Source organism: Staurois parvus, unplaced genomic scaffold, assembly GCF_062004578.1.
Source record: "Staurois parvus isolate SC_StPar_1 unplaced genomic scaffold, SC_StPar_1.0 ptg000426l, whole genome shotgun sequence".
Classification (NCBI taxonomy): Eukaryota; Metazoa; Chordata; class Amphibia; order Anura; family Ranidae; genus Staurois; species Staurois parvus.
The window spans coordinates 5,532,343-5,594,689 of NW_028318222.1; the positions used below are offsets into that span (position 1 = coordinate 5,532,343).

Here is a 62,347-nt window from a genome sequence, read left to right on the forward strand (position 1 = left end):
AACTTCCAGCTATCAGTGACAACCAAAATCCAACACTCAAACCAGCTCCTGGGTTTTGATCTTGCTGCACTGTAACACTCCATAGGAACATTTGTAGCAGATCTATGAAAACACAATGCTTCTGCACTGTGTTTACATCAGTAATGTAGTGATGTCTAGAGTGACATCAAGGCACTTCATTTAAAGTGTTACTAAAATCAGTCTGTATATGCAGTAAAGCATGCTTGTTATACTCACTGTGGAACCTAAGGGGCTGATCCTCTGCATTGTGAAAAAGGGCTGTTTGATCCTTTCTTCTCTTGCTGAAATGACCACCTGATACAGACTGAATCTGTACTCACATGCACATGCTCTGTTTGGTGTGTATTGCTAGAGAGGTTTTTTTTTCTTGGTGGAGTGCATGTGATCAGCACAGGGCCAATCAGCACTGTCCAGACAGAGGGCCAGGACTTTCACATCCTCCTAGTGCAGAAAGAAAACTCATCCTACAAGCTTTAACCAGTACTCTGCTTAAGTCACAAGACTGCTCTAACTGCTGATGAGAAAAAGTATTTATCGGTTTATATTTACTAAAATAATTGCATTTCCTCGTTGTGTGTACTGTGGGAGACCAGATATAGTGAATGCAGGGTCCTAGGAGTACAGATATAGTGAATGCAGGTCCTGGGAGACCAGATATAGTGAATGCAGGGTCCTAGGAGTACAGATATAGTGAATGCAGGTCCTGGGAGACCAGATATAGTGAATGCAGGGTCCTGGGTTTAGTAACACTTTAAGTATAGAGGATGTAATAGAGTCTTTACAGCTGTGTCCAGTGTCTCCCCTCAGTAATACATTACTGCTATAGTGATCTATTGCTGGCTTATTGAACCAGCAGTAGATCACTATTAGAAGTGATCTATTGCTGCACGTTTGTATGTAGGGGTCTGGATCTAATCTCCACTGATCAGATCCAGAACCCCTAGATAAAAAAAAATTAAAAATGTTGGGGAGTGTCTATTCTTATTTCTATTAAAGCTTCATGCTGATGGAGCTAAGTGATGGATAGCCCACCCACATGACTAAGGGACATTCTTAACCACTTCCAGTCTGGACACTTTCACCCCCTTCCTGTCCAGGTCAATTTTCAGCTTTCAGCACTGTCACACTTTGAATGACAATTGCGCGGTCATGCAATACTGTACCCATATGAATTTTTTAGAGACAGATAAAACTTTATTTTGGTGGTATTTATTCACCACTGGGATTTTTATTTTTTTTGCTATAAAAACTAAAAAGTCCACAAATTTTGAAAAAAAGTGTTTTTCTTATAAAATTTTGCAAATAAATAATCTTTCTTCATAAATCTTAGACAAAATGTATTTAGTTATCTTTTTAGTAAAAAAAATAACCCAAATTAGTTTATAACCAAAAATTATAATTTTAAAAAAATGTTTTTTACTCTTTTATTTTTTTAATATTATTATTTATGGGGGTTTTTTTTAACATACTGTCACCCTAGCAGTACAGTGTCACCATAGTGACACTGTACTACTTGTGGGGGGTGATGAAGATTTTTTTTTCTTACACTGATTGCTTTTACATCTCCTCTCTGGCTGCATTCTTGCAGCCATTGAGAACTACTGTGTGAGCTGTGATTGGTCACAGCTTGTCACATGGTACAAGGCTGTTGTGAATAGCCTTGTACCATGTGACCTCTGTGATCATTCACAGATTTCACATGTAGTAAGCAATGATGTCAGAAGTGACATCTTGCTTACACCTATTCATGTGGTCACTGATTGGCCAATCAGTGACCACATGATCGGGACCTCACATAGAGGTCTCGTACAGCGATCGGTGTACCGGACACACCAGGCACCAGATCGCAGTGCCTACGCTTTTCCTTTTCTACATGGGGGCTAATTGTGGTTACTGTGTGATTCGCTTTCGTTCTACATCTGTAATTAGAGTCCTCAGGTACTGATCTGCTTATACTAAAAATTTGCTGCGCAATCTTTTGCCTTTGTCTGTTGACTTAAAAACGTCTAGTAAATATTCAATTGCCTTACTACAACTTGGTGTCATTGCAAGTGTGATCCTGTGTGAACCATGTCTGACCCCAGGATGTCAGAGGTGTCGGTACGTTTGCAAGACCAGGGCAACCTTTGGGGACTGTCATCTTCCAGCGGCCCCAACGGGAGTGGCGCTACACTTTTTTCTATGACATAGTAAATGGGCATTTATTTGTAGTCATAGTTAACAATTCACTGGGTCAAAGTGGCACTCCTGCCTGCCTTCTAAGGAACCCCATGACTCCACTGGGCACAGGGTTATGGAAAAGGACAGTACCCTTACGTTTAGTATTAGTATTTTAGAAGGGCGCAGCATAATGCCCACAAGTTACATAGGAAGCCTGAGGCTTGTACATGAGGCCAAAGCCTGCATTCACAACTGAGCAGAGAGTATTCCTAGTGATTTTAAGGCCTTTTTTGGGGGGGGGGGGGGGGGGGGAGTATTGTTACATTTGTGTGCTTTTTTGAATTTAGGTCCTAGATCGTAGGGCTACTGAGTGTACATGTACTTTCTGAGATGGGAATGAGGGACATTTATTAGCAAAATTATGTAGGCATATGACACACATATGACGTCATACATCAGTGACATCATGGCTGGCCGCATCCACCGGGTCTAAGCACCTAGTTCCGGGTGTAACATGAGGAGTCACAGCAACTTTCCAGTGCAGACCACTGACGGATGGCGCACCTCTCTGGAGGCAGGGCTCTGCCTATAGGGGTCCCGATACGGCGGCTGCCATGTGGACCCCCCTCAAGAAACTGTTGATGCCTGGAAGGCTGATCTTGTCTTCAACTAGCCAAGCAGGTGGTGATTTGTTACACTCCACCCATACCTGAACAACACGGCACTTTCATTGAGGATACACTACACCAATTATCTACTGGTCCCACGAGGATTTCTTAGCCATCGTCACTGCATGACTTGCATCAAAGTCATTCATACTTATTTCAGCAACTTGCTGAGCAGGTGATGTTTTATCCAGGTTGATGTCAGTTCCTTTACTCTGTTGCCACTTCTACATACATCTTTGAATACTGACTCTGCTTTCCTTGATTGATTATCAGAAACTGCTCTACCAAATGACTTATCCCATATCTGTCCCTGTGATTATTCACATATTGTGATAGATTTGGATTTATATCTGTTCCAGCATATTTTCATCATATATTCAGTTGGTCTGTTTGCACTGATTTGCATTCCATCTGGTTCAAATTATCCCGGTGGTGCACCCTGATGTGTTTGCTATTTTGGCAGAAGACATTCAGTCGTTGCCAGGAGCGGACTGACAACTCATGGGGCCCCAGGGCAATAGAGGATCATTGGGCCCCTGTGTCCTTGCCCAAACTCAAAAAAGCCTATGAAAAAGGTACCGGGGGCATCTCATGGGGCCCCCTACTGACCCCGGGCTCTCGGGCAGTGCCCGGGTTTCCAAATGGTCAGTCCGCCCCTGGTCGTTGCCCATTCAGCATACTATGTACTTTGGCCTAGCCATGATGTCTCTTTTTTATTTTTTATTTTAGGTTGTATTGTGTACACTGTCTATAGGTGAGGTGATGGCTTTTGTGCAGTCTTCATTAAACTATTTGATACTGCAATTTTGCTAATAAAAGCAGTACATGATTATGTGTATGTGTACCGCCTTGTCCTTTATGTAAACGCTCTTTTTTGTGAACACTCTGTTCACATTGCTCTTTTTTCATAACATCTTTTATGGTTACTGGACAGTACCTACTTCATTTAGTGGTACCCACGAACATTTATGCCTCCATTCAGCTTGTTTTCTATATGACACACACCCTGCAATGCCCCTTTAAAGGAGAATTGTACCAAACAATTTTGGTTAAACCCACAAGTGCTTTTTTACCACTACTATTCCTTTATATTATTAGCTTTTGGAATTTACATATGCAGCAATTTAGAAACTGGATGAAAGATTTAGGACAGTAAAACACTTTTTTGATAGATAAATGGTGCATGTTATATACAACTATATAGATCAGCCTAAAATGAGGGACAAATGAGGAAGAAAGAGGGACAGAGGGACTTTGTTCCAAACGAGGGACAGTCAGTCGGGAGCTTTGACAACATCTCACTTTGAGATCCATGCAAGATTCAACACTCTCCACCGCTGCAAATCCAATTGGGATTAGAAAGAATGAGACTGCATATTGAGCATAGTCAGGTGTAAGGAAACAAGCTGAAAAACATTCAAGTGTGAATGGAGGCTAAGGGCTGTTAGAGTTCCGACTAGGCTTACATTTTTGAGAGTAGAAAATAAAATCTAAAAAAGTTACCCATGTCCAGGCTTTTGTGAATGGATGGATCTGGGCAAAAGCTAATTCTTTTACATCAATACTTTTAATTGCTGTCCTACATAAACCCTTTTTTAACCATTTCCCGACCGCCCTATAGCAGATATATTGCTACAGGGTGTCACGGGTGTACAAAATTACGTATATATACGTGGTTTTGCATTTCCGGGTCCCTACCCGCGCCGCCGGTCACCCGGTGATTCATGAACATCTCCGACGGGGAGGAGAGCTGTGTGTAAACAATACAGTTCTCTCTGTCAGCTTGTGCACACTGCTCTGGATGGCTGTGCACAGCACAACCATCCAAAGCAGTGTGCTTACAGTGAAGCACACGGACACAGCACAGAGTAAAACAGCACACAGTTAATCCTTTGATTGCTCCACCCCCTCCCCTTAACCCCTTCCTGCCCAGTGCCATTAGTACAGTGTCAGTGCTTTTTTTTTAGCACTGATCACTGTATTGGTGCCACTGGGGATGTCAGTGACACCAAGTCAGTTCCCCCCAGTGTCAGAATGCCCGCCACAGCCCCACTATAATTCGCTGATCGCCGCCATTACTAGTAAAATAAAAATCCCAGTATATATTCTGCCATTTGTAAACGCTGTAACTTTCATGTAAACCAATTAATTTACACGTATTGGGATTTTTTTTAGCAAAGACATGTGGCAGAATACATTTTGGCATAAATTTATGACGAAATTTGATTTTTTTTTTTAATTTACTGGACATGTTTAATAGCAAAAAGTCAAAAATATTGTTTTTTTTTTCTCAAAATTGTCGGTCTTTTTTTTATAGCGCAAAAAATAAAAAATGCACAGGAGATCAAATACCACTGAAAGAAAGCTCTTTGTGGGAGAAATTTGTGGGGGAAAAAAAGGACATAAATTTCATTTGAGTGCAGCGTTGCATGACTGCGCAATTGTCAGTTAAAATAACACAGCACCGTAACCTAAAAAATGGCCTGGTCATGAAGGTGGGTAAATCCTCAGGAGGGCAAGTGGTTAACAAAAAAAAAAATCTCCAGAATAGCCATCAGAGGGCAGCAGATAGCAGCAATACAATGGGCAGGAAGAATTCAGGAATTCTGAAATGTTGGATACGTTTCTATCATTTATTAGAAAACATGTAAATTATTCTTGCAGTCAGGTAGATATGTAAGCCAAATACAAAAAATATATGTAGATGTGGGACTTTAATTATACTACTGGTGAGCACAAATGATAGAAAACTAAAAAATAATATACTATATAGATAACCGTATAGCTTTATTGTTGTTTTATTATTGTTATTGTTTTAAAGCAAACATATATTAAAGCTATATGGGTTTATATATATTATTTTTGGTTTTCTATCATTTGTGCTCACCAGTAGTATAATTAAAGTCCCACATCTACATTGATTTTTGGGTATTATATATACACTGCTCAAAAAAATTAAAGGAACACTTTGAAAACAAATCAGATCTCAATGGGGAAACATTTCATGCTGGATATCTATACTGATGTGGACTGGGCAATGCGTTAGATACCTAAGGATGCTCCATCGTTTGATGGAAATGAAAGTGATCAACCTACAGAGGACTGAATTCATAGACACCCCGAAAATCAAAGTGAAAAAATGATGCAGCAGGCTAGTCCATTCTGCTGAAATTTCATTGCAGCAACTCAAAATGGTCCTAAGTAGTCTGTATGGCTCCCACGTGCTTGTATGCATGCCTGACAATGTCGGGGCATACTCCTAATGAGATAACAGATGGGGTCCTGGGGTATTTCCTCCCAGATCTGGACCAGGGTATCACTGAGCTCCTGGACAGTCTGAGGTGCAATCTGGTGGCGTCGGATGGACTGAAACATGATATCCCAGAGGTGTTCTATTGGACTTAGGACAGACGAGCGTGGGGGCCATTCCATGGTATCAATTCCTCCATCCTCCAGGAACAGCCTGCATACTCTCGCCACATGAGGCCGGGCATTGTCGGCTCCAGGAGGAACCCAGGACCCACTGCACCAGGAGGAGCCCAGGACCCACTGCACCAGGAGGAGCCCAGGACCCACTGCACTGCACTCCTAAGAGGAGGGGCTCTGAGATCATGACGCTTAAAGGAGGCAACACACAGCAACTATACAGCAGGATTATAAATGCACACCGTAGATTACAGTGGTTAGAAGTGATTGTAACTTTAATTACATGTGAGTGCACTACTATTTGTTTAATAAATGTTTTTTAAAAAAAAATAAGGCACTATGTTTTTCATTACTCTTTATGGTACATACACCTGTGGAGGAAGAGTCCTAAGGACGTGAGGGGATTCCTCACTTTGAAGAGTGATATTCCCATCCAACTCTAAGTTCCATTAAAGGGACACAAGCCTTATATGACCTCACTTAACGGTTTGGTCATATATACCAGGTGAGAGCACATCCGTTGAAGGTGCACATTTGATTGATATCACAACTTACTATTGGTGGATTACACACAAATCATTTCTGTAACATCACCAGAAGGAGTGTGAAGTCACGGATTGAATAAGGACATTTTTTGTTGCAATAGTGTTATTGTAATTTTACACAGAATTTGTTTTGGATTATACTTTGGGTTTGATATCACATATTTTGATTGTCAGTGGAGCGCGACACTACTATATATTTTTGTATATATATATATATATATATATATATATATATATATATACACACACTATATTGCCAAAATTATTGGTCGGCCTGCCTTTACATGCACATGAACTTTAATAGCATCCCAGTCTTTGTCCGTAGGGTTCAATATTGAGTTGGCCCACCCTTTGTAGCTATAACAGCTTCAACTCTTCTGGGAAGGCTGTCCACAAGGTTTAGGAGTGTATCTATGGGAATGTTTGACCATTCTTCCAGAAGTGCATTTGTGAGGTCAGTGTCAAGGTCCTACCTTTCTTCAGAGCTTGTGCATCTCCATGAGCTGGCATCCATCTTGGTTTTCTGCAAAGCATGGTGGGAACCTTTATGCCTTCAGGCTTCTGCGGCTCCTCCTCAGAAGGGTGTGGTTGAGCACATTTAAACCTGCTGTCTGCAAGTGTGCTCTGCACTTGTGTCCTGTATGTTGCCCTGTTGCAAGCTCTTGTGTTGTTCCCATTGCTCTCCTGGTAACCGACCCGGCTTTGACAAGACTATTCTCTGTGTTACCCCTTTACCTGACCTCCCGTTGCTGAACCCGGCCCGTGACCTGAGTATTCTTTGCCTACTGTCTAGTACTGTCTGCTCCGTTGTTATTGACCCGGCTTGTCTGACTACTCTACTCGTGTTCCCATCTAGCTCTCACCAGCTGTACGCCACTGGCGGCAGTCGTTATCGCAGCTGGGGTCACTCGGGGGCCGCGACCTGGTCTCAGGCTGCGTCAAGTCCATCCCCACCATCAGGGGCCCTGGTGAAGGGTAGCCTGGGGCTTAGACTCCGCGCCCTGAGGGACTCCGGTCTGTGGGTAGTGGCTATCGTCAGTCGCAGCGTGACCGTACCATAGGCCTGCCTGCCCGTTCCAGCGTTCCTGCCCTGACATTCAGGCACTGATGTCGGACGAGAAGGCCTGGCTCGCAGTCTCCACTCTAATTTATCCCAAAGATGTTCTATCGGGCTGATCCAGACTCTGTGCAGGCCAGTCAAGTTCCTCCACTCCAAACTCGCTCCTCCATATCTTTATGGACCTTGCTTTGTGCACTGGTGCGCAGTCATGTTGGAACAGGAAGGGGCCATCCCCAAACTGTTCCCACAAAGTTGGGAGCATGAAATTGTCCAAAATGTCTTGGTATGCTGACGCTTTAAGAGTTCCCTTCACTGGAACTAAAGAGCCAAGCCCAACCTCTGAAAAACAACCCCACACTATAATCCCCCCTCCACCAATCTTTACCCTTGGCACAATGCAGCAAATACCGTTCTCCTGGCAACCACTAAACCAAGACACGTCCATAGGATTGCCAGGCAAAAAGAAGCGTGTTTTGTCACTCCAGAGAACACGTCTCCATTGCTTTAGAGTACAGTGGCAGTGTGCTTTACACCACTGCATCCAACGCATTGCATTTGGCAATGTTAGGTTTGGATGCAGCTGTTCAGCTATGGAAACCCATTCCATGAAGCTCTCTACGCACTGTTGTTGTGCTAATCTGAAGGCCACATGAAGTTTAGAGGTCTTTAACTATTGACTCTGCAGACAGTTAGTGACTTCTGTGCACTGTGCGCTTCAGCATGCGCTGACCATGCTCTGTAATTTTACATGGCCTACCACTTGGTGGCTGAGTTTCTGTTGTTCCCAGCTGCTTCCACTTTGTTATAGTTTAGTAGCAAGGGAATTTCACGGATGGACTTATTGCACAGGTGGCAACCTATCCTGGTACCACACTTGAATTCACTGAGCTCCTGAGAGCGATCCATTATTTCACAAATGTTTGTAGAAGCAGTCTGCATGCCTAGATGCTTGATTTTATACACCTGTGGCCATGGAGGTGATTGGAGCACCTGAATCCAATGATTTTGAAGGGTGGTCCAATACTTTTGGTTATATATATTGTGGCAGTGCGGTGTCCTGCCACGATCAAAATAAAGCTGAAAACCCTGGATTCTCAACCAGGCAGGTTGAGGGGCTCCAGAGAGTTTATGTATTGCAGAGGAAACTGACTTTTCGGTTTCCTCATTTATTCATTAAGTTTGTTTTGGGATCTGGAGCCTGGAGATTTCAAAGAGATCTGGGAGGGATGAAATCTCCAATCCGGGGTCCGTGTTTTGAGAACCCCCAGCACACTGATTGCACAGGTGTGTGCAGGCCTTTTTGTAGATGCCTAACCATGGTTCTGGGCTCCACCCCGGCAGATAGGAGTCAGGAGGGCTCCACCCCGGCAGACGGGAGGTCTCTGCCTTGAAGTCAGGTGGAAGCCAGACTAGCTGTGTGCTAGTGGCCATAATTTGGGAAGAGTCTGCAGGAGACAGACAGTGAACTGTGTACAAGCCAGGAGGCTGAATCTTTGTTGGTATTGCTTGATGGTGGATACCCCTGCGTGGGAAGCATTTTTGTTTATGGAACTTTTTTTTCTTTTAAATAAAAGTGGGCAAAAAGGCCCTTAAAGAAGCGAGTTGCTGTGTGCTTTAACAAGAAGAGCTCTACCATTTGAAGCAAGTTCCCACATATGGTGGAGGATGTGGGCAGAACTAGAGATCCCAGCAAGGAAGTAAGTTCATGTGTTGAACTGTGTTTGGTGTATGACTCTGCACCATCAGTGTGTGCAGGTGAGGAGATCCTGCAGAGAAAAGGAACTTTCCTTAAAGAGACAGTGCTCCATTGTGTTGCTGGACTGTGCAAAAGTGTTGTGGAGTGACTGCAAAGATGGGGCGGTCAAAACTCAAAAAAGAAGCAAGATTTTCTGAAATGAGAGACAGAGCCCTGTGGCTGGAGGGGTTGTTATCACCAGAACAAGCCCCCTACATGGCTGCACAGAGTTTGCCACAGTGGGAAGTGCATACTGTTGTCCCTGGCAACGCTGGTGAAGGGAAACCAGTTTTCTGTGTGCAGAGTACTAAGCCTGAAAGAGGATGCAGTGTTGGAAGTTCGGGCAAGATACTGCCGCAAGAGCGCTGTTTGCGGTTCAGTGAATGGGGGCACACTGTCTCCAAGTGCCCATTATCCCAGCTTCCAGTGCAAGGTGACACAACCAGACAAAGGTCTGAGTATGCAATTGGGAAGCTGGCTTGGAGTTCCAGGAAGGAGCAGCAGGCTGCCCAAAAGTTTCAGAAGAATGTGGTTGCCCATAGCAACACATGTGACTTCAGGCCTGTGGACCCTGTGAGAGAAGTGTTGTCTGCAGAGGATTGTGGCAACGCAGAGATGAGAGTTCAGCACATCTGGAGGAACCCACAAAGTTTAGCTGAGAGAGTGCCATCTCCCATAGCAACAGGAGAAAGCCTGCCAACCAGGAGAAGGGGCTACAAGGGAGATGTGGTTCCGTATCCCAAGAATGTTATCGGTGGAACCATACCCTGCCTGGAATGTGGTCAGTTTGGGCATGGTATCTTTACCTGCCCCAGATTATGGAATACCACTGATGAGGGTGCTACTGGGCAAAAGTCTTCATCTGCAAGCCCAGATTCATGTTTAAAAATGTTGGCAGCCACCTCTAGCAACAGTGAAGTACCTGTTGTGCCTGAAGGGGGTGCCAAGGAGTCAGAAGTGCCTGCCACAGTATCATCCTATAGCTGCATGGATGAACTGGCTGGCCAAAGCCAAGCAGAGGAGATGACAGAAAGGATCCAGATCCCACGCACTCAAGTGAAGAAGGTGAAGCCTGTTACAGTGGTGGGTAAGACTGGTACTTTTGAGAGAAATGTGAGAGATACTAATGCACTGATTGAGACTGACTTTGAGACTCTCTGCTATAAATTTGGGATACTCCCAGTTGGGAAACCCACTGCTGGTGATTGTGAGAGAGACTTGCCTCTGTATAATGCTTTTAGTGGGGAGGCAACGGTTAAAAATGTCAATGTGAAGAGTACTGATATTGGGGTTGCACCAATGTCATCTAAAGAGAATGCTGAATTAAATGTAGTAGGGGTGACCACTAAGCAGGATGTGTTATCTCCCCTAGCAACGGTGGGTAAGGTAACCCAGGATAACTATGATGTTGCTCTGGTGGACCAGAGTGTATCTGAATTGAGTGTTGAGAATTTGTTAGTTCAGTCTGGCAATGGTGAATCTAAAAGGTATGAATGTATTCATAATGATGATGGGTTAATGCAATCCACTAATGCAAAAGTTTTTGTAGTGAATGACACGCCACTAGGTCACGGTGGTGAGAGTAGGAAATTGCAACCTGCTGTGCCTAGAAAAGGAGTCTCCCATTGTGATATGGATAATGAAGATATAGGTAATGGGTCTGATACAGAGCCACTCTGTCCCTCTGTGTCTCCTTCAGCGGTTGGAGTGGTACTGCGTAGTACCTCTGATGGGATCACAGGGACGATGGACTGGGACAGATGGGCAACAAGCTTGTTGGCATTAATAAAAGATACCTCTGTTGCCAACAATGAAGTGGACACAACTTCTGCTGTGCTGAAAAGAGGGACTGTCACGGTGTAAGGTCAGGTTCAGAGACCAGTTGCTATAGCAGTAAAAGGCTTACCTGGAACCAGCAGGATAGGTACACCAGCGGATCCCCCTGGGGTGCGGGGTCTAAGTATTAACCGGTATTCACCAGAGCTCCTAATGGTGGAGATGGATTGGGCTGCGTGTTAATACCAGGTCGCAGATCTCAGGATCACCCCACCAGGGAATGAGCAGACTGGGAACCAATAGCGGATCAACCGGTTAGGGATCAGACGAAAGCAGAGTCGGTCACAAGCCAAGTGTCGGTCACAAATGGTAGCAGATCAATCGTAGTATGTTAGGATGAGACGAAATCGTGGTCAGGAACAAGCCAAAGATCAGTAGCGGAGGTGTAGACAGCAGCAGGAACAGTAGCGGGATATTGGCTGGAAAGGCACAATAATCTGGCAAGGAGGAAGTCAAAGGACATGGCTTATATAGGAAGTTCATGGGAGGAGCAAGGAGTTCAAGGTTCAAGAGCAAACAAGGCACAAGGCAGGATTATCCAATAGAAGAAGCAGAGTGTTGTCCAGCATCCTAGGTAGCTCAGTGAGAAGAGTTACTGCCTGACACAGTAGAAGTCCCAGGTTCAAGTCCAGGCCCTGACAGGGACTGTGGAGCAGCTATTAGTTCAAAATAACCCACCGCTGGTAAAAGGCACCGTTAAGGATAAACGCTCATCAGACGTTTTGCCCACAGCCCATAAAGGAGTTAATGGTGTAGTATACCAAACTGATATCCATCGAGAAGCCGTGGAAGAGCTCATTGACACTGAGCCTCAGAGTATTTGGGTGAATCCCACACCTGGTTACGCTTTGGGAGAGCCCCAGGTTATTGTATTGGGTACCTCCAGCCGAGAGGAAGCCTCTTTAAGAAGCATCACCTCTGAGGCATCAGTAAATGAGTGTCTCCATGTCTCCAGGAAGGTCTTATGTGTGGAATCAGGCTGTCTTTTTATAACAGACCTGCTGAAGGAAATGTTGGCCTTCTGGAGTGTACAGCCGGTGTATACCTTGCTGTCTCTTCCATGTTCGGGAGAGCTGGTACAGTGGAGTCCCGCTAATTGGAGCTGGGTATTACAGGCTATACAAAACAAAGATGGTCAATATAGGAATTCTGTGATACCATCCTTGTTGGTAATGGTGAAAATTGTCTTTCAGTGCATTGCTGGGTTGCTTCATAGCAGTAATTGGTATGAGAGGCACACCAGAGTACTGTTGGACAGGACAGAGGTTTGGGCAGAAGTGCCGAAAGACACATGTAAATGTGATGTGGTTGGGGTTGTCTACCCAAATGCAGAATTATGTAAGGATGGTTTGGCATCAGGACAGTTGCTGGCAGAGTCTTTTGTGACAGCAAAGTGAATGGGTAGTGACGTTTCCATGGGAGACACCCACTCCGCTGTGTGTAATTCCTCTCCAGAAACTGCCCTGCCAACTACTAGTGAATTGAGTTCTGACAAGAGTATTTTGGCTAATGATAAAAAGGGAAATGTGTTGATGAATTTGGATTGTCTGATTACTATGTGTGATAACAAAAAGAATGGTAGACCTGGTGGTCAAGTTGACATGGTAGCTGGTCATCCTGAAAAAGGTAATGAGTGCTTAATAGACACAAGAGAGGTTAAGAGTATAGTAATAGGCCCCCTACAGGTTCAGGAAGGTCACTCTGGAAAAGTTTTCCAAAGGTCCAGTAAACGCCCAAGTTGTAAGAATGAAAGGTCTAAGGGAACTGGCCCAAAGCTTAACAAGGGGATGTTAAAAGAATTTGATGCCACAATAAAAGAGCCCATGTCTGTTACTAAAGGGTTTAAAAATATATCCCCTGTAAAAGTAAATGAAGCAAAAAGGGATGGTCTAGAGGTATTTGAGGGAGCACGTTGTAATATTACAGGTACCAGGCACTTAAAGCTTAGGCGTCAACCCCAGGTTACAAAGGGTACTGAGACTTGTAAAACCCCTACTAGTAAAAGAACTAGTATAGTCTCAAGGAAATTAGGAAGACAGCGCTTTTGGAAGCGCACTCGTAAAAAGGCACGGGGATGTCATAGAGCCCAAGTAAGGGTAGCAAGAGGAGACAAGGGAAGTCATCTCTTGCGGCAGGGAGTAGCGTCTCCCTTTGATGAAAATGAAGTCAGACAGGATTGGACCTTTACAGGTGATAGCCCGCACAGAAGGTCTAAAGCAAGGGTTTTAGGTTTGTGTGTTCTGCCCCCTACGGGGTCAAAACAAAGGGGGGGGGATATGTGGCAGTGCGGTGTCCTGCCACGGTCAAAATAAAGCTGAAAACCCTGGATTCTCAACCAGGCAGGTTGAGGGGCTCCAGAGAGTTTATGTATTGCAGAGGAAACTGACTTTTCGGTTTCCTCATTTATTCATTAAGTTTGTTTTGGGATCTGGAGCCTGGAGATTTCAAAGAGATCTGGGAGGGATGAAATCTCCAATCCGGGGTCCGTGTTTTGAGAACCCCCAGCACACTGATTGCACAGGTGTGTGCAGGCCTTTTTGTAGAGGCCTAACCATGGTTCTGGGCTCCACGCCGGCAGATAGGAGTCAGGAGGGCTCCACCCCGGCAGATAGGAGTCAGGAGGGCTCCACCCCGGCAGATAGGAGTCAGGAGGGCTCCACCCCGGCAGACGGGAGGTCTCTGCCTTGAAGTCAGGTGGAAGCCAGACTAGCTATGTGCTAGTGGCCATAATTTGGGAAGAGTCTGCAGGAGACAGACAGTGAACTGTGTACAAGCCAGGAGGCTGAATCTTTGTTGGTATTGCTTGATGGTGGATACCCCTGCGTGGGAAGCATTTTTGTTTATGGAACTTTTTTTTCTTTTAAATAAAAGTGGGCAAAAAGGCCCTTAAAGAAGCAAGTTGCTGTGTGCTTTAACAAGAAGAGCTCTACCATTTGAAGCAAGTTCCCACAATATACAGTCAGGTCCATAAATATTGGGACATCAACACAATTCTAACATTTTTGGCTCTATACACCACCACAATGGATTTGAAATGAAACAAACAAGATGTGCTTTAACTGCAGACTGTCAGCTTTAATTTGAGGGTATTTACATCCAAATCAGGTGAACGGTGTAGGAATTACAACAGTTTGCATATGTGCCTCCCACTTCTTAAGGGACCAAAAGTAATGGGACAATTGGCTTCTCAGCTGTTCCATGGCCAGGTGTGTGTTATTCCTTCATTATCCCAATTACAATGAGCAGATAAAAGGTCCAGAGTTCATTTCAAGTGTGCTATTTGCATTTGGAATCTGTTGCTGTCAACTCTGAAGATGAGATCCAAAGAGCTGTCACTATCAGTGAAGCAAGCCATCATTAGGCTGAAGAAACAAATCAAACCCATCAGAGAGATAGCAAAAACTTTAGGCGTGGCCAAAACAACTGTTTGGAACATTCTTAAAAAGAAGGAACGCACCGGTGAGCTCAGCAACACCAAAAGACCCGGAAGACCACAGGAAAACAACTGTGGTGGATGACCGAAGAATTCTTTCCCTGGTAAAGAAAACACCCTTCACAACAGTTGGCCAGATCAAGAACACTCTCCAGGAGGTAGGTGTATGTGTGTCAAAGTCAACAATCAAGAGAAGACTTCACCAGAGTGAATACAGAGGGTTCACCACAAGATGGAAACCATTGGTGAGCCTCAAAAACAGGAAGGCCAGATTAGAGTTTGCCAAACGACATCTAAAACAGCCTTCACAGTTCTGGAACAACATCCTATGGACAGATGAGACCAAGATCAACTTGTACCAGAGTGATGGGAAGAGAAGAGTATGGAGAAGGAAAGGAACTGCTTATGATCCTAAGCATACCACCTCATCAGTGAAGCATGGTGGTGGTAGTGTCATGGCGTGGGCATGTATGGCTGCCAATGGAACTGGTTCTCTTGTATTTATTGATGATGTGACTGCTGACAAAAGCAGCAGGATGAATTCTGAAGTGTTTCAGGCAATATTATCTGCTCCTATTCAGCCAAATGCTTCAGAACTCATTGGACGCCGCTTCACAGTGCAGATGGACAATGACCCAAAGCATACTGCAAAAGCAACCAAAGAGTTTTTTAAGGGAAAGAACTGGAATGTTATGCAATGGCCAAGTCAATCACCTGACCTGAATCCGATTGAGCATGCATTTCACTTGCTGAAGACAAAACTGAAGGGAAAATGCCCCAAGAACAAGCAGGAACTGAAGACAGTTGCAGTAGAGGCCTGGCAGAGCATCTCCAGGGATGAAACCCAGCGTCTGGTGATGTCTATGCGTTCCAGACTTCAGGCTGTAATTGACTGCAAAGGATTTGCAACAAAGTATTAAAAAGTGAAAGTTTGATTTAGGATTATTATTCTGTCCCATTAATTTGGGTCCCTTAAGAAGTGGGAGGCACATATGCAAACTGTTGTAATTCCTACACCATTCACCTGATTTGGATGTAAATACCCTCAAATTAAAGCTGACAGTCTGCAGTTAAAGCACATCTTGTTTGTTTCATTTCAAATCCATTGTGGTGGTGTATAGAGCCAAAAATGTTAGAATTGTGTCGATGTCCCAATATTTATGGACCTGACTGTGTATATATATATATATATATATATATATATATATATATATATATATACACTCATCGGCCAAATTTGCTTCCAATAGGGTCAGAGTGGCTAACCAGGACATAGTTGTAGTAGTTGGGCAGACAAAGATGAAAGCTAAAAGGGTAAGAACAGAAAGCTTGGTGCGCCCACTCAGTTGGGCAATAGTGAAAGCCCTGGGAAGGGCTGAGATGAAGAGTCTGATGTACCATTTGGTCATAACCAGAGCTCATAGACGTGGAGATGGTACTCTGCAAACAATGCCCAGGTTGTGGACCTCAGCTTCACCCAAGCAGGCAACAACTGAGAGTAGGTGAAAAAAGGTCCTTGCAGCATTGGGGTGCTGGATTTACTGGGCAGTAGTTCACAGTCCCTATTAGCAGGAGTGCACAGGAACACAGAGAGGCACAGAGGGGAAACCCAGAGTCTGGGAAGTGCTGGCTGGAACTCACAGGGAGAGGCTGACTGGACATCCCAGGGAAACACACTGATGCAAACAAGCAGGTAAGTGGCTGGAGGGTAGAAGGAGAAGGGTGGTGACGAAAGACTGAATGCTTGCAGGAGTGCCTAGGCTGGATGCAGGCAGAAATCACTGAAGAAACTGAGGAACACTGTGATCACTGAGATCCACAGGAGTTTGGTACAGACTGGATGGACTGGGAACACTAGAGGTCATGAAGATGTAACACACTGCACTGTTACTGGTTGCAGGATGTTGATTAATCACAAGATGGAGGTGTTTCGCAATTAGCTATTACAGACTTATAGGTAGGTATTGTTGAATTTATATGCTGAAGGCAGGACTGTTGTGCCCACACAGGCTGAAAGACTACACTTCCCAGAAGCCTATAAGCCTATATAACCTTCCTGGGGGGAGGAGAGAGACTGTATGAGGGTGAGGACATGTGCTGGATGCTGATGCGGAACTCAGAGGGCCCAGGACAGATCAGGTTGCATCAGAGGGCCAGATGGAAGGACTACAGATCGCTGTCCCAAGTCAGTACTGCAGCCTACAGCTTCAGTGTCGTCCCCCCCCCCCCCCCCCATTGCTCTGAACACAGGACTATTCCTAGAGCACAGTGGTACTGTTAATACCTAATTTTCCAACATATTATAGCCATAAAGGAACTTGCTTCATCAAACCAATTCCCTATCTATTGGAATACAAATTCTATTGCAGTTTACACTAACCCTTTCCTCGTCTACTGTATATCAGTATTTCTCAACCTTTTTTTAGTCAAGGCACCATTAAAATTCTACACAATCTTGAGGCTCCCCATTCTAAATTGTAAAAAACTAAATAACATCCACACACATAGGTCACCTAACATTAGAGGTGATTTATTCTTCCAAAGCAAATAAACTTTGCACACTGATAATGACCAGTATTCCAGCTATTCTCTTCTCCCTTAGTTTCTCTCCCTCACTCAGCTAATATGACCCCAGTGCTGATGGAGAAGGGCAGGGAGAGGCAAACAGCGCCTCCTTATCAACCAGCGATGTCATTGATTGTCAGGATGCTGGCAGTTGAAATTATGCACAATGCAAACCTGTGGCTTTGTGTAACTAAAAAGATAAGCTTGATCCACCCGCTGACTTGTTACAATTGTTGGGCAATTTTTAGGTATTTTGCTAGATCACCCCTCAAGACACATGAAGGTCACCTGTGAGGAGCCTCATGACATAATATTGCCCTGGGAGGAGCCTGGGAAAAAGTCCCATATAATGCAACAGATTGGCCCCAGGGGCATTTGGATGAGTGAGCTATAGGCAGGCTCCTCCATTGCTACCAGAGTTGAGTCAGCCCAACTAGAGCCCATGCTGACAGGATTGAAAGACATGTCCTTTCCATCAACAACTGGGGAATCGTCTTTGAGTATAATGGTGGATGTGAGAAGAGGGAGAGACGGGAGTTCCTTCACAACTGGTGGGAGGAGTTCCAGATGGGAAATGTTCTCTTGCAGTTGGGTCAGATCATCTGTGCCGAAGAGTGACGAGCTGAAGTTTGTCATCTAGTCATGATAACGAGACTGGGAGTGAAGAGCGGTTACTTTATCAAATATATATAGAATTTTAATGTTTATGTTTGAGCCTTCAAGAATTGTGGATGTGCCATTTTCAAACAGTGTGGTAATGTAGGCTGGGGTTCGTACTCTTTTTAGGGAAACCCTGCCCCTGGGAGGGTACTGTGGGCTAATTTATCCTTTGTAAGTCAGTGCAGAAGAACTAAGGGTGAGAGCTTAATGGGAAGAGCCTGCAGTTCATCATTATGTGGAAGACAGTTTACGGTGAAGACTGCCCTTCAGTGTAGGTCTAACATAGGCCCCAGAGGAAAATCTGTCCCCCTGTTCAGCAAATAAAAGCATAAAATATGTGGCACCCTCCTAAATAGGTTCTAGGATTAGTTAGATTTCATGCTAGCTCACTGTGTTCAGTGGAGCTGGGTGTGTTTTGTTAGATAAATTTATGCAGGCCATAGACGGGTCAAAAATTGGCCGATTTTTCTTTAAAAAAACGAAAAATCGGTCGTTCAAGTGGCCGACGTTACCAGCAACGGTAAAAAAAATCAGCCGATTTTCATCCCGTCTACAGCCGGCAAAAAGTGTCCCTGCAGAGAGCTCCGCTATTTCTTTGACAGTTCCTTGACATTTGTACCAGTTGCAACAATGTATTTGTATCCATTTAGGATACAGATGTTTTTATTCGGAAACAAATAGATACAATGTTGCAACCGCTATAAATGTCAAGGAACTGTCAAACAAATAGCCGAGCTCTCTGCAGGGACATTTTTTGCCGGACTGGAATTCCTCTTCTTCTTCTTCATCCTCTTCTTCTTCTTCTTCTTCATCCTTTTCTTCTTCTTCATCCTCTTCTTCTTCTTCTTCTTCATCCTCTTCTTCATCTTCTTCTTCTTCATCCTCTTCTTCATCTTCCTCTTCTTCATCATCCTCTTCTTCTGCTTCTTCTACTACTTCTTCTTCGTCCTCTTCATCCTCTTCTTCTTCATCCTTTTCTTCTTCATCCTCTTCTTCTTCTTCTTCATCCTCTTCTTCATTTTTCTTCTTCTTTTTGTCTTCCTCTTGCAGGTCACTGCTCATGCGCAGATTTTTTTATTGGTAAAAGATCGGCCAATTTGCCCATCATTGCCGCGAAAATCGGCTGATCGGCAAAATCGGCCGATTTTTTTCCAACTTTACCAATAAAAAAAATCTGCCAAAATACCAAAAAACAGCCAAACATTTAGCCCACTAACGATCCGAAAATCGTCCGATTTTATTTTCGGCCAAAAATCGGCTGATTTTCAACCCATCTATGGCCTGCATTAGCTTGCCTGACTATTACCAGTTTGGCTGTAATTAGTGTGTGTTAGGCAAATCTAGCCTAACTAATCAGCTGTTCACTGTATTCGGTACAGCTGATTAGTTAGTTCAGTTCAATGTTCTCAGCTGCTACTAGTCTGATAACTCTCTCTGCTTCTAGAGAGTGGTAGAATTCTCTGGAACATAGGTATAGAGCAATGCAGATGGATGTATGAATATTTAATATTAATCCCAGTGAGCAGGGCCCTGAAGACTTCTGGGTTCCTGCATAAAGAGAGATGGGATTTCTGGGTTCTTTTCCTTCTGAGGATCAGTCCAGTCTGGAGGGCTGCTGCCATGTGAGGAATCTACCCTGAAAATGAATTTGCAAAAGGCAGGCTATCTCAAAGAATGATTTTGCTGGATTATATAAAAAAAATCAAATAGTGAACTTGCTTTCTTTTGCACGGTTGCATCATTTTCTAAATTAAATTGGCAGATGACTGGTTGATTTGACTTGGAGTTGCTGTTTACAATGCCTTGGTAGGAAGGACTGTGCTGTGACAATGTTCAAAGCTCTTCAGAAAGTATAATAATTAAATGAACTTGAAAAAGTGGAACGGAAACTTGCTCCAGTTTCTGTGTGAGAAAATAAAAAGATTTAATTGTACACAATAGAAAGTGCTGCTTCTCAGCATTTTTATGGATTTCAACAAACTGTCATTATCTCTAAAGATGTATCTGTAAATAATTAATATGGCTCTGGATTTCAGATGTGCTCCACCACAATAGGAGCTCTGTTTTAAATCTCTGGTTTGTGTCCCCAGTTTTGGAAAAAGAGGTGCAGAGACAGAAATGTCCTCTTCGTTCTGTGCAACCCAGGTAATATCCACGAACCACGCAACATACTAAGCCATGCCCCTTGTGCACTGCAGCTCCCACTGTTCACAATGGATAAACAGTGAACACATACCAATACAGAATCCTTTTATTGTTTTCCCTCAACAGGAGCAAAAGATGGGTAATGACCAGAAGCTTTAAAAAGAAGTAGTTGTGAGGTGCTGGACTCAGAACTCCATCAGGAAGCAATGTTTGGGCTTGATGGATAGATCTCAGCAGTTTTGCCACTAAGCGAGGCCCCCCCCCCCCCCCAGAAAACAAGGCAAAACGTCTCCCCTGATAATCTAATTGAAATTGACAACAAGCACCAGACAGTTGCCTTAAGAGTCCATAATAATTTATTGTGGCTACAATTGAGATATACGTAAGAAAAAAGATAACCAACATGTTTTGTGGACCAAACAATCCCCTTCATCAAGTCTGAGACAAAACAGATAAAAATTAAAGTAAAAAAGAGGAACACCAATAGTGGTCATAAAAAGACAAAATAACAGAACTGATGTTGGAAACTGATGAGGAAAGGCCTGACTGACCTGAAGGCTACAAGAAAAAAAAATGTATTTACAGCGAATGATTTCTTTTTTTAGAACAAAGTATAAATATATTTGAGTGGGGCTTCAGGAAGAGGGGGGCTGAAATGAGGAGGTTCCCCTTTAAATATTTAATTTTTATTCTTAATTGTATGTAAAAAAGAAAATATGTACAAAACACTGCATTTTTCAATCATAAAGTGTATAATGGGAGCCTTAAACACTTCCTGACTGCCTGCAATGTACTGCGGTCGGGTGGCCACTGCAGGCAAAACAGTGTACCCATACATGGCTTCCTACTTCTGGGTCTCGGGCACACACATGTGCACCCCCTTGGCTGACACTCACTATGATTGTACACAGAGGGAGCCTGTCAGCAAGTCCCGCCCAATTATTCTTGGCCAGGACCTGCTGATTGGCTGTGTACAAACACAGCCCAGAGCTATGTGTTGGCAATCAACACAGAGCTCTGTACAGAGGAAACAATCACTCTGTTTCTCATCTCTGCAAAGCAGGGATGAGAAACTTAGAAATCTGGTATTAAAACCTGCACACTTTACACATATTACACATAGTTAAGCACACATTTAACCCCAGTGGCAGTTTGTCAGTTCCCCCCAGTGTCAGTTAGTGTGAGATTGCCTGCCATACTATCGCAGTGCCATTATAAGTTGCTGATCACTGCTATAAGTAGTAAAAAAAATAAATACAAATTCCAGTATATATACCGTAGTTTTTAGGCGCTAAAGCTTTCACACAAATCAATCAATATGCACTTATTAAGATTTTTTTTAAACAAAGACATGTAGCAGAATTCATTTTGGTCAAAATTTATGAAGAAAATTGATTTTTTTTATATGTACTATAGCATGAAGTAAAAAATATTGGTTTTTTTTCAAAGTTTTTGGTCCTTTTTCATTTTTATTGCAAAAAAATTAAAACTTTCAGTGGTGATCAAATACCACCAAATGAAAGCTCTATTTGTGTGAAAAAAATTATTTAGATTTTGTTTGGGTACATGACCGCGCAGTCACCGGTTAAAGTAGCGCAGTGCCAAGCTGCAAAAATAACCTGGTCATGAAGGGGGTAAATATCTTCTGGAGCTCAAGTGGTTAATGCCTTAACAGTTAAATAGTTAAAGTGCAAAAAACAAGACATAATTCATATGTTCCTATTCATATGTATTTTTATTGTTCCATGGTCCTTCAAGGCATTATTTTACATGGAGATAAACCAACCCAGCAACAAACGTCTATCAGTGTTTCATTTATTATAAATAATCCTATCTGATTGCACAACTATTGTGCAATATCCAGATAATCTTCAAATAAAAAGGAAAGGACCCTTTGAGGTGGTTAGCTCATTTCAACCCTTCCCCCATTTCCTTGCCTTTTTCTTATATCCTGCTTCCCTTTCCTGTAGGCCGAGAGTCTCTATCATTGGCGGATCAAATACCTTGCAGGCTATTATTTTTAAGTTTATCGCTCTTTCTCAACTTGTTTCCTGTTTTCCTGGCAGCAGTTCTGCCAAAAACACTTTCTGCTAGAAGCTCAATCATGTCACAGAAGTAATGTGTGCTGTCACAAACCTGCTGAAAGGGTCAACTAGAATTCCTGTATTAACAAAATTCCAAGTGCTCTTGAACTTGGCGTTTTTCTCTAGTAAGAAACGATTGGTGTTGCATGACCCTAAGTGTATAGTTATTGTCTAGCCTCAGCTTGTTTCTGTAAGGTCTCATATACAGTATATGAGCGACCTACAGGATCACTTGGCACACATTCCCGTTGTGCGACAACGAGGCAAAGTCTATCCATTCAAACCTAATATTTCAATTTTAGTAGATCTACTACCCTACCCCTGTGCTTGACATCCCATGCCCGCAATCACAAGGGGTTTTACTCCTAAGTAGAGATGAGCGAATCGAACATGGCGAAGTGGAATTCGTTTCGAAGATCAGGAAAAATTTGATTCGCGCCGAATCCGAAAATTAGCAAACTTCGGATACACGAATCAAATTTTCCCAAAAATGGCGGCGACGTGTGGCGACGGAGCGGGGATCTCTGGGAAGGCGCGCAGACAAGGCGCGCTGACCCATAATGCATTCATTCATGACATGTGATCGCATTAGCCAATCAGCAGCCAGCCAGCCAGCACTGTGTAATGGTGGAGCTATAAATTGCGGCCATCTTAGAATTCTCCATTAGCCTCCGGTCATTCAAGAGAGACAGACCTGTCTGTATTAGGGACAGAGTTAGGGCCACAGAGACTTTAGGGCCACAGAATCGTTACTCAGGGCCACAGAATCGTTACTCAGGGCCACAGAATCGTTACTCAGGGACACAGAATTGTTACTCAGGGACACAGAATTGTTACTCAGGGACACAGAATTGTTACTCAGGGACACAGAATTGTTACTCAGGGACACAGAATCGTTACTCAGGGACACAGAATCGTTACTCAGGGACACAGAATCGTTACTGAGGGACACAGAATTGTTACTGAGGGACACAGAATCGTTACTCAGGGACACAGAATCGTTACTCAGGGACACAGAATCGTTACTCAGGGACACAGAATTGTTACTCAGGGACACAGAATTGTTACTGAGGGACACAGAATTGTTACTGAGGGACACAAAAAATTGTTACTCAGGGACACAGAATTGTTACTCAGGGACACAGAATCGTTACTGAGGGACACAGAATCGTTACTGAGGGACACAGAATCGTTACTGAGGGACACAGAATCGTTACTGAGGGACACAGAATCGTTACTGAGGGACACAGAATCGTTACTCAGGGACACAGAATCGTTACTCAGGGACACAGAATCGTTACTCAGGGACACAGAATCGTTACTGAGGGACACAGAATCGTTACTGAGGGACACAGAATTGTTACTCAGGGACACAGAATTGCAACGGTGTCACGCTGTGCTGCACCTGGTATGCCTTGGCGAACGTAGTCACACAGGGGAGGAACTTCTGAGTGTAATGAACAGAGAAATCGACAGATGGCTGTCTCCGCGCAAACTGAAAATCGGAACCATGTTGACCGACAACGGAAAGAACATGGTGTCTGCTCTGCGTCAAGGAAGGTTGTGCCATGCGCCATGCATGGCTCACGTGTTCAATCTGGTTGTCAAGCGGTTCCTAAAATCCACCATCCCACTGCAAGACATCCTTAAAATGTCACGTAAACTTTGCATGCATTTCAGCCATTCCTACACCGCAAAGCACACCCTCCTTGAGCTGCAGCGGCAGAACGGAATTCCACAGCATCGCCTGATCTGCGACGTTGCAACAAGGTGGAATTCAACCCTACATATGTTAGACCGCCTTTACGAACAGCGAAAGGCCATCACTGATTTCCTGATGTTACAAGCGGATAAAGGTACTCCCCTGTGTAACTTAGATGTCAGCCATTGGCAGCTCATGTGTGACACCTGCCGCTTGCTCAGGCCCTTTGAGGAGGCCACGCTATTCGTGAGTCGGCAGGACTATGGGATGAACGACGTCATTCCTCTGTTGCACGTCCTGGAACAAATGCTGTTAACAATGGCTGGTCAGGGTGCGGTAGACGTGGCGCACAGATCTCAACGCCACATGACCCCTGTGGGGGCAGGACAGGAAGAAGAGGAGGAGGTAGAGGAGGACATTGGTGCTCAGGAATTATTGAGTGAAATGGGTGGTTTTTCCACTCAGCGGACAGGAGTAGAGGAGCAGGAGCATCTGGTAGAGGAGGAGGAGACAGAGGACCCAGACGCACCGTGGCAGTATGCTGTGGAGATGGAGGCAGGGAGTCCCTCGCATTCCTTTGCACAAATGGCCCATAGCATGCTCGGTTGCTTGCGTAGCGACAGCCGAATAATAACCATCAGACAGAGGGATGACTTTTGGCTGTCCACCTTGTTGGACCCTCGCTACCGTTCAAAAATGGTGGCCTTTTTCACACCTGCTGAGAGGGAGGCCAAAATAACGTACTATAAAAACCACCTATGTAGTCAGTTGGTCTCTGCCTTTCTGCGCCAACGTCCATCCTCAGACACTGTGGGCCCTGTGCGCTCGCGTTCCGCTGCCATGGCAGCAGGGGAGGGGTGGGGTGGTAGGAGCAGTGGCAGCTCCACCAGCAGCGGCTGCCTCAGTCTGCAGTCGATGATGAGTAGCTTTCTTCACCAGCGCAGTGAGGAAACTACTAACCAACCGCAGCAGCAGCAGCATCAGGTGGACCTGGAGCAGGACCTCAAACAACAGGCTCGGGCCTACTTGGACAGCACCCTGCCAACCGAGGTAGATAATCCCCTTGACTACTGGGCAACGAAACTTGACCTTTGGCCCCAACTAGCTGAATTTGCCCTTGAAAGGCTGTCATGCCCGGCCAGTAGCGTGGCATCGGAGCGCGTGTTTAGTGCGGCAGGAGGTATTGTAACTCCGCGGAGGACACGACTGTCCACCCAAAGTGTGGAGAGACTCACGTTTGTGAAAATGAATCAGGCGTGGATTAGTCTGGATTTCAAACCACCAGTTCCTGACACAACTGACTAAATCCGCCATGAATCATGCCCCAAACATGTTAATATTTTTAACATAGGCCTCTGTATGGCCTTCAATTTAAGCTGCTTACGCTTCGCCACTCTGCCATGGGCCCCTGTACCGCCTCCTCTTGCTGCTGCCAGGTCCAGAGTGTGTCATGGGTCCCTGTACGGCCTCCCATTGCTGCTGACTTCATCGCCAGACTCTGCCATGTGCCACTTTCAGGTCTCCTTACACTGTTGGTGGGTTCCATTTTGTGATAGGGTGCTGTATGGCCTTCCATTGCTGCTGCCTCCACCGCCACCCTGCGCCATGTGCCTCTGTCGTCTGCTCACGCTGCTGATGGCTTCCGCTTTTTAACCGAGGCCTGTGTTTGGCTTCCGAATACTGCTGCATCCACCGCCACCCTGCGCCATGTGTCTCTGTCGTCTGCTCACGCTGCTGACGGCTTCCGCTTTTTAACCTAGGCCTGTGTATGGCTTCAGAATAATGCTGCCTACACCGCCACCCTGCGCCATGTGCCTCTGTCGTCTGCTCACGCTGCTGCCAGGTCCATACTGATTCATGGCCCCCTGTACCGGCTCCTCATGAACGTGGTTCAGCGGGTTTGCATCACTTAACGGCAAATCGTTGACAAACGCTGGGACGTTCAGTGTTGTGCGCATTAAGCCAGACACCAAAGGGCAGCACAGACCTGTTATTACTCGCGCAAGCATGGCTGAACAAAACCAGTCTCTACCACAAATTGGACCCAGACCTGCCCAGGGTCTCGTAAGTAGATTGCACGGAGGAGTAGAGTTCGTTATTGGAATTAACTGTGAGGGACTTTTAAACCTAGGCCTGTGTATGGCCTTCAATTGAAGCTGCTTCTGCTCCGCCACTCTGCCATTGGACTCTTGATAGTCAATCTACCATGGGCCCCCGTATCGACTCCTCATGCTGCTGCCAGGCCCGTAATCTGTCATGGGCCCCTGTACCGCCTCCTCATGCTGCTGCCAGGTCCAGAGTGTGTCATGGGTCCCTGTACGGCCTCCCATTGCTGCTGTATCCATCGCCACACTCTGCCATGTGCCACTTTTCAGGTCTCCTCACACTGCTGGTGGGTTCCATTTTGTCATAGGGTGCTGTATGGCCTCCCATTGCTGCTGCCAGGCCCGTAATCTGCCATGAGCCCCCGTACCGACTCCTCATGCTGCTGCCAGGCCCGTAATCTGTCATGGGCCCCTGTACCGCCTCCTCATGCTGCTGCCAGGTCCAGAGTGTGTCATGGGTCCCTGTATGGCCTCCCATTGCTGCTGTCTCCATCGCCACACTCTGCCATGTGCCACTTTCAGGTCTCCTCACACTTCTGGTGGGTTCCATTTTGTCATAGGGTGCTGTATGGCCTCCCATTGCTGCTGCCAGGCCCGTAATCTGCCATGGGCCCCCGTACTGACTCCTCATGCTGCTGCCAGGCCCGTAATCTGTCATGGGCCCCTGTACCGCCTCCTCATGCTGCTGCCAGGTCCAGAGTGTGTTATGGGTCCCTGTACGGCCTCCCATTGCTGCTGTCTCCATCGCCACACTCTGCCATGTGCCACTTTCAGGTCTCCTCACACTGCTGGTGGGTTCCATTTTGTCATAGGGTGCTGTATGGCCTCCCATTGCTGCTGCCAGGCCCGTAATCTGCCATGGGCCCCCGTACCGACTCCTCATGCTGCTGCCAGGCCCGTAATCTGTCATGGGCCCCTGTACCGCCTCCTCATGCTGCTGCCAGGTCCAGAGTGTGTCATGGGTCCCTGTACGGCCTCCCATTGCTGCTGTCTCCATCGCCACACTCTGCCATGTGCCACTTTCAGGTCTCCTCACATTGCTGGTGGGTTCCATTTTGTCATAGGGTGCTGTATGGCCTCCCATTGCTGCTGCCAGGCCCGTAATCTGCCATGGGCCCCCGTACCGACTCCTCATGCTGCTGCCAGGCCCGTAATCTGTCATGGGCCCCTGTACCGCTTCCTCATGCTGCTGCCAGGTCCAGAGTGTGTCATGGGTCCCTGTACGGCCTCCCATTGCTGCTGTCTCCATCGCCACACTCTGCCATGTGCCACTTTCAGGTCTCCTCACACTGCTGGTGGGTTCCATTTTGTCATAGGGTGCTGTATGGCCTCCCATTGCTGCTGCCAGGCCCGTAATCTGCCATGGGCCCCCGTACCGACTCCTCATGCTGCTGCCAGGCCCGTAATCTGTCATGGGCCCCTGTACCGCCTCCTCATGCTGCTGCCAGGTCCAGAGTGTGTCATGGGTCCCTGTACGGCCTCCCATTGCTGCTGTCTCCATCGCCACACTCTGCCATGTGCCACTTTCAGGTCTCCTCACACTGCTGGTGGGTTCCATTTTGTCATAGGGTGCTGTATGGCCTCCCATTGCTGCTGCCAGGCCCGTAATCTGCCATGGGCCCCCGTACCGACTCCTCATGCTGCTGCCAGGCCCGTAATCTGTCATGGGCCCCTGTACCGCCTCCTCATGCTGCTGCCAGGTCCAGAGTGTGTCATGGGTCCCTGTACGGCCTCCCATTGCTGCTGTCTCCATCGCCACACTCTGCCATGTGCCACTTTCAGGTCTCCTCACACTGCTGGTGGGTTCCATTTTGTCATAGGGTGCTGTATGGCCTCCCATTGCTGCTGCCAGGCCCGTAATCTGCCATGGGCCCCCGTACCAGACTCCTCATGCTGCTGCCAGGCCCGTAATCTGTCATGGGCCCCTGTACCGCCTCCTCATGCTGCTGCCAGGTCCAGAGTGTGTCATGGGTCCCTGTACGGCCTCCCATTGCTGCTGTCTCCATCGCCACACTCTGCCATGTGCCACTTTCAGGTCTCCTCACACTGCTGGTGGGTTCCATTTTGTCATAGGGTGCTGTATGGCCTCCCATTGCTGCTGCCAGGCCCGTAATCTGCCATGGGCCCCCGTACCGACTCCTCATGCTGCTGCCAGGCCCGTAATCTGTCATGGGCCCCTGTACCGCCTCCTCATGCTGCTGCCAGGTCCAGAGTGTGTCATGGGTCCCTGTACGGCCTCCCATTGCTGCTGTCTCCATCGCCACACTCTGCCATGTGCCACTTTCAGGTCTCCTCACACTGCTGGTGGGTTCCATTTTGTCATAGGGTGCTGTATGGCCTCCCATTGCTGCTGCCAGGCCCGTAATCTGCCATGGGCCCCCGTACCGACTCCTCATGCTGCTGCCAGGCCCGTAATCTGTCATGGGCCCCTGTACCGCCTCCTCATGCTGCTGCCAGGTCCAGAGTGTGTAATGGGTCCCTGTACGGCCTCCCATTGCTGCTGTCTCCATCGCCACACTCTGCCATGTGCCACTTTCAGGTCTCCTCACACTGCTGGTGGGTTCCATTTTGTCATAGGGTGCTGTATGGCCTCCCATTGCTGCTGCCTCCACCGCCACACTGTGGCTCCACACTCTGGTTTTGGCCCCGTGACTGCCCAAATGAGTGAAGTGTGCGGTGATTCTAAGATCGACGGCACTCATCTGCATGTCATACTGACTGACAGTATTATTTCTCTTCCCCAGCAGACTCCAAGGGCATTTAAATTAAAGGTACAGTGTTCTGCACTAATATAAAGGCTCTCTGAAGCCTAGAAACACCCTTTTTACACGTTAAATTCGCAGCGAATATATTCGCCTCGAATCAAATTTATTCCGCGAATTCGGCAAATCAGCCGAATCGAATTTTTGAATAATTCGCTCATCTCTACTCCTAAGGTAGGGGTGTCAAACTGGCGGTCCTCCAGCTGTTGCGAAACTGCAAGTCCCACCATGCCTCTGCCTTTGGGAGGCATGTTTGTAACTGTCAATCTTGCAATGCCTCATGGGACTTGTAGTTTTTCAACAGCTGGAGTGCCGTCAGTTTGACACCTGTACCCTAAGGTTTCTTAAGTCCTATGTGACTGAACCAGTACAACAGGACTTTAGGATTTGGGGAAATTCTCATACTCCAAATGGGCAAATGGCATTACTTGCATTAAGGTACATAAAATGTTTAGGTTAACCATTTGCTGACTGTCCTATAGCAGCTTTACCGCTACAAAGCGGCCGCTGCGTGCAGAATCACGTATATATACGTGATTCTGTATTTCCGGGTAGGAGGTGTGTGAGCCCCCCGCCTACCCGTGTTGTCATTGGCTTCCTTACATGTCAATCAGCAGGTCCCGGCCAGTGAACCAAACCCATCAGCCAAATCAAAAACACAGGTGTATGAGTCCCAAATATATGTATATATGTAGGTATTCATGCTACATGCTGGAATTCTGGAAGGATGTGGAATAATTTGGGACCTATGGACTTTCTTCTTTTATCTGACTGATGGGTTTGGATTGGGGCTTTCTCAGATACCATCTGGACATACTGGCCTTGAGTTTGATTCTTATGTATTTCCTACTTACCCTTGATGCTGTTTTCCTGTTTGGGTACTATTTGGAAGATTCTGCCTGTTAGATTATCTGGTGACTTTTGCCTGTATGTCAGTGCTTTTGCCTAAGAGACAGTGACGTTCAGCTTGGTGTATTGGGATATAACTCCATGGAAAATGTTTACGTTGTGAATTTCAGCAGATTGCATTGTTTTGTAAAGATCAAATGTGGGTTTTAATGTATTGATTCTCCTGACAAAGGATTCCTGAAATGTGTCGAGTCTACACGTGTACTGTATTGGAATCTGTACGTGTTGTGAACCTTTAAGCCAAGAGCTTTTTGAATCTGTTTGTATTGTTTAATGTTATTTAATAAAGATCTGGGTTTTTCTATGATACTGCATTTTGTTACTATATGTGCACACAAAGTTCATGACTACCAATTATGTTTGTGCTATTATATGATTTACAAAGACGTGGACATATAGCACACACAGTTTAGGTATCAATACTATATGGAAATATAGAAATTGTGTCTGACTGAATCTACAAAGCTGGTCAACATGTCAACTTTCATACAGTCCAACAAGAGCACCAAACAAACATTAGTAAGTCCAAGGTTTTTAATGCTAAAATGTATTTATAGCTATGAATCAATTTTTCATAAAAATTTGGATTCTTAAACAATTGGCACTCCCATTGGACTGTATGTACGTGGATTCTCAACTCAGTTTTTTTTTCCTGTTTCTAAGTGCTGCCCCTGTTTTGTGGATTGCTGCCAAATCAGCACCAGTGTGCCCAGTAAAAATTTCAGTGACCCTTAGAAAATCTGAATCCATCCTCCCGTTTGTATTTAAAATTGTTTACATGACAGTCATCTATGATAATGTTTAAGGGAGTAATTAGGTGTAGCTGGATCCCGGGAGCGATATTTTCCCTTAATGGTGTGCAGATGGTGTTGATATACAGGGGTTTATTTACTAAAGCTGGAGAGTCCAAAATCAGACTCCCTTCTGCATAGAAACCAATCAGCTTCCAGGTTTCATTGCCAAAGCTTCATTGAACAAGCTGAGGTTAGAAGCTGATTGGTTTCTATGCAGAAGGGAGTCTGATTTTGGACTCTCCAGCTTTAGTAAATAAACCCCACAGTGTCTAGACCAGGGTCTCTCAACCAGGGTTCCTCCAGTGGTTGATAGGGGCGCACTGACACCAATGATCTTTTTTTTATCTGTAAAAGATTAATTCTTCCCAATGACCACAAGTTTAAAGAGTATTCTTCCCACTGACCATCAGACTAATGTATTATGAGTGGTAGATAATAATAATTTTTAGCAGTTATTCCTTAAGAGCTAGAAGTTATTCCACAGGTTCCTCTGTGTTGAAAGGGTTGAGAAAGGCTGGTCTAGACACTAGGTTGGCAGCTTCTGCACACTATGGGGTTTCTAGAGTTTCAATATGCTGTGGCTGGAGTATTTGGATCCAGTTTGGATCCAGAACTGAAGTGCCATATTGAGATGTTGTAGTCAAGTCTAAAACTGTGATGCTGTAATCTAGCCTCTCCAACAACAGTCATAATACAAATACCAACGCCTAGCCCACTCCACCTCCAGACATCGATCCACACCACCTACACCACCTCCCGACGCCGGCCTAAACCACCTCCTGACGCCGGCCTAAACCACCTCCTGACGCCAGCCTACAGCACCCCTGATGTCGGGCCCTCAGCACCCCTGACACCGGGCCCTCAGCACCCCCTGACACCGGGTCCTCTGCACCTCCTGCCACCGGGCCCACCGCACCTCCTGACGCCGAGTCCTCAGCTACTCCTGGCGCCAGGCCCCCAACACCTCCCGTCGCCGGGCCCTCAACACCTCCTGAAGCTGTGCACTCAACACCTCCCGACGCCGGGTCTCCAGAACCCCTGACGTTGGGCCCACAACGCCCCCAATCACCGCGTCCCACGGCTCGTCCAGCTGCCGCACCACTGTGCCCACCGACAGTGTGCCACAACACCCGCGAATGCCGGCCTACAGCACCCACAGACTGCAACCAGCCAGCTGTGGCCCCAGCCGCCCACCTCTCCCTCTCCCCTCCTACGATTGGACACTGATGAACTCCGACATGGCATAACGGACTTTCCCCATCCGCACGTCCTGACTGAAACCTCCCTCCTCTCCGACCCGATCAGCATTCTGCCCACCCTAGCATGCCACCTGCACTCTTCCTCCTCGTTCTCCTCTCCTCCATCCCCAAACTTGCCTCCCTCTACCCCCCTACTCCCCCAAAACACCTCTACATCGCACCCTCACTTCTTCCCTTCCCCCTCTAGGGCTCTCACCACCTCCTCCTATTACTCCACTCCCCCGCCGACCCACAATCTACCACCAACCGACCCACGCACTCCTGCACCTCCCATTCCCATGCCACCTTCCTCACCCCCCTCCTTCTCCTAACCGCTGGTGACATCTTCCCGAACCCTGGCCCTCCATCTCCCCACTCCCCTTCCCCCTACTCACGCCAACCACCGCAACCCCCTCAATCTCATATCTGTCCCCCTCCTCCTCACATCCACCCCTCCCCTCTCGGTTGCACTCCTGAACGCCTGTTCGGTTTGCAACAAGCTCACTGCCATCCACGACCTCTTTGTCTCCCACTCCCTCAACCTCCTCACTGAGACCTGGATCCAAGCCACTGACTCCACCTCCCGTTTCCCTCTCCTATGGAGGCCTCGTCTGGACCCATTCAGAGGCGGAGGGGTCAGTATGCTCCTACCACCGCTGAGCACCTTCCAGGTCCTCCCTAACCCACCCTCCCTAACCCCCCCTCCCTATCCTTCTCCTCCTTCGAGGCCCACTGCATCTGGCTCTTCTTTCCCACCCCCCTACGGATTGCGGTAATCTACCGGTCTCCTGGTTCTGCATCCCCCTTCCTTAACGACTTTGCCGCCAGGCTTCCCTTCTTCCTCTCCTCCGAGCTACCGACCATCATCCTAGGCGACTTCAATATCCCGATCAACACCAACAGCCCGGCTACTTCCCAACTCCTCCTTCTAACCTCCTCCTTCGCGCTCACACAGCACACTCAGTCCTCCACCCACTCCAACGGAAACACCCTGGACCTCGTTTTCTCCCACCTCTGCACCCCCCACGACTTCACTAACACCCCCTTCCCCCTCTCTGACCACCACCTCCTCACATTCTCCATCTCCCCCTCCTTCAACTCCCCCCCCCCCCCGAAGCGTCTAACCATCACCTGCAACCTCCGCAATCTGAACCCGTCCCATCTCCACCCAGCAGCTGACCATCTGTATGACAGCATCCTCCCTCTGTCATGCCCTGACCTGGCCACTACTGCATACAATGACTCACTGTCAGCTGCCCTTGACTCCATGGCACCCCTAACCACACATAGAATTAGACCCTGACCGCTTCAACCCTGGCAAAACGACCACACGAGATGCCTCAAATGACACAGTCGCGCGCTGGAGTGCTTATGGTGCAAAACCAGATCCCCTCCCGCGTTCTCCCTCTATAAAGCCGCCTTCCTCGCCTACACCACTTCCCTCCACGCCGCCAAGCAAGCCTATTTCATAACCCTTATCAACACCCTATCCACCTGTCCTCGTCGGCTCTTCTCCACTTTCAAATCCCTGCTCTCCCCCCCCCCCCCCCACCCCCACCCAGCACCTCACTCACCGCCCACGAGATTGCCACTCACTTCCAAAACAAGATTGACGCAATCTGTAAGGACATTGTCAACTCACAATCCACCTCTCCACCCAGCCTCCCGCCCTCCATCAACCCTCCCCTCCCCTGACCTCATAGTCACAATACCCCCCACTATACCTAACGCCTCGCACATCATTACCTCCCCAACACTCCGCACCTTCAGCCCAACTACCCCCGAGGAGGTCTCTAAGGTCTTCACTGAAGCCCGCCTCACCACCTGCCCCCTGGACCCTATCCCCTCACAGCTCCTCCAGTCACCCCCCCCCCTCCATCATTCGCTCCCTCACCCACATCTTCAATCTCTCCCTCTCCACCAGCACCTTCCCCTCCCCTCTAAAGCACGCACACATCACCCCCATACTCAAAAAACCCTCCCTTGAGCCCACTAACCTTAACAACCTTAGACCCATCTCCTTGTTGCCCTTCACTTCCAAGCTCCTTGAGCGCCTGGTTTACAATCGCCTAAGCACCCACCTCACTGATAACAACCTCCTTGACCCCCTACAGTCTGGCTTCCGCCCCCTGCACTCCACTGAAACCGCCCTACTTAAAATCACCAATGACCTGCTAACCGCCAAAGCCAATGGCCACTATTCTATCCTCCTGCTCCTCGACCTCTCCGCGGCCTTCGACACTGTTGACCACCCTCTCCTCCTTGCCAAACTGCACTCCCTTGGCATCAAGGACGCTGCTCTCTCCTGGTTCGCCTCCTACCTTTCCCAACGCTCCTTCAGCGTCACCTACAACACTGCCACCTCCCCCTCCCTCCCCCTCTCTGTCGGGGTCCCCCAAGGCTCTGTCCTCGGGCCCCTCCTCTTCTCCATCTATACCTCCTCCCTTGGCAAACTTATTCACTCCCATGGCTTCAATTACCACCTCTATGCCGACGACACCCAAATTTACCTCTCTACCCCCCACCTCACCCCCTCACTCTCTGCCCGCATCGCCCACCTCCTAAATGACATATCAGACTGGATGTCGCTCTATTTCCTCAAACTTAACCTATTCAAAACCGAGCTCCTGGTCTTCCCCTCACCACCCCGTGCCCCCCCCCCATCCTTTCCATCACTACTAACAACGCCACCATCTCTCCCACACGCCAAAGTCCTGGGTGTCACCCTGGACTCCCACCTCTCCTTCCTACCCCACGTCCAACTGCTATCCAGATCTTGCAGGTTCCACCTCCACAACATCTCCAAGATACGCACATTCCTCACCCCAGACACCACCAAACAACTCGTACACTCTCTCATCATCTCACGCCTGGACTATTGCAATTCCCTTTTCATTGGCTTACCCAAACGAATGCTATCCCCACTCCAGTCGATCCTAAACTCAGCGACCAGACTCATCTACCTCACCAAGCGCTCCACATCTGCCTCCCCCCTCTGCCAATCCCTTCATTGGCTCCCGATTGCCCAACACATCAAATTCAAACTGCTAACTCTGACCTACAAAGCCATTCACAATGCTGCCCCGAACTACATAACTGACCTGATACCCAAATACTACCCTACCCGTGCCCTCTGCTCCTCACAGGACCTCCTACTCTCTAGCTCCCTGGTCTCCTCCTCCCACGCCCGATTACAGGATTTCTCCAGGACTTCCCCCATCCTCTGGAACTCCCTACCCCAATCCATCAGACTGTTACCTACCCTCCTCACCTTCAGGCACACCCTGAAAACCCTCCTCTTCAGGGAAGCCTACAGCAACCTCACCTAACACCCGACCTCACCTAACAACTAACCTCCTCCACTCCTCCCACCCCTCCATCCCCCACAGCCATCTCCTCCTGTACCACCTTCCCCTCCCTCCTAGATTGTAAGCTCGAAAGAACAGGGCCCTCGAACCCCTCGTGTAGTGTATTGTTACTGCCTTGTCTCATGTTCTGTCCCCCTTGCTACTGTACAACGCTGAGCATGCCCTTTGGCGCTATATAAAAACTGTATAATAATATTAATAATAATACTAACTAAATGTCTGCATATACTATTTCCATAACTTTGAAGCCCAACAGAATTGGGCAAACATGTTGTATTTGTGTACATGTTTCTCCTGATTTTATATTTGAATAAACTTGTAGCTGGACTACAACATTAAGGTAGGGTACTTCTGGATGTCAGCCCAGGGTGAAAATTAGTAACACAACCAAGCAATCCTGCAGAGCATATTTCACGATGACACAGCCAAGCAATATTGCAGAGCATATTTCATGATAATATATTATACAAGTTGTACTATATTATGCTTTGATGATTTGTTTTTATTGTGGGTATTGTAAATATGTTTGTTTATTAGGTTAGTGTGTTTCATGTGTGGTTTTATAAATATCAAGTTCCTCTGGTTTATATGATGAAATAAGCACCCAGTTTCACTGAACTGTTTGGAAAGTTAGTAAATTGTGCAATAATTATACTTATAGGTTCCTTGACTATTCATGTTTCTCAATTCTGTGTAGATGCCCATCCTAGGAAATTTTTTGTTTTTCTGAGGGAAGCTTCTCATGAATCTAGTCATTAGAAAAGTACACTTTACTTAAAAGGTCACCTATTTATAGCTAGGCCTCATGCACATAGGACATTTTGCCAACTCTCTTAAAAACCTCTCAACATTTTGGCAGAAAAAGGCGCTTGATGCTTGTAAAAGTGTGTAATGAGTTTTGGCGTGTCATGCGCATGAGCATTGATTAATTTTATTGGCCAGAGTAATGATTAATTCTGGCCATTAAAATTAATTAACATTCAAGAGCTAAATTCACCTTGCATTAAAGCACATTTAGATGTGTTCACTCGAGATTACATGTGTCAAGAATTTTTTTGCCAAAATGCCACTGCCCCTAGATGCACTGACAGTGTTTTTTTTTCTGCCTCTAAACTCTTCTAAAAGCCTACAGTGGGGCAAAAAAGTATTTAGTCAGCCACCAATTGTACAAGTTCTCCCACTTAAAAAGATGAGAGGCGTCTGTAATTGGCATCATAGGTAGACCTCAACTATGAGAGACAAAATGAGAAAAAAATCCAGACAATCACATTGGCTGATTTGGAAATAATTTATTTGCAAATTATGGTGGAAAATAAGTATTTGGTCGCCTACAAACAAGCAAGATTTCTGACTCTCACAGACCTGTACCCTCTTCTTTAAGAGACTCCTCTGTCCTGCACTCATTACCTGTATCAATGGCACCTGTTTGAACTAGTTATCAGTATAAAAGACACCTGTCCACAACCTCAAACAGTCACACTCCAAACTCCACTATGGTGAAGACCAAAGAGCTGTCGAAGTACACCAGAAACAAAATTGTAGACCTGCACCAGGCTGGGAAGACTGAATCTGCAATAGGCAAGCAGCTTGGTGTGAACAAATCAACTGTGGGAGCAATAATTAGAAAATGGAAGACATACAAGACCACTGATAATCTCCCTCGATCTGGGGCTCCGCAAGATCTCACCCTGTGGGGTCAAAATGATCACAGGAACAGTGAGCAAAAATCCCTGGACCACACGGGGGGACCTAGTGAATGACCTGCAGAGAGCTGGGACCAACGTAACAAAGGCTTCCATCAGTAACACACTACACCACCAGGAACTCAGATCCTGCAGTGCCAGACGGGTCCCTCTGCTTAAGCCAGTACATGTCCGGGCCCGTCTGAAGTTTGCTAGAGAGCATTTGGATGATTCAGAAGAGGAATGGGAGAATGTCATATGGTCAGATGAAAACAAAATAGAACTGTTTGGTAGAAACACAACTCGTCCTGTTTGGAGGAAAGAGATTGCTGAGTTGCATCCAAAGAACACCATACCTACTGTGAAGCATGGGGGTGGCAACATCATGCTTTGGGGCTGTTTCTCCACAAAGGGACCAGGACGACTGATCCATTTACAGGACAGAATGAATGGGGCCATGTATCGTGAGATTTTGAGTGCAAACCTCCTTCCATCAGCAAGGGCATTGAAGATGAAACGTGGCTGGGTCTTCCAACATGACAATGATCCCAAACATACCGCCCGGGCAACGAAGGAGTGGCTTCGTGAGAAGCATTTCAAGGTCCTGGAGTGGCCTAGCCAGTCTCCAGATCTCAACCCCATAGAAAACCTTTGGAGGGAGTTGAAAGTCTATGTTGCCCAGCGACAGCCCCAAAACATCACTGCTCTAGAGGAGATCTGCATGGAGGAATGGGCCAACATACCAGCAACAGTGTGTGCCAACCTTGTGAAGACTTACAGGAAACGTTTGACCTCTGTCATTGCCAACAAAGGATATATAACAAAGTATTGAGATGAACTTTTGATATTGACCAAATACTTATTTTTCACCATAATTTGCAAATAAATTCTTTCCAAATCAGCCAATGTGATTGTCTGGATTTGTTTTCTCATTTTGTCTCTCATAGTTGAGGTCTACCTATGAGGCCAATTACAGGCCTCTCTCATCTTTTTAAGTGGGAGAACTTGTACAATTGGTGGCTGACTAAATACTTTTTTTGCCCCACTGTATGTGTGTCAAGGTCAACAATCAAGAGAAGACTTCACCAGAGTGAATACAGAGGGTTCACCACAAGATGTAAACTTTTGGTGAGCCTCAAAAACAGGAAGGCCAGATTAGAGTTTGCCACCTGTCAGAGCCTGGGATTGAACCTGGGCCTTCTGCAGTGAGAGGTAATGTTTCTTCTCACTGAGCCATCTGGAATGCTGGACAGCTCCCTTGACAATTCTTTGGATAATCCTGCCTTAGGCCCTGTTTGTTTTGAACCTTGAATTCTTTGCTCCTCCCATGAACTTCCTATAAAAGCCATGTCCATACACTTCCTCCTTGCCAGATTATTGTGCCTTCCCAGCCAATATCCCGCTTATCGGTCCTGCTGCTGTCTACATCTTCGTTACCGACCTTTGGCGTGCTACTGACTACGATTTTGCCTAATCCTAATCGAGAAAAGAAAGAAGTGCGCCAGAAAGACATGGGTAGATATCAGGCATCAATATATAAGGAGGAGGACGTCATCTGTGCTGCACCTCACAGGTGGATGGCTGCAATGCCAAGGTGTTGCATGGCTGGCGCTCTAGGCGGGTCCCACAGGAGGAAGCGAGGATGACAAGTGCAGTAACCGGGAGTCGCAGCGCATATAAGAACCGGGATCCAGGGCGGGCGCTGCTGATCTCTCACATCAGCGTGGGTACAGGAGCCAGCTTGAGGCACATCCAAGATGACCACCGGGCGGAAATGATGTCAGGACGTTGCTGGGAATCCTCGGAGAGTTAAAAAGTGAAAGTTTGATTTATGATTATTATTCTGTCCCATTACTTTTGGTCCCTTAACAAATGGGAGGCACATATGCAAACTGTTGTAATTCCTACACTGTTCACCTGATTTGGATGTAAATACCCTCAAACTAAAGCTGACAGTCTGCAGTTAAAGCACATCTTGTTCGTTTCATTTCAAATCCATTGTGGTGGTGTATAGAGCCAAAAATGTTAGAATTGTGTCAATGTCCCAATATTTATGGACCTGACTGTATATTCTGTATGTCTAGGAAAGAACCAAGGCATTTTTTAAAGCAATCCACTGCGCTGACCAGAACCAACTCTTGAGGGAGTCATTTTCACAGCTCTTACTGTGAAGAAACATTTCTGTATTTGAAGATTAAATTGCTTTTCCTCCAGATGTAAAGAGTGCCCCCTTGTCCTCTGTGATGACCTCAGGGGGAATAACTCTACACTGAGTTCACTATATGAACCACTGATGTATTTATACATGGAGATCATATCCCCCCCTTATGTATTATGCATGGAGATCATATCCCCCCCTTATGTATTATACATGGAGATCATATCCCCCCTTATGTATTATACATAGTGATCATTCCCCCCCTTATGTATTATACATAGTGATCATATCCCCCCTTATGTATTATACATGGAGATCATATCCCCCCCCTTATGTATTATACATGGAGATCATATCCCCCCTTAATCTCCTCTTCTCAAGATTGAATAAATTTAGTTCCTCTAATCTTTCCTCATAGCTGATCTCCTCCATGCCTCTTATCAGTTTGGTTGCCCTTCTCTGTACTTTCTCCAGTTCCCCAATGTTCTTTTTATGGATTGGTGCCCACAACTGAACTGCATATTCCAGATGAGGTCTTACTAATGATTTGTACCGGGGTAATATGATATCTCCTCTCTCTGGAGTCTATACCTCTTTTAATACAAGAGAGGATTTTGCTCGCTTTAGAAACCGCAGCTTGGCATTGCATGCCATTATTAAGCTTGTGATCTACCAGAACCCCCAAATCCTTCTCCACCATTGATTCCCCCATTTGTACCCCCCCCCCAGTATGTATGATGCATGCATATTCTTAGTCCCCGAAGTGCAGAACCTTACATTCATCAACATTAAACCTCATTTGCCACATAGTTGCCCAATTACACAGAGCATTGACGTTGGCTTGTAAGTTGGAGACATCCTGTAAGGACGTTATTCCACGGCACACCTTGGTGTCATCTGCAAAGGCTGAAATGGGATTTATAATCCCATACTCTATATCATTTATAAATATATTAACCTCCCTGGTGGTCTGATTGTCAAAGCGGTACATTGTTTTGCATGGAAATTTGTTGTTTTATATTGTAGACCTGTAATTCTAAGGAACAACTCACTTAAATCTGTCCAAACAAGAGTCTAGTAAACTTCCTGGGTATGATGAAGTTTGAAACATTAAATTATAATATAATAAATAATTATAAAAAAATTAATACATTGAATTCAATGTAATCAAACCAAAAACACTGAAATGTGAAATAGAGCACCAAGTTCGCACATCACTGAGCTTAGTCACAGAATCGTCGCTGTCGTCACTTTCAGTATCTGATGATGAATTTCCCCACTAATTACTATTGTTCAATTCTGCAAGTGATTCTAAATCACTATCGCCATTCTCTAGCCGGTCTAAAACCGCTTTTGACTTAAAGGGACGTTTTTTGGACGCCATGGATGTTCTCCAGTTTCCAGGCAGAAAGAACAGTAAAAGTGCAGGCAGGGCACTGGACAAAGCACTCGGGACAAAATTTATGGAAATGGTTTGATACAGTAATGTAATCCTAACAGATTACAATGTATTGTGTGTGTCCTTTTTTTTAACTTTTTTTAATCTCCCGCCAGTTCTACGTCCCGACGCTCGCATGGAAGGGTACCCAGAAGACGGATGCTGGCATCGGCTGGAGGACACAGTGGGAGGACAGCGGGGGATCGCAGTTCAAGGTAAATCACACTACAGTGTAATCCCAAGTGTAGCTCGGGGTTACTGCTCTTGGTACTGAAAATTAACCCCGAGCCACACTCGGGATTACCGTCAGGGAGGTTAAAAAGTAAGGGCCATAACACTGAACCTTGGGGTACACCACTAACAACCCTAGACCATTCAGAGTATGAATCATTAACCACTACTCTCCAAATTCGGTCTGTTAGCCCATTTTCTATCCATTTACGTACTGATTTTTCCAAGCCTGTAGACTTTACTTCACACATTAGCCGTGTGTGGGGAACTGTGTCAAACACTTTTGCAAAATCCAAATATGCCACGTCCACCACCACCCCTCTGTCCCAGTATGCCACGTCCTCCGCCACCCCTCTGTCCAAGATTTTGCTCACCTTCTCACAGAAATAAATCCGATTTGTTTGACAACTTCTGTCCTATAAGATCACCTAACCTAGAGAGCATAAAGTGTAGCCACTTTCTGGAGGTACCTCGGCATACAGCCTGGGCTCATAGTATTCTCACACTGAGTGCTACTCACACACCATTACGTGGGAAGGAAGGCCCACCCATGAGGAAGAAGAGGAAGGACCAGTGATATCATTGGGCTGGGTAAAAGACCGCAGAAAAAAAGGATACGTCTATTGGTAGGAATAAAAACGCACAGGGGATCAAATACCATCGAAAGAAAGCCCTATTTGCGGTAAAAAAGGACATAATTTCATTTATTTACAGCTTTGCATGACTGCGCAATTGTCAGTTAACCACTTCCAGTCCGAACACTCCCCCCCCCCTTCCTGTCCAAGCCAATTTTCAGCTTTCAGCGCTATCACACTTTGGAAATTGCACGGTCATGCAACACTGTACCTATATGAATTTTTTGGCATTTTTTTTGAGACAGATAAAGCTTTATTTTGGTGGTATTTATTCACCGCTGGGATTTTAATTTTTTTTGCTATGTAAATGAAAGTCTAAAAATTTTGAGAAAGTGTTTTTTCTTATAAAATTTTGCAAATAAATATTATTTAATCATAAAGCTTGACCAAAATTTATTTCGTTATCTTTTTTGTAAAAAAAAAAATTACGCAAATTAGTCTATAACCAAAAATTATAATTTTTAAACTTTTTTTTTTTATTTTTTTATATTTGTTTTTTTTTACATACTATCACCCTAGCAGTACAGTGTCACCATGGTGACACTGTACTACTTGTGGGGTGATGAAGATTTTTTTTTTTTTTTACACTGATTGCTTTTACACCCATAAAGGCTGAAAAAGCAATCATTTCTCCTTCTCTCTGACTGGATTCTTGCAGCCACTGAGAAATACTGTGTGAGCTGTGATTAGTCGCAGCTTGTCACATGGTACAAGGCTGTTGTGAATAGCCCTGTACCATGTGATCTCTGTGATCATTCACAGATTTCACACGTAGCAAGCAATGATGTCACAAGTGACATCTTGCTTACTACTCTGCATGTGATCACTGATTGGCCAATCAGTGATCACATGATCGGGACCTCGCACAGAGGTCCCGTCTGACAATCGGTGTTCCACTGTGTATGGAGGACACAGTGGGCACCGGATCGCGGTGCTACACGCTCCCAGGGAGCGCGCACAACCAGGGGGCAGGGAGGCCGTTTATAAACAGTCACCCGACCCTGCACTGCCACTGTCCGGCCCTTTATATACAACGGCCGGATGGGAGGTGGTTAAAGTCATGCAGTGCCGTATCGCAAAAAATGGCCTGGTCAGGAAGAGGGGTAAATCCTCTGGAGGGCAAGTGGTAAAAACAGACCTACACTGTATCTGAGCACCACAGACCAAAAGCACTATTCAATCCATTTTAATATTCAAAGCAAACTCCCCCCATCCATGTGGTATTTATTTATTACAGGTACTCAATGTACGGAGTGCTTTACATATACAGTATATTGTACATGCACATCAGTCTTATGCAGTTGAGTTTAGGCAAAAAAATGCTTAGCAGCTGCCCGTGTGCATGAAGCCTAACAGCAGCCCTGTTCACAGCGTATTTTTGTGAATGTACAGGGATATACAGCCATTCACTTCTATGACAGAGTGGCCCCCTCTAGGTGTATTTTATGCCTATATACATCTGGGTGTACATACCCTGAAGCTGAAACAGGTTTTTCTGTGCATTTCTGAAAACAAGGCACATTCACACCAGATTCACTTGGATGCATTTTTGAATGCATTCCAATCTCCAAACTACGTCACAGCGGCTTGATGTGGCACTAGCCCTCTCAATGACAAAAAATGGGGTACTATTCCTCTCACGGACACCAACAATGTGGCACTAGCCCTCTCAATGACAACAATGGGGAACTATTCCTTTCACTGACACAAACGTGAGGCACGATTCATCTCACTGACACCAACTATGTGGGACTATGCCTCTCATTGAAAACAAAAATGGGGCTCTATTCCTCCCACTGGCGCCACTGTGGGGCTCTATTCCTCCCACTGGCGCCACTGTGGGGCTCTATTCCTCCCACTGGCGCCACTGTGGGGCTCTATTCCTCCCACTGGCGCCACTGTGGGGCTCCATTCCTCCCACTGGCGCCACTGTGGGGCTCCATTCCTCCCACTGGCGCCACTGTGGGGCTCCATTCCTCCCACTGGCGCCACTGTGGGGCTCCATTCCTCCCACTGGCGCCACTGTGGGGCTCCATTCCTCCCACTGGCGCCACTGTGGGGCTCCATTCCTCCCACTGGCGCCACTGTGGGGCTCCATTCCTCCCACTGGCGCCACTGTGGGGCTCCATTCCTCCCACTGACGCCACTGTGGGGCTCCATTCCTCCCACTGACGCCACTGTGGGGCTCCATTCCTCCCACTGACGCCACTGTGGGGCTCCATTCCTCCCACTGACGCCACTGTGGGGCTCCATTCCTCCCACTGACGCCACTGTGGGGCTCCATTCCTCCCACTGACGCCACTGTGGGGCTCCATTCCTCCCACTGACGCCACTGTGGGGCTCCATTCCTCCCACTGACGCCACTGTGGGTCTCCATTCCTCCCACTGACGCCACTGTGGGGCTCCATTCCTCCCACTGACGCCACTGTGGGGCTCTATTCTTCCCACTGACGCCAATGATGGGGCTCCATTCCTCCCACTGACGCCAATGATGGGGCTCCATTCCTCCCACTGACGCCAATGATGGGGCTCCATTCCTCCCACTGACGCCAATGATGGGGCTCCATTCCTCCCACTGACGCCAATGATGGGGCTCCATTCCTCCCACTGACGCCAATGATGGGGCTCCATTCCTCCCACTGACGCCAATGATGGGGCTCTACAAAATGGAAGTATCCTCCTGCGCTTAATATAGGTGAGGTCCCTATAATAACAGCTGCTGTCACTCTACCTTAAACCATTAAGTTATCAATTGTATAACCTTGAATTAGTGAAGCGCTAAAATAATAAATCTATACACATATTAAAGTGCCATCAATAAATAATAGTGCTTAGTAAACAACAATTTGTTAGACCTTTCTATAGATCAGTGAAACACCATAAATGATATATATACCTAATTGACATTAGTGACTCACAATGGTATATATAAAATAAACTAATCCCTTCACATATAAATCAGTGATGAATAATATGATACGTGATAAAAAATATATATCCACAATTATTTCATACATCAAATTAATAAAAAATAAGTGATAAATAATTTAAGTGAAAAATATATATCCAAATGCTTCATAAAAAATCATTTGATACACTAATCTTTGTGATTAATACACGTAAGCTTTCAATGTGCATATAAAGAAAAAAACAAAAGTCCATGCAAGTGTAACTTGTGAAAAAAATGAACAGTGATCTTCACTTCTAGTGCTCAAAGAATCCTCAAATGGCAGCAATGCCTGCTCACCTCCCCACACTGACCCACACAGGGCCAAAAGGCTATTAATCTCCTCTATGGCCAATTCTTTATTCCAGGCAGCTCAGCAAGGGGTCGCAGGACTTCCACTCCACCTCCACTCAAACGTCATATAGGACACAAACAGAACTTCCCATAGTGTAATATTGTTTAATGAAACACATCTAGAACATATTGGTTACACTCACATTTGTTTCCTTGTTACAAATAACTTTCCACCTCATTCCATAGGTGTATCACATGAAGCAAGGGAAACCAATATAGCCGCTGCGTCCGGACATGCGTCCCCACGTGACCGGAAGTGACGTAACTCCAAACCGGATATGGCGTACCGAGGCGTTGCGTCACGTGCGTCAAGACTTCATCAGGGTTAATGTCAGGAATGGACTTGCCAATAATGGTGGGACTCACCTGCCTTGTGGGCTGCAGTACCAGGGATGGCCAGCGGGTGCTCTTAGCAATCAGAGACTCACCCCTGCAGTCAGCCAAACACCTGAAGCTGATTGCAGGGGTTGTATTTAAGGAATGGCCAGACTCACAGTCAGGGCCTTGGTGTGTGTTTTTCCATGGGCCCCTGTATCTTGTATCCTGTGTTCCTGTTCCTGCCTGACTTGTTGCCGACCCTACCTGATCCTGACCTCTGCTGACTTCTTCTGTTTGATCCCTGGCTTGTGACCCTGACCATTCTCTGCCTGACCCTCTGCACCGCGCTGCCCGTGAGTTACTGAACCCAGCTTGTGACCCCGACCACTCTCCCGCCTGTTCCTGGTACTCCGTTTGCCCGTTTGCTACTGACCTGGCCTGCCTGACTACTCTTTGTATTGTATGTATTGTTATCTGTAGGTGGTTTGGTTTGGTTTGTACTGTGTTTATGTTTAGTTTTGCACTGCAGTTTCTATTGTTAGTCTTAATAAATCATATTGTTTATACCATATCTGAAGCCTGCACTTCCCTGTGTCAGTCCACACACCTCTGGTCATACCTGGAGCCCTGACAGTTAACCTGTTCGTTTTTTTCACAAGTTACACTTGCATGGACTTTTGATTTTTTTCTTTATATGCACATTGAAAGTTTACGTGTATTAATCAAAAAGATTAGTGTATCAAATTATTTTTTTATGAAGCATTTGGATATATATTTTTCACTTAAATTATTTATCACTTATTTTTTATTAATTTGATGTATGAAATAATTGTGGATATATATTTTTTATCACTTATCATATTATTCATCACTGATTTTTATGTGAAGGGATTAGTTTATTTTATATATACCATTGTGAGTCACTAATGTCAATTAGGTATATATATATATATAATTTATGGTGTTTCACTGATCTATAGAAAGGTCTAACAAATTGTTGTTTACTAAGCACTATTATTTATTGATGGCACTTTAATATGTGTATAGATTTATTATTTTAGCGCTTCACTAATTCAAGGTTATACAAATGATGGGGCTCTATTCCTCCCACTGACGCCAATGATGGGGCACTATTCCTCCCACTGACGCCAATGATGGGGCACTATTCCTCCCACTGACGCCAATGATGGGGCTCTATTCCTCCCACTGACGCCAATGATGGGGCACTATTCCTCCCACTGACGCCAATGATGGGGCACTATTCCTCCCACTGACGCCAATGATGGGGCTCTATTCCTCCCACTGACGCCAATGATGGGGCTCTATTCCTCCCACTGACGCCAATGATGGGGCACTATTCCTCCCACTGACGCCAATGATGGGGCACTATTCCTCCCACTGACGCCAATGATGGGGCTCTATTCCTCCCACTGACGCCAATGATGGGGCACTATTCCTCCCACTGACGCCAATGATGGGGCACTATTCCTCCCACTGACGCCAATGATGGGGCACTATTCCTCCCACTGACGCCAATGATGGGGCACTATTCCTCCCACTGACGCCAATGATGGGGCACTATTCCTCCCACTGACGCCAATGATGGAATTGGAATGAAGGAACTATTCCTCTCAATGACAACAATGGGGCACTATTCCTCTCACTGACACCAATGATGGGGCACTATTCCTCTCACTGACATCAATGATGGGGCACTATTCCTCTCACTGACACCAATGATAGAATTGTTTCCTCCCACCGATATTTTATACTCCCGAAGGCCACTGTTTGGCCTCCTAAAGCCTGAAGGACAGTAAACTTTGTTCAGAAACGCCTGGCATGGATAGTCCATGTTCTCCTATGACCATAGTTCACACCATTATGTTGCAGTGAAAACATACAGGGCAAGCTCCATTTTTGTGTACTGCGAACGCATGTAAGCGCATAAATACGCACTATAACGCAGGGCCGTGTACATAAAAGATCAAAGAAGAATGCAAGGTTAGAAAAGCGGCACCGCAAATATGTATAAAAATGTGCATGAAATGCAAGTCAATGCGCTCACAGAAAATCGCAGTAAACACGCAGTTTCTGGCGTGAATAAGTCATTACCAGGGGCGGACTGACCATTTGGAAACTCGGCACTGCCCGAGGGCCGGGGGTCAGTAGGGGGCCCCATGAGATGCACCTGCTACTTTTTTAATAGGCTTTTTTGAGTTTGGGCAAGGACACAGGGGCCCCATGATCCCCTATTGCTCGGGGGCCCCATGAGTTGGCAGTCTACCCCTGGTCCTTACACAGCTAAAACATGACTGTGCTGTCTTGTGAATGTCTTCCCATGGATTCCTGTGTAGGACAGACAACTGACCCTCACAACACACAGCAGGGCTCAGCGTTGGGGAAATGTTGAGGCTCATTGAATGCTTGGTTATTATACACACCGCCCGCGTGTATTACTGATAGAATATCATACCGACAACCACAAGACAAACTCTGGACGTGTCCCTCCCGCAGCCTTTTCCTCCCCCGCCCTTCAGAGCACGTTTGGCACCGTCATCGCCGCGCTCAGCTGGTTTGAATGTCCACTGACATCCGTGATTGGACGAGACAGGCGTAGAGGCAGAATCCGCTCCCCCATGAAGATGTGTCCCTGACACATCTGCGCATGTCACGGTTTTTGGCAGGTAGACGATCGCCATCCATAGTACAGAACTGGCACAGTTAATTCATTATTATGAATTCATTAGTTAAGAAAAGTAAGATATTGGCACGAAGGGGTTAATTGAAGAAGGTCAGATGCAGCAGTTTAGTATTCAATTGATCGTGACTGAAACTGTGACATGCGCAGATGCGTCAGGGACACACGTTCATGGAGGAACTCCTCTTGCCGCTACACGTGCAGGATTTGCGCGGCTGGTTTGAAATCTCTTCGGTCTCGGAGTGGCCGGTGGAGCATGAAAATCTGTCTCCTATGAGGATCTGTCCCCCTCGACTATCTGCGCATGTGCCGGTTTCAGGCATTAGCAGCCGATCGGCGATCTCATCCTCTCACACTGTTAACCCGTTTTATGCCGGATACAAGGTATATGAACCGCTGAATCCCATCCCTCGGATCACTGGGGCTGACGATCCTCCCGCAAGATGGATTCTCGCTGTCACACTGGTAACCCCTTGTATGCTGGATTCAACCCACACGAACTGCAAGATGTGTCCAAGCTGCAGGGGGTTGTGACATGGCGAGTACAGTCACATGTGGGGGGGATCAGTGACATCAGTAACCTGTTGGTGGTGCAGTTACATTTGGGGGGCCAGTCACATGGGGGGGGGGATTTGCGTCAAGGGTGGCAAATTATCACTGGGGACTGAGCTTGCTGCTACGGGAGGGGGGTTGCTTGCGTTAATGGGGGGCACATTTTCACAGGGACTGAGCTCTCTGCTATCGGGGTGGGAGGGGGTTGCGTCAAGGGGGGGCAGATCTGCACGGGGACTGAGCTTGCTGCTATGGGGGTGGGGGTGTGTCAAGGGGGGGCAGATCTTCACGGGGGATTGATCTTGCTGCTATGGGGGGGGTATTGTGTCAAGGGGGGGCAGATCTTCACGAGGGACTGATCTTGCTGCTATGGGGGGTGGGTTGTGTCAAGGGGGGGCAGATCTTCACGGGGGACTGAGCTTGCTGCTATAGGGTTGGGGGTGTGTCAAGGGGGCAGATCTTCACGGGGGACTGATCTTGCTGCTATGGGGGGGTGTTGTGTCAAGGGGGGGCAGATCTTCACGGGGGACTGAGCTTGCTGCTACGGGGGGGGTTTGTTTGCGTCAAGGGGGGCAGATCTTCACGGGCCACTTAAGCTTGCTGCTACGGGGGGGGGCTGCGTCAAGGGGGGGCAGATCTTCACTGGGGACGGAGCTTGCTGCTACGGGGGAGGGGGGTTGCTTGCGTCCAGTGGGGCAGATCTTCACAGGGCACTTAAGCTTGCTGCTACGGGGGGTGGGGTTGCATCAAGGGGGGGCAGATCTTCATGGTGGACTGAGCTTGCTGCTATGGGGGGGGGGGGTTGTGTCAAGAGGGGGCAGATCTGCATGGGGGACTGAGCTTGCTGCCATGGGGGGGTTGTGTCAAGGGGGGGCAGATCTTCACTGGGGACTGAGCTTGCTGCTACGGGGGGGGGGGGTTGCTTGCGCCCAGTGAGGCAGATCTTCACGGGGCACTTAAGCTTGCTGCTACGGGGGGTGGGGTTGAGTCAAGGGGGGGGCAGATCTTCACAGTGGACTGAGCTTGCTGCTATGGGGGGGGGGTTGTGTCAAGGGGGGCAGATCTGCACGGGGGACTGATCTTGCTGGGGTGTATGGACAAGGGGGGCAGATTTTCACGGGGGACTGATCTTGCTGGTGGGTAATGACAAGGGAGGGCAGATCTTCATGGGGGACTGAGCTTGCTGGGTTGTAATGACAAGGGGGGCAGATCTTCACGGAAGGGGACTGATCTTGCTGGGGGGGTAATGACAAGGGGGGCAGATCTACACAGAGGACTGATCTTGCTGGTGGATAATGACAAGGGGGGCAGATCTTCACGGGGGACTGATCTTGCTGGTGGGTAATGACAAGGGGGGCAGATCTTCACGGGGGACTGATCTTGCTGGTGGATAATGACAAGGGGGGCAGATCTTCACGGAAGGGGACTGATCTTGCTGGAGGGGTAATGACAAGGGGGGCAGATATACACAGAAGGGGACTAATCTTGCTGGTGGGTAATGACAAGGGGGGCAGATCTTCACGGGGGACTGATCTTGTTGGTGGATAATGACAAGGGGGGCAGATCTTCACGGGGGACTGATCTTGCTGGTGGGTAATGACAAGGGGGGCAGATCTTCACGGGGGACTGATCTTCCTGGTGGGTAATGACAAGGGGGGCAGATCTTCACGGGGGACTGTTCTTGCTGCTGGGTAATGACAAGGGGGCAGATCTTCACGGGGGACTGATCTTGCTGGTGGGTAATGACAAGGGGGGCAGATCTTCACGGGGGACTGATTTTGCTGGGGGGTAATGACAAGGGGGGGCAGATCTTCATGGGGGACTGATCTTGCTGGTGGGTAATGACAAGGGGGCCAGATCTTCACGGTGCACTGATCTTGCTGGGCGGTATGTACAAAGGGGGCAGATCTTCACGGGTGACTGTTCTTGCTGGTGTGTAATGACAAGGGGGGCCAATCTTCACGGGGGACTGATCTTTCTGGTGGGTAATGACAAGAGGGCAGATCTTCACGGGGGACTGATTTTGCTGGGGGGTAATGACAAGGGGGGCAGATCTTCATGGGGGACTGATCTTGCTGGGTTGTAATGACAAGGTGGGCAGATCTTCACGGGGGACTGATTTTGCTGGGGGGTAATGACAAGGGGGGCAGATTTTCATGGGGGACTGATCTTGCTGGTGGGTAATGACAAGGGGGGCAGATCTTCACGGGGGACTGATCTTGCTGGTGGGTAATGACAAGGGGGGCAGATCTTCACGGGGGACTGATTTTGCTGGAGGGTAATGACAAGGGGGGGCAGATCTTCATGGGGGACTGATCTTGCTGGGTTGTAATGGCAAGGGGGGCAGATCTTCAAGGGGGACTGATCTTCCTGGTGGGTAATGACAAGGGGGGCAGATCTTCACGGGGGACTGATCTTGCTGGGCGGTATGTACAAAGGGGGCAGATCTTCACGGGGGACTGTTCTTGCTGGTGTGTAATGACAAGGGGGGCCGATCTTCACGGGGGACTGATCTTGCTGGTGGGTAATGACAAGGGGGGCAGATCTTCATGGGGGACTGATCTTGCTGGGTTGTAATGGCAAGGGGGGCACATCTTCACGGGGGACTGATCTTGCTGGGTTGTAATGACAAGGGGGTAGATCTTCACAGGGGACTGATTTTGCTGGGGGGTAATGACAAGGGGGGCAGATCTTCATGGGGGACTGATCTTGCTGGGTTGTAAAGACAAGGGGGGCAGATCTTCACGGAAGGGGACTGATCTTGCTGGGTTGTAATGACAAGGGGGTCAGATCTACACGGAGGACTGATCTTGCTGGTGGATAATGACAAGGGCGGCAGATCTTCATGGGGGACTGATCTTGCTGGGTTGTAATGACAAGGGGGGCAGATCTTTACGGAAGGGGACTGATCTTGCTGGGGGGGGTAATGACAAGGGTGGCAGATCTTCATGGGGGACTGATCTTAAGGGGGGAATGACAAGGGGGGCAGATCTACACAGCGGAGACTGATCTAGCTCTGGGGTAATGACCAGGGGGGCAGATCTGCATGGGGGACTGATCTTGCCACTACGGGGGGGGTTGTGTCAAGAGGGGGCAGATCTTCATGGGGGTCTGATCTTGGGGGGGGGTGACAAGGGGGGCAGATCTTCACGGGGTACTGATCTTAGTGGGGGGAATGACAAGGGGGCAGATCTACACAGCGGAGACTGATCTAGCTGTGGGGTAATGACAAGGGGGGCAGATCTGCATGGGGGACTGAGCTTGCTACTACTGGAGGGGGGGGGTTGTGTCAAAAGGTGGCAAATCTTCACGGGGGACTGATCTTGGGGGGGGGGGGTGACAAGGGGGGGCAGATCTTCACGGGGTACTGATCTTGCTGGGGTGTTTGGACAAGGGGGCAGATCTTCAAGGGGTACTGATCTTACTGGGATGTATGGACAAGGGGGGCAGATCTTCGGGGTACTGATCTTGCTGGGGTGTATGGACAAGGGGGGCAGATCTTCACGGAAGGGGACTGATCTTGCTGGGGGGTAATGACAAGGGTGGCAGATCTTCACGGGGGACTGATCTTGTTGGGGGGTATTGACAAGGGGGGCAGATCTTCACGGGGGTTTGATCTTGCTGGGTGGTATGGACAAAGGGGGCAGATCTTCACAGGGAACTGAGCTTTCTGATGGGGGGGTGGTGTCAAGGGGGGGCAGATCTTCACGGGGGACTGAGCTTGCTGCTGGGGGGGGCAGTTCTTCACGAGGGGATTGACTGAGCTTGCTGGGGGGTAATGACAAGGTTTGTAGCTGCTTATCCAAGGTATCTGACCCTGCAATCGGTGTGTTTCAAAACCAAACGTCCTGGGAAAAACAGCCGTCAGAACCAGACTGAACCGATACCGAATTTTAACATGGGGTTTCAACCCCTTTCCTGGCCTCCCGAGCACCGGATCAAAATGGGTCTCATTCTCGGTACCGTCCAGCCAGACCCCTTGGTCCAAAACACCTGTTTTTTTCACTGAACCTGGCTATGATCTAGGGGTACAAGTGTACCAATTGTGGACCCAGTACTCAAACGGGAACAAACCGGGAATCGGTTCTGGCCCATTTGAATCGTTGTCGCGCTGGGACCAAGCATGCTACAAACTCGGCGGTGAGCTCATTAGAATTCTGAGAGTCTTTACAACATAATGGCTATCTCTGATTTTCTAGAAGATAGGGCGACTTTACCGGTCCATATCTATATATAGGAACTTGAAATTTGGTGCTGTAGCACTCATGATACTGCTCTACAACATACCAAAAATTGGGAGCGCTAGCTCCAAAAATGTGGATTTTTGCCTTTTTTTTGCCAAGATTCTGCAGATGACTTTTCAACGTAACTTTCCCATAGCGTCATCATCGGTTGATCGGTAGTGGAATCCGAACGGAATATGCCAGAGAGCCCAAACTTTGGCCAGTGATACCTGCATATCCCAGCATTGTGCCCACCAAGTTTGGACCTCCCAGCACCTTTTAGAAACAAAAAGTTTGCAGGGGAAGCTGGCCGGACTTTCCTATAGGGGCCCGTGTTAATCTTCGCGGTTGGACTTTTGCGGTTCTAGGCACTTCTGGCGGCCGTACCTCCGGGACCATTTGATCCAGGAACAAACAGATTACAGGACGAGATACCTCAGGGTGTTACCGACAGAACGACCTAACGGCCGAAAATTGGAACCGTTTGACCGACCGGGGAAGGACACTTGTTTTTGGCGGTACTTTACGGTCAGGTGGTCAGTAGCAGAGAAAATCGGAGATAGCCATTATGTTGTAAAGACTCTCAGAATTCTAATGAGCTCACCGCCGAGTTTGTAGCATGCTTGGTCCCGGAGCGACAATGGTTCAAATTGGCCAGAACCGATTCCTGGTTCGTTCCCGTTCGGGGTCCACAACTGGTACACTTGTACCCCTAGATCATAGCCAGGTTCAGTGAAAAAAAAAAGGTGATTTGGTCCAAGGGGTCTGGCTGGACGGTACCGAGAACGAGACCCATTTTGATCCGATGCTCGGGAGGCCAGGAAGGGGTTGAAACCCCCAAATTCTTTGCAGTTGCACTTTAGGGTCTCCCCAAGGCTCTGTGAAAATTTGGGGCCCCTAGCACCTTTAGTCATTGAGGTATTAGCACCGTAAGGGGACAAGCACTGTTTATGCCACAATTTCCCATAGACTTCCGTGTTAACCGGAGACCGTCAAATAGGCCGACCTTGGGGGCCCGGTTCTCCGGAAACCCGGGGGCCAGCGATCCCAAACTTGGACCACATGTAGCCGGAGACCGAAGGGACATACACCCCAAAGGCGCCAATGTTCTGACGGCTGTTTCTCCCAGGACATTTGGTTTTGAAACACATCGATTGCAGGGTCAGATACCTTGGATAAGCAGCTACAAACCTTGTCATTACCCCCCAGCAAGCTCAGTCAATCCCCTCGTGAAGATCTGCCCCCCCCAGCAGCAAGCTCAGTCCCCCGTGAAGATCTGCCCCCCCTTGACACCACCCCCACATCAGAAAGCTCAGTTCCCTGTGAAGATCTGCCCCCCTTGTCCATAGCACCCAGCAAGAGCAGTCCCCCTTGAAGATCTGACCACCTTGTCGATCCACCCCCCCTTGTCCATAACTCACAGCAAGATCAATCCGCTGTGTAGATCTGCCCCGCTTGTCATTCCCCCCCCAAGATCAGTACCCTGTGAAGATCTGCCCCCCTTGTCCATACCACCCAGAAAGATCAGTCCCCTGTGAAGATCTACCCCCCAGTAAGATCAGTACCCCGTGAAGATCTGCCCCCTTGTCATTACCCACCGGAAAGATCAGTCCCCTGTGAAGATCTGCCCCCCTTGTCATTACCACCTAGCAAGATCAGTCCCCCGTGAAGATCTGCCCCCCTTGTCTATACCCCCCAGCAAGATCAGTCCCCCGTGAAGATCCGCCACCCTAGTCATTACCCCCCAGCAAGATCAGTCCCCTTCCGTGAAGATCTGCCCCCCTTGTCCATACACTCCAGCAAGATCAGTACCCCGTGAAGATCTGCCCCCCTTGTCCATACACCCCAGCAAGATCAGTACTCCGTGAAGATCTGCCCCCCCTTGTCATTACCCCCCAGCAAGATCTGTCCCCCGGGCAGATCTGCCCCCCTTGTCCATACCCCCCAGCAAGATCAGTCCCCCGTGAAGATCTGCCACCCTTGTCATTACCCCCCAGCAAGATCAGTCCCCTTCCGTGAAGATCTGCCCCCCTTGTCCATACACTCCAGCAAGATCAGTACCCCGTGAAGATCTGCCCCCCTTGTCCATACACCCCAGCAAGATCAGTACCCCGTGAAGATCTGCCCCCCTTGTCCATACACCCCAGCAAGATCAGTCCCCCATGCAGATCTGCCCCCCTTGTCATTACCCCACAGCAAGATCAGTCCACTGTGTAGATCTGCCCCCCTTGTCATTCCCCTCCTAAGATCAGTACCCCGTGAAGATCGGCCCCCCTTGTCACCCCCCCCAAGATCAGTCCATGAAGATCTGCCCCCGCTTGACACAACCCCCCCCCCCCGTAGAAGCAAGCTCAGTCCCCCATGCAGATCTGCCCCCTTTGTCATTACCCCACAGCTAGATCAGTCTCCGCTGTGTAGATCTGCCCCCCTTGTCATTCCCTCCCTAAGATCAGTACCCCGTGAAGATATGCCCCCCTTGTCATTACCCACCAGCAAGATCAGTCTCCCGTGAAGATCTGACCCCATTATCATTACCCCCTAGCAAGATCAGTACCCTTCCGTGAAGATCTGCCCCCCTTGTCATTACAACCCAGCAAGATCAGTCCCCCATGAAGATCTGCCCCCCTTGTCATTACCCCCCAGCAAAATCAGTCCCCCGTGAAGATCGGCCCCCCTTGTCATTACACACCAGCAAGAACAGTCCCCTGTGAAGATCGGCCCCCTTTGTACATACCGCCCAGCAAGATCAGTGCACTGTGAAGATCTGCCCCCCTTGTCATTACAACCCAGCAAGATCAGTCCCCCATGAAGATCTGCCCCCCTTGTCATTACCCACCAGCAAGATCAGTCCCCCGTGAAGATCTGCCCCCCTTGTCATTACAAACCAGCAAGATCAGTCCCCCATGAAGATCTGTCCCCCTTGTCATTACCCCCCAGCAAAATCAGTCCCCCGTGAAGATCGGCCCCCCTTGTCATTACACACCAGCAAGAACAGTCCCCCGTGAAGATCGGCCCCCTTTGTACATACCGCCCAGCAAGATCAGTGCACCGTGAAGATCTGCCCCCCTTGTCATTACAACCCAGCAAGATCAGTCCCCCATGAAGATCTGCCCCCCCTTGTCATTACCCCCCAGCAAAATCAGTCCCCCGTGAAGATCTGCCCCCTTGTCATTACCCCCCAGCAAAATCAGTCCCCCGTGAAGATCTGCCCCCCTTGTCATTACAACCCAGCAAGATCAGTCCCCCGTGAAGATCTGCCCCCCTTGTCATTACCCCCCAGCAAAATCAGTCCACCGTGAAGATCTGCCCCCCTTGTCATCACCCACCAGCAATATCAGTCTCCCGTGAAGATCTGACCCCCTTGTCATTACCCCCCAGCAAGATCAGTCCCCTTCCGTGAAGATCTGCCTCCCTTGTCATTACAACCCAGGAAGATCAGTCCCCCATGAAGATCTGCCCCCCTTGTCATTACAACCCAGCAAGATCAGTCCCCCATGAAGATCTGCCCCCCTTGTCATTACAACCCAGCAAGATCAGTCCCCCATGAAGATCTGCCCCCCTTATCATTACCCCCCAGCAAAATCAGTCCCCCATGAAGATCTGCCCCCCTTGTCATTACCCACCAGCAAGATCAGTCCCCCGTGAAGATCGGCCCCCCTTGTCATTACACACCAGCAAGATCAGTCCCCCGTGAAGATCGGCCCCCCTTGTCATTACCCACCAGCAAGATCAGTCCCCCGTGAAGATCGGCCCCTCTTGTCATTACCCACCAGCAAGAATAGTCTCCCGTGAAGATCTGACCCCCTTGTCATTACCCCCCAGCAAGATCAGTTCCCTTCCATGAAGATCTGCCCCCTTTGTCATTACAACCCAGCAAGATCAGTCCCCCGTGAAGATCTGCCCCCCTTGTCATTACCCCCCAGCAAAATCAGTCCCCCGTGAAGATCTGCCCCCCTTGTCATTACCCACCAGCAAGATCAGTCCCCCGTGAAGATCTGCCCCCCTTGTCATTACAACCCAGCAAGATCTGCCCCCCTTGTCATTACCCCCCAGCAAGATCAGTCCCCCGTGAAGATTGGCCCCCCTTGTCATTACACACTAGCAAAAACAGTCCCCCGTGAAGATCTGCCCCCTTTGTACATACCACCCAGCAAGATCAGTGCACCGTGAAGATCTGCCCCCCTTTTCATTACAACCCAGCAAGATCAGTCCCTCATGAAGATCTGCCCCCCTTGTCATTACCCCCCAGCAAAATCAGTCCCCCGTGAAGATCTGCCCCCCTTGTCATTACTTCCCAGCAAGATCAGTCCCCCGTGAAGATCTGCCCCCCTTGTCATTACCTCCCAGCAAGATCAGTCCCCCGTGAAGATTGGCCCCCCTTGTCATTACACACCAGCAAGAACAGTCCCCCGTGAAGATCTGCCCCCTTTGTACATACCACCCAGCAAGATCAGTGCACCGTGAAGATCTGCCCCCCTTGTCATTACAACCCAGCAAGATCAGTCCCCCGTGAAGATTGGCCCCCCTTGTCATTACACACCAGCAAGATCAGTCCCCCGTGAAGATCGGCCCCCCTTGTCATTACCCACCAGCAAGATCAGTCCCCCGTGAAGATCGGCCCCTCTTGTCATTACCCACCAGCAAGAATAGTCTCCCGTGAAGATCTGACCCCCTTGTCATTACCCCCCAGCAAGATCAGTTCCCTTCCATGAAGATCTGCCCCCTTTGTCATTACAACCCAGCAAGATCAGTCCCCCGTGAAGATCTGCCCCCCTTGTCATTACCCCCCAGCAAAATCAGTCCCCCGTGAAGATCTGCCCCCCTTGTCATTACCCACCAGCAAGATCAGTCCCCCGTGAAGATCTGCCCCCCTTGTCATTACAACCCAGCAAGATCAGTCCCCCGTGAAGATCTGCCCCCCTTGTCATTACCCCCCAGCAAGATCAGTCCCCCGTGAAGATTGGCCCCCCTTGTCATTACACACTAGCAAAAACAGTCCCCCGTGAAGATCTGCCCCCTTTGTACATACCACCCAGCAAGATCAGTGCACCGTGAAGATCTGCCCCCCTTGTCATTACAACCCAGCAAGATCAGTCCCCCATGAAGATCTGCCCCCCTTGTCATTACCCCCCAGCAAAATCAGTCCCCCGTGAAGATCTGCCCCCCTTGTCATTACCTCCCAGCAAGATCAGTCCCCCGTGAAGATCTGCCCCCCTTGTCATTACCTCCCAGCAAGATCAGTCCCCCGTGAAGATTGGCCCCCCTTGTCATTACACACCAGCAAGAACAGTCCCCCGTGAAGATCTGCCCCCTTTGTACATACCACCCAGCAAGATCAGTGCACCGTGAAGATCTGCCCCCCTTGTCATTACAACCCAGCAAGATCAGTCCCCCATGAAGATCTGCCCCCCCTTGTTATTACCCCCCAGCAAAATCAGTGCGTCGTGAAGATCTGCCCCCCTTGTCATTGCAACCCAGCAAGATCAGTCCCCCATGAAGATCTGCCCCCCTTGTCATTACCCCCCAGCAAAATCAGTCCCCCGTGAAGATCTGCCCCCCTTGTCATTACCCACCAGCAAGATCAGTCCCCTGTGAAGATCTGCCCCCCTTGTCATTACAACCCAGCAAGATCAGTCCCCCGTGAAGATTGGCCCCCCTTGTCATTACACACCAGCAAAAACAGTCCCCCGTGAAGATCTGCCCCCTTTGTACATACCACCCAGCAAGATCAGTGCACCGTGAAGATCTGCCCCCCTTGTCATTACAACCCAGCAAGATCAGTCCCCCATGAAGATCTGCCCCCCTTGTCATTACCCCCCAGCAAAATCAGTCCCCCGTGAAGATCTGCCCCCCTTGTCATTACCTCCCAGCAAGATCAGTCCCCCGTGAAGATCTGCCCCCCTTGTCATTACCTCCCAGCAAGATCAGTCCCCCGTGAAGATTGGCCCCCCTTGTCATTACACACCAGCAAGAACAGTCCCCCGTGAAGATCTGCCCCCTTTGTACATACCACCCAGCAAGATCAGTGCACCGTGAAGATCTGCCCCCCTTGTCATTACAACCCAGCAAGATCAGTCCCCCATGAAGATCTGCCCCCCCTTGTTATTACCCCCCAGCAAAATCAGTGCGTCGTGAAGATCTGCCCCCCTTGTCATTGCAACCCAGCAAGATCAGTCCCCCATGAAGATCTGCCCCCCTTGTCATTACCCCCCAGCAAAATCAGTCCCCCGTGAAGATCTTCCCCCCTTGTCATTAGCCACCAGCAAGATCAGTCCCCCCTGAAGATCTGCCCCCCTTGTCCATACACCCCAGCAAGATCAGTCTACCGTACAGATCTGCCCCCCCCTTGACGCAACCCCACCTCCGTAGCAGCAAGCTTAAGTGCCCCGTGAAGATCTGCCCCACTGGACGCAAGCAAACCCCCCCCCGTAGCAGCAAGCTCTGTCCCCAGTGAAGATCTGCCCACCCTTGACACAACCCCCCTCCCATGGCAGCAAGCTCAGTCCCCCATGCAGATCTGCCCCCCCTTGACACAACCCCCCCCCCCATAGCAGCAAGCTCAGTCCACCGTGAAGATCTGCCCCCCCTTGACGCAACCCCCCCCCCCCGTAGCAGCAAGCTTAAGTGCCCTGTGAAGATCTGCCCCACTGGACGCAAGCAACCCCCCCCATGGCAGCAAGCTCAGTCCCCCATGCAGATCTGCCCCCCTTGACACAACCCCCCCCCCCATAGCAGCAAGCTCAGTCCACCGTGAAGATCTGCCCCCCCTTGATGCAACCCCACCCCCCGTAGCAGCAAGCTTAAGTGCCCTGTGAAGATCTGCCCCACTGGACGCAAGCAACCCCCCCCCCCCATGGCAGCAAGCTCAGTCCCCCATGCAGATCTGCCCCCCCTTGACACACACTCCCCCATAGCAGCAAGCTTAATCCACCGTGAAGATCTGCCCCCCCTTGACGCAACCCCACCCCCCGTAGCAGCAAGCTTAAGTGCCCCGTGAAGATCTGCCCCACTGGACGCAAGCAACCCCCCCCCCCCGTAGCAGCAAGCTCAGTCCCCAGTGAAGATCTGCCCCCCTTGACACAACCCCCCCCATGGCAGCAAGCTCAGTCCCCCATGCAGATCTGCCCCCCTTGACACAACCCCCCCCCCATAGCAGCAAGCTCAGTCCACCATGAAGATCTGCCCCCCCTTGACGCAACCCCACCCCCCGTAGCAGCAAGCTTAAGTGCCCCGTGAAGATCTGCCCCACTGGACGCAAGCAACCCCCCTCCCCCGTAGCAGCAAGCTCCGTCCCCAGTGAAGATCTGCCCCCCCTTGACACCCCCCCCCCATGGCAGCAAGCTCAGTCCCCCATGCAGATCTGCCCCCCCTTGACACAACCCCCCCCATAGCAGCAAGCTCAGTCCCCAGTGAAGATCTGCCCCTCCTTGACACAACCCCCCCCCCCCATGGCAGCAAGCTCAGTCCCCCGTGAAGATCTGCCCCCCCCTTTACACCCCCCCCACCCCCCTGTAGCAACAAGCTCAGTCCCCCGTGAAGATCTGCCCCACTGGACGCAAGCAAACCCCCCCCCGTAGCAGCAAGCTCTGTCCCCAGTGAAGATCTGCCCACCCTTGACACAACCCCCCTCCCATGGCAGCAAGCTCAGTCCCCCATGCAGATCTGCCCCCCCTTGACACAACCCCCCCCCCATAGCAGCAAGCTCAGTCCACCGTGAAGATCTGCCCCCCCTTGACGCAACCCCACCCCCCGTAGCAGCAAGCTTAAGTGCCCTGTGAAGATCTGCCCCACTGGACGCAAGCAACCCCCCCCATGGCAGCAAGCTCAGTCCCCCATGCAGATCTGCCCCCCCTTGACACAACCCCCCCCCCCCCCCATAGCAGCAAGCTCAGTCCACCGTGAAGATCTGCCCCCCCTTGATGCAACCCCACCCCCCGTAGCAGCAAGCTTAAGTGCCCTGTGAAGATCTGCCCCACTGGACGCAAGCAACCCCCCCCCCCCCCATGGCAGCAAGCTCAGTCCCCGATGCAGATCTGCCCCCCCTTGACACACACCCCCCCATAGCAGCAAGCTTAATCCACCGTGAAGATCTGCCCCCCCTTGACGCAACCCCACCCCCCGTAGCAGCAAGCTTAAGTGCCCCGTGAAGATCTGCCCCACTGGACGCAAGCAACCCCCCCCCCCCGTAGCAGCAAGCTCAGTCCCCAGTGAAGATCTGCCCCCCTTGACACAACCCCCCCCATGGCAGCAAGCTCAGTCCCCCATGCAGATCTGCCCCCCTTGACACAACCCCCCCCCCCATAGCAGCAAGCTCAGTCCACCATGAAGATCTGCCCCCCCTTGACGCAACCCCACCCCCCGTAGCAGCAAGCTTAAGTGCCCCGTGAAGATCTGCCCCACTGGACGCAAGCAACCCCCCTCCCCCGTAGCAGCAAGCTCCGTCCCCAGTGAAGATCTGCCCCCCCTTGACACCCCCCCCATGGCAGCAAGCTCAGTCCCCCATGCAGATCTGCCCCCCCTTGACACAACCCCCCCCATAGCAGCAAGCTCAGTCCCCAGTGAAGATCTGCCCCTCCTTGACACAACCCCCCCCCCCATGGCAGCAAGCTCAGTCCCCCGTGAAGATCTGCCCCCCCCTTTACACCCCCCCACCCCCCTGTAGCAACAAGCTCAGTCCCCCGTGAAGATCTGCCCCCCCTTGACGCAGCCCCACCCCCCCGTAGCAGCAAGCTTAAGTGGCCCGTGAAGATCTGCCCCCCTTGACGCAAGCAACCCCCCCGTAGCAGCAAGCTCAGTCCCCCGTGAAGATCTGTCCCCCTTTACACAATACCCCCCCCCCCCCATAGCAGCAAGATCAGTCCCCCGTGAAGATCTGCCCCCCCTTGACACCCCCCAACCCCCATAGCAGCAAGCTCAGTCCCCGTGCAGATCTGCCCCCCCTTGACGCAACCCCCTCCCACCCCCATAGCAGAAAGCTCAGTCCCTGTGAAAATGTGCCCCCCATTGACGCAAGCAACCCCCCACCCGTAGCAGCAAGCTCAGTCCCCAGTGATAATTTGTCACCCTTGACGCAAATCCCCCCCCATGTGACTGGCCCCCCAAATGTAACTGCACCACCAACACGTTACTGATGTCACTGATCCCCCCACATGTGACTGTACTCGCCATGTCACAACCCCCTGCAGCTTGGACACATCTTGCAGTTCGTGTGGGTTGAATCCAGCATACAAGGGGTTACCAGTGTGAAAGGATGAGATCGCCGATCGGCTGCTAATGCCTGAAACCGGCACATGCGCAGATACGTCGAAGGGGACAGATCCTCAGGAGACAGATTTTCATGCTACACTTTACACGTGCAGGCTTTGCGCGGCTGGTTTGAAATCTCTTCGGTCTCGGAGTGGGCGGCTGTGCGGAGGAAGCTGCTCTCTGGTAATGGCGCTGTGTGGGGGGCAGGGGCGGACTGACAATGTGGGAACTCGGGCACTGCCCGGGGGCCCCATGAGATGCCACGGTGGCTTTTTTGCGTTTGGGCAAGGACACAGGGGCCCCATGAGTTGTCAGTCCGCCCCTGGTGGGGGGCGATGATTGGGGTGCACAGGGTGGGCTGTCATTTTGGCTCCCTAGTTCACACGGGCTGTCTCATGCTCTCTGGGCTGTCATTGTTCTCCCTGACAATCCCAGTGTCATCCGGAAGCCTCTGATTCTCCTGATCACCAGGCTAAGGCTGGTAATGTAAGATGAACTACAACTCCCAGCATGCTGTCCGGCACCCATGTCTGTAGTATGACAGCTGGGACCTGGAGTTCTGCTCCAGCCATGTGTCTGCCTTCCAATCTGATTGTACAATCTTCTTCAGACTGCCCATACATTCATGCTCTAATAAGAGGAGCTGCCT

The 62,347-nt window shown here is 48.6% G+C and overlaps 1 long non-coding RNA gene across 1 annotated transcript; it reads left to right on the forward strand.

The window, feature by feature from the left end:
* Window positions 1-10,624: 10,624 nt before the first annotated feature.
* Window positions 10,625-45,550, forward strand: LOC149454495 (uncharacterized). Its single transcript, XR_016314206.1, has 3 exons — window positions 10,625-10,698; window positions 40,611-40,709; window positions 44,848-45,550. It is a non-coding gene; the product is annotated as an uncharacterized LOC149454495 (long non-coding RNA).
* The last annotated feature ends 16,797 nt before the right edge of the window (window positions 45,551-62,347 follow it).